At 34.2% G+C, this 72,089-nt stretch overlaps 1 protein-coding gene and 1 long non-coding RNA gene across 3 annotated transcripts; one reads left to right on the top strand and one right to left on the bottom strand.

Moving 5' to 3' along the window:
- Positions 1-18,976: 18,976 nt before the first annotated feature.
- On the bottom strand, positions 18,977-54,155 carry LOC138696250 (uncharacterized). Its single transcript, XM_069820939.1, has 2 exons — positions 54,035-54,155; positions 18,977-20,701 (listed from the first exon to the last, which is right to left on the bottom strand). Exon 2 carries the CDS (start codon positions 20,692-20,694, stop codon positions 19,120-19,122), a length of 1,575 nt encoding a protein of 524 aa, XP_069677040.1. The 5' UTR covers positions 20,695-20,701; positions 54,035-54,155; the 3' UTR covers positions 18,977-19,119.
- Positions 54,156-54,515: 360 nt separating this feature from the next.
- On the top strand, positions 54,516-64,970 carry LOC138696249 (uncharacterized). Of its 2 annotated transcripts, none has more exons than XR_011331294.1 (3): positions 54,516-54,583; positions 55,196-55,301; positions 59,284-64,970. It is a non-coding gene; the product is annotated as an uncharacterized lncRNA (long non-coding RNA). The 2 variants fall into 2 exon arrangements; XR_011331293.1 differs by having other exon boundaries at positions 58,464-64,970.
- Positions 64,971-72,089: the final 7,119 nt, after the last annotated feature.

Raw genomic sequence — 72,089 nt, 5'->3', positions numbered from 1 at the left:
GCTGTGTCAACTACTAGGTTATTTAGCGTTGATCAGATTGGTGATAGCGAGATGATATTTAGCGAGATGAGGTCTAGGATTCGCCATAGATTACCTAGCATTCACCTTACGGTTGGGGAAAACCTCGGAAAAACCCACCCAGGTAATCAGCCCAAGCGGAGATCGAACTCGCGCCCGAGCGCAACTTCGAAAACCGGCAGGCAAGTGCCTTAACCGTCTGAGCCACGCCAATGTCTGATTATATTGTCCAATCTCATATGTTATATCTTATTTTCTACCTTTTCCCTCAGATATCTCCTTTATTATATGAGGCATCGTAAAGACTCAACTTCGATGTTGGAAAACGTTAGTTAGTCCTGGAAACAAAGACAACTTAGTGAAGCAGCGATATCTGATTGACGGATTTTCCCTGAAGTCCCTCATATAAAATAATATGAGCCGCAGATAATGCAGGGACATAGAGAACCCATGCATTCTTGATCTCGAAATTAGAAGAAGGTCATGTCAGTACTATTCTTCCGCCTCCTTTTACCTCCAGGAAGCAGCCATTACTTAATTTCGTAGGAAGCTAAATGGACTATGAAGCCATTTGCACTAAGTTATAAATTAACATTACATTTTGGTAAATTTAATCTTCTATTTCCGCATTGTAAGAGAGGATACATTTGAAGAAATTGAAATTAGTATTTGTGTCATCAAAGTAATTAATAAATCTATTACACTTTTACTACGTCATACTACTTTTGATCAATAAATCGGTACGGAACGATGTGTTTCAACCAATTAGCTGTTTATCCTACAACTTTTATCACCTCCCTAGTCTTTGTTTTTTATCACCTCCCTATCATTCGTTTGTTTTTACCACTTCCCTAGATTTTGTTTCTCTGTTTGCCAATAATTGTAACTACTTTCAATTATTGTACCTTTTAAAATGATTCATGTTTATTTCATCTTCCTTAATTAAAACTTTTCTGTCATTTATCTTGTTTATATTATTTAGGGTATGTTATAGCTTCTGCTGTATGAGATTATGGATAGTCACGTATCAGAGATTGTTTAATATATATTGATAACTGAAGTGGAATGCAACTGTTTTAATAAAAATGAAATTGAATCAACAAAGCCTTCTTGACTAGTAATCGTCTATAGAGTTCAATGAAGATTGTATAGTTGGTACAATTGGTAACAAGAGAATAGCTGATCATAACACACTACTGCCATCTAGCGGAATATTTATAATGATGAGATGGTACAAAAATACATTTTCAAGACAATTTAGTATTTTAGTAAGTCAATTAATATTTTATTGTATTAGAGTACTCTATTTCTTCCAATCTTTGTATACTTTCTTCTAATCGTGTAATAGTCAATTAAATCCCACTCGAGTTTTCAATTTCTCTAGATAAATCAAAATCTCTGTGAGATTACTGTGGATAATTTTTATTGAATGGTCATTATCATTTGCTTCTTTTAATGTTATTTTTCTGTTACTACTTACAAAAATATTGTTTTTTTTTCTGTTAATCGAAATATTTAAATTTGTTAGACGCCCATAACTGACAATCACCTGTGGGGACCCACAGTCTTGATATCTGTGGTTCCCCGCCTCTGAAGACATCCATTGCACGAGGATTTATGAGGAAGAGCTACAGGGCATCGAACATAAGCGTCATCAAAATTTTTTGTATGCGATTTACATAATAATGAAGAATCCTACCTTCACTTGTCCTTGAATTCGGACTGTTTTACGCTTTCATTGCGTCATACATTAACGGCTCAGGTGGATCTCTGAGTTACGGTTGACCACAACCAGAAATAGGATATTCGGACTTGTTGGCTGGAAAGGGATGCGAGATACGGCAGGTGCTTGAGTCGGCTTATCAGACCAGAACAATCTGCACGCAACTCATTCTATAGGGCCTAATGGGTGCTCAAAAGCCTATTTGAGCTGCAGTGCATAGGGATGATTCGTGTCGCTCGGTGGTCACCAGTACCGGTACCAATACCAATAACAGTTTGAAGAGGGAGCACTTCCATATACTTTTGTGCGAGATCGTGCGTATTTGCTTGGTTTCCGCACAAAACCAATCCGCGGAAAGTGTGAAATTCCACATTCTGTATTCCCAACGTAACACACATAACAATTTCCCTCTTCTTACCGCTTAAGTGACATATTGATTTTACTGCTTTAGGCTTTTAACATATTATTTTTAGAGACGTTGAATATAGTAATAATTATAAATTGGAAACTTACCACTGCAATTTCACCTAAATTGCACTGTTAATTATTGTTTTTAAATATTTGAAAAATTAAGTTAACTCTACAACTCCACTAAAGTTACTGCATTCGTGATGCAAGTAACATTAAGGAAGCCGTGAAAAAATCAACAAGATTCCAGATGCCGATGTTGTTACTGCAATATGTTATATAAATAATATTGTTAAAATATTAAAATGAAAAATAAATCATTACATAACCTTACGCATTTATAGACTGGGGGGGGGGAAGACAGACGTATATCACGGCCTGCTGGAGTATAGTAAACACAGAACAATTTAAAGCAATAATGTTGAAGATAGATAGTTTTGTTTTGCAAATTTGCCGTCATTGAACAGAAACCAAGATGGAGATTTCATTGCAACTAATTAGAAATTCGTCTTTCAGGTATATAATAAACAATCTTCGCACAAAATAATGTACGATACACGAGCGGTATGTTTTCTTTCAATTCTCGGAAATTAAAAAAGCTCAACAAATTTTCGCTTTTTCAGACTTTTCCTCGAACATGAAAACTTCAACAAACCGCTCTTGTAACGCATATTACTATCCCCTACACCATGCTTGTTTGTCACAAATTCCACTAGGATTCACTGGGATGTGAACCTGGTTTTCAGGCTTGGAAATTCAGTTCTTTAGTCCTTTACCAAGTAATTCGCCTTCCTTACATTTGAGGATTTCCTTACATTTCTGTAATTTATGCCTCCTTCACCCGACATTATAAATTTTGCTCAACGCCACATGGGCTATCTGCGCTTTATAAGTTCATTTTAGTACCCACCCATAAATCTGCCTAGACCATTAGATTGGGTTCAGAATCTGCACAATAGGGTTTCCGAACACTCAAACTTCATGTCGTGGTCCGATGGTTGTTATTTATATCTCAACTATGTAAGTAGGATGCCAGTGATAAGACGTTATCAGTGTGGATATAACGCAGGCCATAAACGATTTGATAGCAAGCTGTCATTAAACAGATTGCGCACTTTTAATGGATCTGCTGCCTTGTATTCGTCTTTCCAGCAAGAAATGGCTTTGAGCGCCATTACATTTGCAGAGACGCTTCCACATTGTCATAGCAAAAAATGAAATCTCAGTCGCCAGTAGACATCGAAGTAGATTGGACGTATTAGTTATATTTTACCATTTTGTACCTGCAATTAAAATGCTTATGCATACATACTTTTATATTCGTTCTGCAATATTATTATGTGATAATAATAATAATAATAATAATAATAATAATAATAATAATAATAATAATAAACTAATGTTGTTCTTCTGCTAATGAATGGCCGTAAATCCAACGGAATGATGAGAACTTTAATATGATGATGATAATTACAAGTATAATTATAATGATAACGATGATAATTTCTACAAGGTGCTGCAGAGGAAACAGACGATTTTAAAATGGAAATAACTCAGTAGTTAGCCTACGTATATTAGAACACATCTATTACTGTCAAAAAACTGGCTATTTTGCCATTTTGTTGACATACATTTAGATTGTCTTGAAAATTATGTCCTTCAAATAGTGTCCGTTTCTCTCTATGCACTCTTCAAGTTTTCCCCTGAAGTTGCGTGTCTCTCTTTCTAACATTTCGCCATTAATGTTGGCGATTTCCTGGGCAATGGCAATATTCAGGTCATCAGTTGTTTGGGGCCTGCATACGTACACTTTGGACTTCAGGTTACCCCACAGAAAGTAGTCGCAGACGGTAAGATCAGGCGAGCGGGGAGGCCAGAGAATGTCGCCACGCCGAGAAATGATGTGGCCTGGAAACATGCGGCGCAAAACTGTCATAGAATTTTCTGCCTTATGGGCCTTGGCACCTTCTTGCTGAAACCATACAGTTCGTCTATCAATCCCACGTAGACGCCTACGCAGTTCTGGATGAAGAAATGTTCTCAGGATTTCGACGTAGCGTTCACTATTCACTGTCACAGTGTTCCCATTCTTCTAAAAAAAATACGGGTCTATGACGCAGTATCTAAACACAGTACACCAAACTGTAACCTTTGCACAGTGAAGCGGATGCTCGTGTAGTTCGTTAGGATTTCCGGGAGCCCAGTATCTAAGTTTCTGCTTATTAACATAACCATTGAAATGGAAATGTGCCTCGTTACTCATGAACATAACAACTTCGTCAGTCCAAATTTCCACCATTCTCTCAGCGAATTTACTGCGTTGGACATAGTCTCCCTCATTTAATTGCTGAACAATCATAAGTTTATATGGATGAAACTTAAGATTGAATGCAATATTCGGCGCACAGAACGTTCTGAAAGTCGCAGTGCTATAGCCTGCCGTCTAGCTGATCGATGTGGACTCCTCGTAACAGCCACTCTTACTCGCTCAATGTTACATATTTCGAACGTGTCCCGGTGGTTTCTTCTTGCAAGCTGATGCTGATAATCGAAAGTTTTGTATCCATCTCAATATGATATTGCAGCAGAAACGGCTCTGTGGCGGCCAACATTAAATTGGAGACGAAAGGTATGCTGGGATTTTACAACTGAATCACCATTCTCGAAAAATGTCTCGATAACGAAAGCACAATGCTCCGAGCTCCATACTTCCATGACTGTACAAAATGGCATTAAAAATGCTAACAAACGATGGTCGATCGATATCCACAACCCCTCACGTTGCTCAGTAAATGGCCTTCTAAAACCGTCCGATTCCATTGCAGCATCTTATACTTCAAATAAATAATCCTTTTAAAAAATCCAAATAATAAGTATAACTTCGTCCATCAACATTTCATGTTCAAAAAATAGTAGCAGTCGATTTTTGTAATTACGTGGGATGATTCCTCAGTTAATTCTAATTTATTCATGATCATTGCTAGAAATATTCCGGAAATTTAAAGTTCGTCACTTCCTTTCCAACATTTTTAAATTTCATCACTTTACTTTTTAGGTATCATTACCAAATGATGTCTAATTTTATGTTGTTCGTACTCAAGTTTACAGTATATTGTATTATTTAGAATCAGGTGCTTAAAAAGTAGGCATTTTTATAGATTCTGGGGTAACCTAATCTGCACTTACTCAAATAGTCCTACATCCCTGTTAAAATATAGAAATAATCGTTCCTCTGCGAAATCGCATTATGGAATTGTTTCCTCGAATTCTCAGCCTTCACTTTTTTCTTTTTTTAAGACCTATAGTCTAATTTGTGGTTTAATGGAGTTGAGTAACATTAGCCATCAACCATGGATAGTGAGGAAAATAAAATACCTGTATTGGATATGGAGAAGACCAGAATTCCTTTAAGATACGGAACTGAATAAAAGCGCCCTTAAATTATCCATATCCAAAGTGTTGGGAACTGTAATAAATCAGGTCCTAAAATGTTAAGCTAGACTTGAAGTTGACTCTTGCTTTCATATTGGCAATCTGCCTGAATTTTTTATTCCTGCTTCGCATTGACTGAATGTGAGTTTGGCGAACGTTTTCTTCTACACTGAATACGTTTTTTTAACGTGTGACATATGGGAGTGTCGGTTCATGTAGAAAGTACGGGGACCGATTAATACAAAATAATGTACTTTTAAGAACAATTGCAATATTTATTGTTTATTATTCTGTCTGTAATACAAAATAATGGTAGTTCAAATATCATAAAGTGAAAAGTTGCCATTGCAAATAATATTGCTTCATTGTTATGCATTTAAAGAGTAAAAATGATAACCACTGTTTTATGTAAAATTGTGAATTTAGCAACACTACATACTGACGTATCCCTTTTCTACATTAGTTCAAGCCACTGCCACTTTATTGTCTAAGTCAGGGGCTCTTAACATATGTGTCGCGACCCAAAAAAGGGTCACCGTGGCTTTTGAGATGGGTTGCCATAGCTTCCCGAAAAAACAAAATTAAAGAAATGTTAATTAAAGTACTTGCGATTATGATTATTTTTATAATTATTGCTTATTATGAAATGTTACAACTCTATATTAATAAATAATTGCTACACTTGTTTACTTGTTTTTTATTACAATAACACTGTTTAACATGGGTCGCGGTGTCCACACCTGTGGAGTAACGGTCAGCGCGTCTGGCCGCGAAACCAGGTGGCCCAAGTTCGAATCCCGGTCGGGGTAAGTTACCTGGTTGAGGTTTTTTCCGGGGTTTTCCCTCAACCCAATATGAGCAAATGCTGGGTAACTTTCGGTGCTGGACCCCGGACTCATTTCACCGACATTATTACCTTCATTTCATTCAGACGCCAAATAACCTAGATGTTGATACAGCGTCGTAAAATAACCCAAAAAAAAAATCATGGGTCGCGCAAGTTTACCGCCCAGTTAACTTTGGGTCTTGGCCATAAAGGTTAAGAACCCCTGGTCTATGTGATCTTCTTAATATTCGCATAGTTGAAAACAGAAAACAATTTTCTTTCCTCTATCACCACTACCAGATCCATAAGTAATGTGCAGAGAAAGACTAGAGGAAATTATTTCAACCGATTGTGTGTCGTAACGTTTTGTAGTGAGAAAATGATGACTGATTGGTGTGATGTGAGAATTCGGTTAAAAATAAAAACTTGACACCTACGCCACTTTTCTTGTAACTCTTCTTAATTATATGATTTGTATTTATGCCACTTCTTCCAGTATCATATTAATTTTAATGTAATTAATTTGGACCTTTTAACTGATAGATGTCTGTTTGAAGCAATCACAAATCAAAATAATAATTATGTAAGTAGGCCTAATGTTTGTACATAATCTGGTGATACAGGATATGATGCATTAATGAAGGTAAATCATAAGTCGCAAAACATCTCTGTATGTTGGATGTCATGTAGAACAGATTGTAACATTACGAAGATTGTTTGAAAAGTTCATTGCCTGACATAGAAATTAAACTAGGATTATTCTGAAACAATTCTTATTTCTGAACATAATCTCCTCTGAGAGTCAGACACTTGGTCCACCGATGCTGTAATGCTGCTATACCCTCCTTGTACACAGATTTCTCGAGGTCTACAAAATGCCTTCTGCTACTGCTGCGATAACCTCATCATTTGACGAAAATTTCTTCCTAGGCAAGTCAGTTTTGAACTTCGGGAAACGCAAGAAGTATGATGGCGAGAGATCTTGGCAACAATTCGAACCGAGTTCGTATGTTCAGCAACAGGGATTGTAGACATGTGAGCAGGTGCAATGGCGTAATGAAACAACACTATCTTTTTCGCCAAACCGGCTTCTTCTCGCGAATTTTTCTTTCATTTGTTGCAGAAGAATTGAATAATAAGTCCGGTTATTGTTCTCCCCCTTTGCCAGATAATCAATCATGATTATACCCCCTTTTTTCCTTCGGAGAGGGTCCCCAGGCTAGCACCGTGAACAGGAACGCCCTTCCACCTCTCTGTCATGTTCCTCTACGGCCCCTTCAGATCGATGGCATCTATTCGCAATTCACGTAAATGAATCTGCTGCATTCTTAACCAGTGAGACACGCCGTCGTCGATTCCACGACTCACCAAGGCGCCATCTATCCGAGAGAGCTACACTCCCCCAACCTAACCACAGTTCGCTTATTGAAGTCCCCGCCGCTTCTCTGGATATGTGCAGCTTCCGCAGACACATGCCATCTGTAGGTGGATCCGGAAATCACGCCCGTCATATCCATCTGGTTAATCTGTAACTATTGAACTATTGAAGATGATTAATGGAATGATGGTAAGGAAGGTGAAATGAGTCCGAGGTTCAACGCTGAAAGTTACCCAGATTTTTTTTCAAATGGTTGAAAACTTCGGAAAAACCGTAATCAGGTAACTTACCCTGACCACGATTTGAACCCTGGCCCGCTCGTTTCACGGTCAAGAAGGTAATTGTTACTCCACAGCGGTGGACTTTATCCCCTTAGAATCCCAAGACACGGACGCCATGACTTTCCCAGCCGATTCATTTTCTTTGGAGGCGAAGAATCACTGTACTTCCATTGTTTCGACTGCTGTTTTGTTTCTGGTATGTAGTAGTGGATTCAGGTTTCATCAGTGGTGAAAAACCGTCTAAAAAAATTGGGCGTACTTTTCTTGAATCGAGCCAGACAATCCCTAGAAATTTGATATCTGACGTGCTTTTGTTTCAGTGTTAACAAAAACGGAATCCATCTTGCGGAGACCTTGGACATGCCCAAGACATTGACTACGATATGGTGCACTCATTCAGTTGAGATACACATAACCTCCTTATTCCCCGCACTTTAAGTCGATGGTCATTTAACACTATATCGTGGATTCTTTCAACGATTCTTCACTTGATGCTGTTACTGGACACCCACTGCGGTGATCGTCTTCCACACTTTGTCGACCATTTTTAATAGTGCCGCCCATTTTTTCATAGTTGAAAACGCTGAAGCGGATTCCTCAAATATAGAAATCACGTCTGCTTTAATTTCTATTGAAATCATTCCCTTTTTTTTTTTTTTTTTTTTTTTTTTTTTTTTTTTTTTTTTTTTTTTTTACGATGACAGCACGGAGCTCGATATTTTCCATTTTGCCAGTCTGTTCACAATTAAACTACACAAAATGTAGTCAACAGAAAGTTATGAATTTTCATGCTCGAACTAATGTAAAATGACGTTAACAATGGCAACATTGTTGACACGTTTTCAATGCCATCTAGCCTATGTGTCAGGTTACGAACTTTTTAAACGCACCTCGCGCATCGGAGGGGACTTGTGTTAAACACATCAAAATATGGTTGCCACCTTGACGTTCTCCAAATTGGAGTGAGGTCATATTTTTTAAATTAAAAGGGAGTCATATGACGTCTCGAATAGCATTAGAAAATTAAAATAAATTCAGGGGCGCAATCCATGTAATAGTACTTTCATCCATTATGAAGTTACGATCATGTAAACTGACAAAAAATTTTTCCATTGAGTTGCGGCCGTGGAGCTAAGTGATATGTTCAATGTACTGTAAGTGGGGCTACATACAGAGAGAAGGAATTTCACTTAATGGGCATGCAACCGTGCGAAAGCTTTCAGGGAAATGACCTCAAACGGCTGAGTGATGTGTTGCTGAAGGTGGGTTATGTTTTGGATCTTCATTGAATTCCAAGATATTTCAAATGACCCAACAGATAGAAATCAAGCGGCGTGATATCCGGCGATCTGAGTAGCCATTCAATAGGGCCACGCCAACTAATCAAGCGTTTCGGAAATTAAACCTCTAACCATACCATACGGGTTTCTGTATCCCACACTACGTCATAACCTTACCACCAGCAGTCCTTTTGAGACGAAAATACAGTTCGGGTTTGTCACACTAGTACCTCTGGCTTTGACGGCTGACTCCGCCACTCATGAATAAGTTGACTTCTTCACTGAACAAAATGAATTTTGAAAATAGCGGACTCTGTTGCGCTTATCGTAATACCCATTCGAACGTCTGTTCGGATCATTTCCATTAGATGTTACTGCATTTGTGCCGCATACGGGTACCAATGGATATTCATGGAGAATATCTATAATCGAAGTTCAATAATATCATACTCTACAGCAGTGGTATTCAATTTTTGGTACACGTGCCCCCAGGGGTACGCGGGGTTATCTCGAATTTACACATCCTAACCCTACTGACTCACTGACTACGTAGCTTATGTAACAATACTGGAGTATTTTATTATATTATATGTATGTTGATAATAATTATTGCAGTTTACATATTTTGATTGTTTTTTGGTATTTTTCATATAATTGCTATGCAGTTTGGGTGTGCGAAGGTAAAAAAATGTATTTTGGGGATAGGCTAGCACAAAAAGATTGAATACCACTGCTCTACAGAAAGACGTCTTGTAGGCCTACAGCGTTTCGGACACTTCACAAACAAACAAAATACCATCGTAGTGGTGTCCTCAACAGTAACTGTTCTCGAGGAAATATTAGGTGGCTTACTCTCAACAGTCCTCTTTCAAGATAAAATTGGCTACATTCTTTGTGATAGGCTACCTGATTTAACTGCGGGGGTAAAAAGACTGCTTCGTTCACAACAGTATGAGTTCACTGTGTTCCTTATTCTTCTGTTCCATTTTTCACATTTGTTATGTAGATAAGCATAGACGGATCCTGCTCATCCCCAATTATATGTATTAGCTTATCGGTTCTCATTATGTCTCTTAAAAATCTTGTGAAGTTCATAAAGATGTAAGGACAGGCAATTTTCATTACAAAATTGTCATTAAACATCGACAGAAATATAAGTACATATAAATCACATTTTTTTAAGAATATAGGACAGCTTTTACTATACCAATTAAGCCTACCTACAAAAAGTAGCTATAATTACATTATTGACATAATATTTAAATAAATCACAGTTGCTCGATAACAATAGATGTGTGGCTACACGGATGATTGAAATATTATAACATTAATACTTCATATGAAATAAATTGTATAAGTCCATAAAAATAAATGATTTTATTTTCATACTACACATCGTTATAACTGATAATATCCAACCTGTTAATAAATAAAATATTTTATTTCATTTTCATACTAACATAATTGTTGTGGCTTGCAATATCCAACCTGATATTACAGTACCCTACTTGTTATTAAATAGAAATAAAAAAAAATATTTCATTTTCATATTGTACATAATGTCAACTTATACAATCCATTCTGTTAATAAAATAATAATAATATCCAGCATGTTAATAAATGTTTTCATTTTCATAATATTATACATAATTATAACATACTATCCAGCTTGTTAAATAAAACAAAATATTTCATTTTCATACTATACAATATCGTTGTGCACGACAGACACTATGTTCGGTTCATTTTGTCGAGTATGGCGAAGTTCAATATTTCCCGACGTTCGCTTGTTTGTTCACCAACATTATGAAAATATTTGCTGTCCTTCTCTCATATTCCTTAATGCTTTAAACTACCGTCTTGGATTACAGGCGTTATGTTCTGTTCAAGTTTGTCGAGTACCTGTGGCAAAGTACGATATTTGCCTATGTTCGCTCTGCAGGAGAAGGCCTGTCGTGTTCGTTCCACCTGTTAAAAACAATTCGCTGTCATCTACTCTCCCCCCTTCATGTTTTAACTGCTTAAGAATGTTGGCACACATCTTGCGATTAGTTTGTAATATGAAAGAAGACGAAGTTTGTACAATCTTTGTTACCATGTTCTAACATTGAAGGACCTATTTTAAAAGCGCTTAAGGATCTTAGCACATATCTTGGGATTAGTTTTCATATGGAATAGGACGAAGTTTGTAATGTTTTGGTTTCCTTCTTTGTGTTTGAACATTGCACAGTACTAGTCGCTAGAATGAACATATGCGTTTTTTCTTTAATATATTTTGTTTGATATATTTATACGCATATTTTTGTGAATGTTTAGTCATATTAATAACAATAAAAATTACCTACACTCATTACTATGCGTAACTTCGCAAAATTTGTCTCTGGTATCCTTGTGCAGCTAAAGCATAAAAGCGCAGGGAGAGGAGGAACTAAGGAGAAAGGAATCGAACGTATGTAAGGAAGGGGAAAGATTGAACAAACGCAAAGGGAGCTTCGGATCTACAGAGACTGGGCGAACTTGAACCGAACATAATGCCTCTGACCGGTTTTCAACGGAATCGGTTATGTTATTAATTAATAAATATATATAATAGATTTTCAGTCAATTACACTTTTCAATTTGTGAGGTCAGATAATCTGTTACATCACAATATTTAATACGAAGTCACTAATATTTTCGACTTTAAAAAGTCATCTTCAGGTGCATGGGATGCAAACAATTTTTAAAAATAGGTGATAAGTTAATCTAACAATTAATATTGTAGTAAGTAATGCACATGCTGGCATTGACAATTATATAAGTTTCGTGCCTCTTGAGATAAACTGTACATGGTAAAGCTGAACGCTGATGCTAGATTTTCGTATGTATGTAAGATATGGAGAAGGCACAGCATGATTTTAACCTTATTGAAGGCTAATTATTCTCATTAAATCATGTCATTAAAATAAAATAAAATGAATTTATACAGTTTGATATTAACTATGTTAAAATGTTAAATATAATATATGAATTTAAAAAGAGAAAGCTGTGATGTAAATGCTGATGGTAGAAGAACACGCAGTCTAATTCGTCGTGGTGAATGCCATAGTTGTCTGAAAATATTTTAGTTAATATGTTATTATTAATTTTGAAAATGTTGTGAGAGCTGTTATCAGCGTTTCTTAAAGGTTTATTATATTTGTACTTACATAGTTGTTCAGTTGTTTGCATCCAGGCCAGAAGACGTGTTTCACCCGACGTTACATGTTCTAGACTGAGTGATGATGTATGGACGGATAACTGAGAGGGGATGCCAGGAGTGACTATTCGATAACATGTTATTTTATTAAGTGATATAGGGGATTACGTAAATTTGGTATTTGCTCATTTAATAATGGATTATTAGGGTCTTGATTTTTTACAATAAAAAACTCTTCTGCAGTGTTAATAAGGTGTGAATCATTTATTACTTTTAAAACTTTCAAGGTGTTTTGCATACTATTAATTTCGTGGCCTGAATCAATAAGATGAGTAGCAAATTTAGATCTATTCCTGTTATTATGGAAATCTGATTTATGTTCTTTAAATCTAATGTGAAAATTTCGTTTGGTTTGTCCTATGTACTTTCTATTGCAATTTTTAGATTGTAATTGATAAATACCACTTCGTGAGAATTTATTTGTTTTGCGCAATTTGTTGGGAATGATGCTATTTATTTTGTTGTTAGTTCTGAAAGTGATATGTATATTTTCTTTTTTAAAAAATGAAGTTAAATGATTATTAATTTTTCCAAAATATGTCATTGGGTATCTAATTACATCTCTTTTTGGGTTTGTGGGTTGTAATGTGGTGAAAGTTTTATTTTTATTTCCTAGTTTCTTGATTCTATTTCGGATATAGTTTTCAATTGTGTTTCTGTTGAAACCATTGTTTGTGGCGAGTTGTATTATGTATTTTCTTTCTTTTGTATAAGCTGTTTGACTTAAAGGAGTATTTATTAAGCGGTCAATGAGATACCTAAATTTACATAATTTTTGTGAATATGGGTGGTTAGAAGTTTTATGTATGGTATAATCAACTGAAGTAACTTTTCGGTAAATATTGTAGGTGAGTTTAGATTTATGTACTTTAATAGTTAAATCAAGAAAATTGATTGTACTTTGTACTTCTTCTTCATAAGTAAATTTTAGGCTAGGATGTAATTTATTGAATGAAGTAACTATAGAATCAGAAGATGATGTGCCATTGTGTATGATTAGGGTATCATCTACAAATCGGGAATAATTTTTTATGTTATGCTGATTTTGTATGTTGGGGATGTTTTTATTTTCTAAATTTTGTAGAAAGATTTCTGCCATAAGGCCGGATAAAGGGTCACCCATGGCTAAACTTTAACCTGTTTATATATTTTTTTCATTGAAGGTGAAATAATTTTGTTGTAAGGAGGTATGTAACAGGTTTTCTAGTTGTTTTACTAGAATGGGGTCAAGTTTGAGCTCTAATAGTTTTGTGGTAATAATGTGAATAGTTTCTTCAACGGGGATGTTGGTATAAAGATTTTCAATATCAAGGGAAAGTAGTTTATCTTGTTTATTGATTTTTAATTTTCTTAAACGTTGTATTAGTTGTTGTGTATTTAACAAAGTATATTTATTATCAATAGGTAAAGTCTTTTTTAGGAAGTGTGAAAGGAATTTATTAATTTTGTGGTTCGGAGCGTGCATACTATTGACTATTGGTCTCATTGACAGAGTTATCTTATGAGTTTTTGGTAACGTTTTTAATACGGGAATACTGGGATTTTGGTAAATATATTTATAAGATTTTGATGTTGATATTATGCCGGGAGCTGACTTTATTGCCTGTTTTATTTGTTTTTGATACTGCTCAGTTGGATCAACCTTCAATTCCGTGATTTGATTTTTGGTAATGAATTCTAAAGTTTTGTTTATGTGTTCTTCTTTTTTCATTAATACTATAGAGTCTGACTTATCGGCTTTAACATGTATTATATCATTTTGTTTTAGTTTCTTTCCCAGTTTTAAATTTTTTTTGTGTTCAAATTTAGCTTTTCGTAACGATTTATCTGTTTTTGGACCATTTATATATTGTGTAATGATTTTAGCAGTTTTGTATCTAAGGTGTTCTTTGTTTTCATTAGAACTCTTCTGTATGATGTTTTCAGCTTCTATAACTAAATCTTCAATAATTTTCTCTTTTTTCCTAAATACAAAATTGTGTTTATAGCCTTTATTTAGGATATCAATGTCATCTGAGGTTAAAGTTAAATTAGTAAGATTAATTACTCTATTGTTTGCTTTTTCCTTTTCTTGTGAAGTGGTTTTCTGCGGTTTTGAACCGATGAAGGAATTCAATTTCTTGTTCAGAGTTTCATATTTATGAGACATCAACTTTATCGTGACAGATTTGTTGTATAGTGTTCCAATAGATGCCTGTAGATTTTGCTGTTGCTAGATGTAAATCATATAGTTTATTGCTTAGTATTTCTTTCTTTTTATGTAAATATTTTATTTCGTTCTTTAACCAATATAGTTGTGCTTGTTGTTTTGTTTCTTTAGCTGCTGTTGAGTTATTTTTAATTTTAACAGTGGCATATTTTGGGATAACTTTATGTTGGAGACATTGTTTATTAAACCATATGTTTGCTTTTGTTTTATGTAATTTCACCTTATTATTTAAAAAATTGTAAGCTAGTTTTTTTAGCCTGACTGGCTTCAATGAATTTGAAGGACATGTTGGTTCAGAAAAGTGTGAATACAATTAATAAATATATATATATATATATATATATATATATAATAGATTTTCAGTCAATTACACTTTTGAATTTGTGAGGTCAGATAATCTGTTGCATCACAATATTTAATACGAAGTCACTAATATTTTCGACTTTAAAAAGTCATCTTCAGGTGCATGAGATGCAAACAATTTTAAAAAATAGGTGATAAGTTAATCTAACAATTAATATTGTAGTAAGTAATGCACATGCTGGCATTTACAATTATATAAGTTTCGTGCCTCTTGAGATAAACTGTACATGGTAAAGCTGAACGCTGATGCTAGATTTTCGTATGTATGTAAGACATGGAGAAGGCACAGCATGATTTTAACCCTATTGAAAGCTAATTATTCTCATTAAATCATGTCATTAAAATAAAATAAAATGAATTTATACAGTTTGATATTAACTATGTTAAAATGTTAAATATAATATATGAATTTAAAAAGAGAAAGCTGTGATGTAAATGCTGATGGTAGAAGAACACGCAGTCTAATTTGACTCTTAGAGTCTAAAACATGTAACGTCGGGTGAAACACGCCTTCTTGCCTGGATGCAAACAACTGAACAACTGTACAACTATGGCATTCACCACGACGAATTAGACTGCGTGTTCTTCTACCATCAGCATTTACATCACAGCTTTCTCTTTTTAAATTCATATATTATATTTAACATTTTAACATAGTTAATATCAAACTGTATAAATTCATTTTATTTTATTTTAATGACATGATTTAATGAGAATAATTAGCTTTCAATAAGGTTAAAATCATGCTGTGCCTTCTCCATGTCTTACATACATACGAAAATCTAGCATCAGTGTTCAGCTTTACCATGTACAGTTTATCTCAAGAGGCACAAAACTTATATAATTGTAAATGCCAGCATGTGCATTACTTACTACAATATTAATTGTTAGATTAACTTATCACCTATTTTTAAAAATTGTTTGCATCTCATGCACCTGAAGATGACTTTTTAAAGTCGAAAATATTAGCGACTTCGTATTAAATATTGTGATGTAACAGATTATCTGACCTCACAAATTGAAAAGTGTAATTGACTGAAAATCTATTATATATATTTATTAATTGTATTCACACTTTTCTGAACCAACATGTCCTTCAAATTCGGTTATGTTAGTTTACCTGCTTCATTTCCACGTACTGCTGGATGCCTAAGAAGTAGGGCGAAGTTCGTAGTATCTTGATATCTCCCCTCATGTTCGAACATTGCACGACACTAGTAAGTACCAGATCATTTATCTGTGGCACGCTAAGTATACCTCTTCAAAGAACATCTTGTTACTACCCATCTTTTAAAATATCCATCTCGAGATAACGTAATTCCTTGTCACAAAGTAGGCCTATTAGGGGCTGCAGGACAATAAGCATTTTCAAAAATAGCTTAAAGGATAAATTTATTAGGAATTCGTTTTAATTGTACTAATTTTAACGATCACTGACTACATGATAACTTTGTTGTATAGACATGCATAGCGCTGTATTTTCAGAATTGTGTCATAATAATGTATTCCTATTATCTAATATTGTTAGAAATAATGTATATTAGCATTCTATATACAGACAGTAAGTTTAGTTTTGCTACACAGTTTGTATCTCATTGTTTGATTAATAGCTCATAGTATTTTATTGTTTCATTCATAAGTAACTCTTGCATACACGTAGCTTTTAACTCAATTTGGTGTGTTAACAGAATTTTCGTCCAACACCTTTTGTCCAGTTTTATTTTGGTCCAATTTAATCTTTCGTCCATTTTTTTTCGTCCAAAACATATTACGTAATGCAAATATTCTATGATTATAGGAGTTAAAGACAGGAATTTATTCATTTTCTTCATGTGCTTCATCAACCGGATTACTATACATCTTGAAATGGTACACAATAAATTGCTCGCAGGTACTGCTTGATGTTGCCATTGTCTCCATACTGAGCATAATTTCATACACTATGTTCAACCCGTTGTTGATTGGTGACTTAGTTCTTTGATAGAGGTAGTTTATATCGTAAATGTCCTCCTCCAATTTTGGCAATAACGTTTTCAGTCTCTTGTATACTTTTAATGGCATCTGAAATCGCCATATATTTGCATGATGTGTAGCAATCAACTTTCCAAGATTTGAATGAAATCCTTCAACGACGCTATTCGTTCTATGTTGTCTTGACAATACAAGCTCATACACATTCTAATTTGGCGAAGGAAGTATTGGATGAACTTGACGATGACGACCTCTTGCTGGTGTTCCCCTGATGTAGATTATTTCTATGTACGAAGCGAAATCCAGAACTTCCTCCCTAAAGTGATCCATTAACTTGCCAAAGTCAGTAGTAAGAAGCACAAACGGCAACCCCATGAGCTCCAGGATATAATTTCTTACTCGTGGTTCATCATAATTTAAAAAGGCCTGTCGAAGTCCCCAATTGACTAACTGACGCCATAAAAATTGTTTAAAAAGAAACAAGTAACCAGTGGTGCGTATGCCATTTTGGTAGATAGTTATGTAAGTTCTTTCGCTTTTCCGAACTGAGAATGTAAAGACTAGAAGAAGGACATGACCAAAGTGAATTCCATGAATACAACATAATTGCAAAAAATCTGCATGTTTAACCTGAAAAAAAAAATATTTCATTTGCAGCAAGTATTGTCATGTTTTGTAATGTAGTGAAAATTAAGATTCTCTCAGGATCATTTACTCCACTATAATACCACAAAAAGTCATGATTTGATTCTATTACATTATATGCATCGTCGGACTGGCCTAGTCCGTTTTTGTTCCAAATTTATCATTCTTTTCATATAGTTCCTTTTGGGCAGTTTTACCATTACCTCTTCATTATTGATATCCTTCGTACCTTTTCTCAAAAGTTCACTAGAGACCGTATTAGGAGATCTTCTTGCCAAATTCTTGATTCGTTGCACAATTTCTTTAGCCTCCACAGTAGCGCCATCTGGAGGATGTAGATGCGAGGCATGGATACACTAGTAGACTATTATATTGTTCATCAATGTTGGTTACCCACCGTGCATTACATGTCAGGCGATTCTCACATCTTCAGTAACGTCTGGTTTGATCTGTGTTGTAAGAGTGATGGTGGTAAACAAACCCCTCATATATCAACATGAATTTGTTCCTTTTAATCATTGGAGGCATTGTAATTTTACGACTTACTCGAAATCTGGTCTGGAACATTAACAAAATTAAATTTCCAACTATGCTTGCATTGCCAAATTTAGAATATTATTGACAGAACGCAACAATAATCATGTTCATTTCTGGTTTGATTGAATATATTTTCACAATTTCTTTTAAAATAAAGGAGTAAAGTGGACAAAGAATATAGCTGGACAGAAAAAATAAAATGGACAAAAATACCTATTGGGCAATATTTTGTATGCACGTATGAATGTTGAACCAATAACTGTGGAGTTCATATCTTGTCTATGACGAGACATTTTATTTTGCGCAGCTGCTATTCAGCATCCAACGCATTTCAGTAAATTACCTTGTGTCACTATATATCACTCTGTGGAATAAAATTTAGTTTTAGTCAAACTAATTAACAAGTCTAATATTATTAATTAATAAAGAAAAAAATTACAGGATGTTATGCATAAACAATATATTTGCAATTCCTTGGTTATTTCAACGGAGTAATACAATGAATGTATTACATAGCTATTTAGGATTCTAGGAAGGTTTATAGTAAATAATTGTATTTTTATGTCCTTACAATTCAGTTGATGTAACCCTTGTGTGTAGTATAGTGTCTTTCTACTCTTGTATTTACCAACTATAGTTTTATATTGTCATTTATCATGGTAATTTTTTTTGTTAGTTTCACAGAGACCCTAAAACCTTTTTTCGTGAAGTACATAAACAACTTATATTTCCTAATTTATTGATATTGTTCGAATCAAACTGTAAGTAAATTTTATCATTTCTTGGCTCATTTTCTTCAATTTGTATAATCTATTTCGAATGATAAACTCTATGGTCCTCCATTTTTTGAAAAGGTAACAGATCTTGTAACTGAGAGCCTGTTTGATGTGTTTTGTATTGTAATCCAGTATGCAAGAATTTTTGCGATTCTGTTGAAGTCTCCTTCAAACTTCGGGATTGTTCTCCTAACTGCTCAGTACTTCCAGACGTATTGCTCACGTACAGGAAAGAATTTGATTGAGGTTGATGAAAATCAGTAAAAAATTTCTCCCAGCAGGTTGAATGGCCAGTCAACGATTTCTTGGGATTGTTGGTGCCATTTTTACCGTGCTTAAAGAAATCATCTAAACTTAATTTGGTTTCTACAGCAGATTGTTTTTCATTCCTTAAAATATCTTTTATTGTAAGGCTTGCGTTTACTGATGAACTTTTATCTACATGCAGAAGATCTGTTATTGTTAACTGGGTTTTCGTTGCAGATCTGCATTCATCCTGTAGAAGGTCCTGTAGAGTTATTTGGAAATCGTTTGTGCGAATGTCTATGTTTTTTAATAGTTCACTTGCGAGAGGTGGAACTGATTCTTCAGGTTTACTGACATATTTAGAAACATCTGCTTGTGAATTATCAGTAGGAGATTGTTGAGTCATTGGAACATCATTTTCTTCAATCTGTATATCTTTTGGAAGTGTTTGTGTTCCAGACACTGCATGTTCCATAGGTTGACATTGTTTTAATTGTTCTTGTACTTCTTTTGCTAGAAGTGGTTTAATATCTAAGTTAGACAGTAGATGACAAGCTTTGCGTAGTATAGACACAGTTTCGTTTTGTATCCGATAAACATTTTTATCACTTTCAGTATTACTCTTCATGTGATCCGATAAAGAGAACTGATCGTAATATTTACATACGTCTCTACATTCATGCGAGAGGTTTTTGCTCATGGTTTCCAACTTAGTGAAGATATCTAATAATTGTCGAATATCATCTTGCATTACAGTCAAGCTGGTGGACACAATTTCATTGATGTTCATAAGCTTTGCAGTGCCGTACAGTAACTCAAGAGAATATGCTGAGAATTGTAAGGAGACACCAACCAGGCGGTAATAAATATCGATCTGGTCCTGAAACATGAGAGTCATCTTTCTTAACCGACGCAACTTTGAGAAAGTAGAATCGATGTTCTTAATAATATCTCTCAAACTTTCACAGGTATAGAGAACATTTTCAACATAAGCCAAAAATGTTTGCACAAATTTCTTTTCTGCCCCAGCTCTCGTTTGATCTCCGATACTCGTATTCTCTATACATCGAATAGAAGAATCAGATATATTTTCAGTCTCTGAGTCTTGATTCAGGAGGAAAAAGGATTTTTTATTACTACTTCTGGAATAAATGTAACTTGATTGAAGACCAGAAACTGGAAGAGGTCTTTCAACGCCTGATGGCATACTCTGGTTACAGTTCCCCTGATTATCGACGAGATATGGCCTACACGATATCGTGTTTTCTTCATTCGAGTCGTCGTTGATGGTCACCATTTCTATGGATGTAGCATCATCACCACGTTGAAGCTCAGCGGCATTTTCTTGGATGTATGCTGCCATATGTATCCTGTCAAAATGAAGAAACGTTATTTACAAACGGTTCATTAACATCTCGATATTATATTCAGGTCATTTACTCAGAACTAAAGAGACTGTAGAATGAGGCGATATTTCAATGCAGCAAATGTAATGAAGCAGAGGTAAAATGGCAGGAGAAATAGAAATGCTAAGAGAAAACTTTTGTAGCCGCTTAGCTCACCACAAATCCAAAATTGTATCACTACAAAAATTAAGTACGGTATTTAAAAGAATAAATGAAAATAAAACTCAAGGTATATATACTTGACAATTAGAGAGGGAGACTGAGAGAGACAGATTAAGCTGTAAAAGTATTGAAAATAAACTAATTTCTCTCATGGACTTGATATTTGGTGATCGACAAACTTTATTTGCTGATAAAAACGATAAAAAATATCTAGCTTGCTTCTATTTCATGTATCAAGCTATGTAGTTTAGGATCATTACAAGTTGACGTTTCTTTTGTATAGTTTGGAAGTCAGATATGGGACGGATGCTCAGCATAAATGACAGTCCTGAGAGGTTTAAAAATACAAAGTAAGAATAGCTGGGAAATTGGGACTAAATAAACTATCCTATACCACTTCAAAATTATTAATAAGAATAGGAGAAAACTGTAAACTTTAACAATGCTTCTGTAGCTAAAAATGGAAGTAATACTAACATAAAATTCTTGCACTATCTGATACAAAATGGAAAGATTTAATTGTGTAACTAGCGACGATTACTCACAAACGACATGCAATAAAAAATCACGTTATGTAATTTTCAGATGAATGAATAGAAATAATGAAAAAATTCAAATAACTGTGAAATTTCTGATATGAAAAATTATGATTAGTGTTTACAAGAAAGTTTTTTTTCTAGGATTAAAACCATACTTATGTTTCCAAGAAGTAAGAATGATATATGAAAGTATCTGAAGAGTATACTGGAAAAATAATCAGAGTTTATAATTCTCATAAGGATATCATCTAATATAGTATATTACTGCAAATTTTAGTGTCTTCTTATCAAAAATGGTAAAGCAGTTACAGTTATCCTTTCCCACTTTTTCATTAGGAACAGCAGTAAATTTTGCAGGAGTATACTGAATCAGAAGATGACATCATCCTTAAGATTAATGTGATTTAGATTGTATTACTCCTATACTTTTCATTTGTTTTACTTAATATTTCCTGTTACAAAAACTAAAACATGTGTTAAATGGACGCCAGTTTGAAAAAAAAAATATAATCCAGAGTGAGGTTACAAGAAATCTCAAAGAATTTCAAAACCTCATCACAAGAGTGTTGAAATCATGAAAATGTTTAAATACGTGTTTATAAAATGCACATAATAATAAAAATTGACCTCGGTGAACCAATCTCATTAATGTTTTAATATTTTTGTCTAAGACATTTATAACAGAATTCCTAAGTAAGATTAAAATGAAAATGATCCTATAGGGTTTTAACAACATGAAAAATCTCATTTCTATTAAAATGCGCTCAGTATAGAAATGCATGCTATTTAAACATTGTTAATTTTAACCACTATCTTACTACAGAATTTCGTAAAGAATCCCATGTCATACACTCGAAGTTGTTCATATGTGAGAGCATTTCAGAATGCCTGCTAGAAACCAGCACGATCATTTCATAAAGGGAGATTAAACAAACTGGATTGAAATGATCACGTCTTCTGCATCTACCGTTAACTTTTAATCTGCCACTTTACCAAACTATACTGGAGAACGACGAGACTATTGAGAATGAGAATTTTATTATCGGTCCCGGTTCCAATAATTAAGGAATTCTACGAGGGCGACGTGAACACTGCTCGTCATAGTGGAGTTCGCATACTTGCATGTGAGATAATCGGCTTGCGTAAGGGCGAATTTTCAAGTTGTTATTCACATTGTAATAACTGTCTCAAGAATAATGTAAAATACATCATTGTACATGTCAGAAAAAAATAATGTAATAATAAATACGAATAAACAGTTTTCGTGATGATCATATTTATTCACAAGATTTGACTCATTTGTACGAATGGACCTCAGATATTTAAGCTCTAAAGAAAACAAATTTAGGCTCCTAAAGTGTGCTTTAAAATATTACAATGACTTCTAAAATATTCCTTTTAGGCTTTTACAGGCATAGGCTATCAAACGAGGGTAGCAATGTACACTTGTATCAGATTTTCAAAATATCAATTTTTATAACTTATCATACAATAAATATAAAAAAAAAAACAAATTATATTTTAAACCATTTGTTCTAAATTTATTTATAGATACAAACGTTTCCGCCCAGTTAGCAATGTTAGGATCTAGATATGGAAACCTAAACTTAACTATTGTATCAAAATACAATTATGCTAATTTGATTTTATTATAGATAACTTGGAAGGGGACAACAGTGTCAGAATTAAAATATAGGAAACTAAAATGATATACCTAAATTTAATTGTATAAATTTGATTTTACGATTTTAGATATCCTTAGAAGAGAACACCAATCTTTGAATTAAAAAAGAAGGCAAGAATCTTTATAATTGCGTAAAAAGTAGCTGGTCAAACTACAAGAAATGTCTTGAATCTAACACACACACACACACACACGCGCACACACGCACGCACGTACACACATAGACAGATAACAATGATATTCAAACTTCACTCATTTGTTCAATAATAGTAATATGTTGCAGGTTACATCGGGCCTCTGGCGCTGACGAGCAGGCAGCGCATTTTCGTTCCCAAACGTACAGCGGATCGAGTAGTTTCTTCTGGTAGCTACATCTATTACGTCACGTGGATGCGTAAGCAAGATCGAATTGAAAGAAGATACGCATGGGGTCATTAAAGAATAATGATGTAATGTATTATAAATATGTCACTGTAACGTCATATAACGTAGAAAAAACATTCTCTTAGTTTAAACAAATTTTATATGATGTTCGTAAAATATTTGCATTTCATAAGCTCAGAATATATATTTTCGTTCACTGCATCGGGATAGGTTTTGATAAACGAATTATTTGTATATATTGTGTAAAATATAAATATTGATAATTTGTATATTGATTTTGTTATTATTATTATTATTATTATTATTATTATTATTGTTATTATTATTATTTTGTTCCTGTAACGTCATGTGACGTAGGAAGAACGTTTTCTTAGCCTAAACAAATTTTTACTGGCCGTTATAGTAAAAGATATGAATTTCATAATCTCAGAATATATATGTTTTTGTTCACCGTAACGGAGTTGAGTTCGTTAAATGAATTAATTGAATATATTATATATTATACAGTATTTACAGTTAATATGTAGCATGTTTACTATTATGTTCTATAATATATATTGTATATAATAGTATAATATATATTATAGAACATAATAGCTGTTTCTGCGATTAAAGAATTTCAGTACAAAAGTTTAGTTCAATATTTCTAGGTTTTTAATGTTCAGAGTGTAATACAAATTTCCATAGTTATACAATTAATCATTCTGAATTTAGTGGTAAAAAAAAAACCCTAACTGATAACTTGTTTTCCCACTTTGCTAAATGTAGGGGAGGTCGGGGTAAGTTCGGCATTAGGGGCAACTTCGTCATAGCATTTATTTCGAAGACCTGAGCAAATAAGGGCTTGTTTAGAGGGTAGTGTATTGAGAAAACATGCCGCTTTGCTGTGAATAACGCTTGTGTGGTATGGAGAGATATTTGCAGTTCTGACAGGTAAATATATTTTTTAACTCATGGCTTATTATAATTATGATATTGAATGTCTTAAGGAACCCGTAACGATAACATTGACGATATTAGTGAGTGGCATCATTATTTAGAACGACTAAATCTGTATTAGACTATGAGCTTGGCAAGCCTGTTGCAAGCCCCTAGTAAGGGTACTGATTAATAATTTTTTTCTTGCCAATTGGGGCATATTCGGCAGCAAGCTGTCGATCTTTCCCCATGGAAAAAAGGAAGAAGATAGGGTTTCTGTATTGTTTGTTAACTATATAAAATAAGTAATCATAACATTTAAAGTAATTTAAAGCAATTATTCGAGGGTCACTCCAAAAGTAATGCACAACATTTAAAAATTACATTTTTATCCTAGCTAAACTATTTTCACAGAACGTAGATACATCCTTTAGGAACAAAATTCACTTTTCCACATAATCCCTGTTCCTTTCAACTGCCTTACTCCACCTTGGAACAAGGGCCTGTATATCTGTACGATAAAAGTCTGGACCAACGCAGTTTTTCGGAAAGTCTAGAGTGGAATTTCGAAGATTAGCCTTCGAATTCGCAGAATCCAATCGTATAGAGCATCCTTTCAACACAAACAAGAAGATGGCTGGATCTGCCTGACCTGAGGCTTTCATGAAGTCAGAAAATTGTCTAAACAAAGATTAGCTACACATATGATAGCCATAGAACAGTACAGAAATGAAAAATGTATTCGGGCACTTCATTTGTGATATGTTCAGATGTTAAATTTAGTTCTATGCGAGTTTGTTATATTGTAAATCAAATCTGAACTTGGAAATAAGCTTTTTTGTTGACGATACAAATACTGACGAATTTGCCCCAGAGTGTGGAGCAACTTCGGCAAATGTAGCATCTTCAATTTATTTTTGTGTTTAATTCAAGGCTTCACTTTTTTAAATTCTAATCCATATACATAATATAAATATATCAAATGGATTTATCATTAAAATTTGGAACATAAATTGCATTTTTATTGTACTTATGTGAATGTTCAGCTTAACGTGCCGAACTTGCCCCGACCTCCCCTATAGGTAGTGGGGATCACGTAAGAGTAGTTCCTAAAAGGCTAACTTGGCCGTCCCTTTAGTGTTGCCAACAAATACCAATTCAATTCAAATTATTAAGCCATTAAACATACAGTGATAGGTTTCGTCACAAATACAGAAAGGGAAAAAACATACATTTGAAAATACACATATAATTGAAAACAATAAAGTTTAATTAGAACACTGGAAACACAAAATATTTTGAAACTCTAAAAATTAATGAAAACACTTCACTCTTAATGTATTATTTGTAACCAAAATGTAAATAACCTTATTTATTAAAAACAATTTCATATGAATTTATGTTACAAATTCATCTACAGAGTAAAGGGAAAAGTCAAATGTCATGTACTGAAATAATAATAATAATAATAATAATAATAATAATAATAATAATAATATATTAACAATAACAATGTCTTGTTTATTTACTTATTTACCACCTCTCATCCTATGTTGGAGATGTATTATAAATGGTTCAATAATAATTTCTGAAAGAATATATTTTCCTCTTGCACCTTTCGCACATTATGTTGGTAATTAGTAGATTAGTATGATCTAATACTGAAATGTACTTTTTTGATCACGTGAAATGATTAGTACGAATTCCGAAAACAGAATATCGCTTTCAAATGTACACTACATAAAATTTTAACTATGTATTTTAACTTAAATTACATACTCCTAAATTGTTACCTTGCTATTCCCTCTCTTGGACATTTTAATAAAAATCTGTCCATTAGCCACTGTTTCGTACCAAGTATGTCTATAAGTTATATCTTATTTAATTACACTTATCTGAATATAGTGTTGAATTGAAGTCACAATACAGCACAACTGAATTATGTATTGATATTAATATTAATATCTGTACTACTAATTATTTATTAATTACGTTCAAATTTTACAAGCTTAATTAGTCTATACTTCCATTACATCAGTCTTCTTTACTGCAAACCAAAATTATTGCTGCCAACATAACAGTTACGAAATAGTTGACGTATTTGTCAGTACTCGAAATACGAAACAAAGTTGGGAAAAAAAATTCAACCTGGCATCTAGAAAAACACTATAATGCACTAGCATATATAGTAATAGGGGGAAATGGATAGGTTTCACCGTTAGGGTATTAAGTAAGCTGATACGGACTATACCTCATTCTTCAGGTGCACATTACTTGCTACAATATTCACCTATAAGCCTTGTATTTTTTAAGTTATCAAGTAATGTAGGCCTATATTGTAAATTCTGAAGCAAAATTTAATTAAATATTTCACACTTAATGAAATAGAAAGAACGTTGAATTCTGATTAACAAGTGTTGCTCTTTTTTCAATGCATAGGCTATATATGTATTTCCTCGTGTTATTCATGTGATATTCTTAAACCCGTAAACCTACTTTCAAGAACATAGTCTACAGAAAACATTGTAAAAACTTCATGTAAATTGATTCAATACTTTCAAAGAAAAATGCACTTAAGTTTGGAAAAGATCAACTTACGGAAAACTGCATTTAAAAAAAGAAGGATGTATGAATTACATTCACCACCAAATTTAAAGTGCTTATCTGCTTAGATTGTTCCACACAATATAGCACTAGCATATATAGTAATAGGGGGAAATGGAGTATATATATATATATATATATATATATATATATATATATATATATATACTCCAATTTTACAGAGAACCCTATTTTACCTGAGATAGGTATGTTAGGGTTGTAATCCCCTTAAATCTTAAATAAAAGCAAAAGTATCCCCTTCACGATGGCGCATGATGGACATGGAGGTAGAGCTCCATGCTCCGTGACCTCAGCATTAGAAAGAAGTGGTGTGGTTGGCAGCACTCTCTGACCCAGGAAAAGATCTGGTATTCAATTTGACAGAATGCTGAGTGGACTTCAAAGCAGCGATCTGTTTAGTATAGAGCTCATAGCTCCAGAGCCGTACTGGAAGTTTCGATAACGAGAAATTACTAGCACCATCCGGGAAGTTTTCTTTTAAAAAAGATACACGTTGTTTTTACTATTTATCAGAGGTGTGAATAAAGTTTCAATAAAAATAATGTCGTTCACTAATTTGAGAGTGGTGTTAGTTTGTGGTTAGACATTATTTCATTAAATTCTTAATGCTCTAAGTACTTTCACCAACGTCACATATAGAGGAAAGTGTCATATTCAGTAGGAACCTTAGAGAGGATTTAGAATTTAAATATGATATATAGTACCTAAAAACGAAATTAAATGTTTACAACTTATTCACTGTATGTCGGAAATATTAGTGTTTACAAAAAAACAACTCTGAAGTAAAACGCCTAATACTCATAGATGATGATAATGATATCTGTTTAATTTAACACAGTACTTTGTTCACATAAAATAGTGCACCGAGAGAAGTGGTAAAACACTGGATTTGTATTCGTGAGATCCCGTATTCAAATCCCGGGATCGGCAAATGTAATCCGTGTGTTTATTGGTTTCCTGGGCCATAAAATAATTACAAATCTATTTACTGAAAAAAGGTAAATTCCAGATTCGTTCCCATTTCCACTAAAAATTTAAATTGTGTTTCGGAAGACCTCAATCCTTGCTGGCTGTATGTGGTGGACTAAAAATAATACTTACTTACTTACTTACTGGCTTTTAAGGAACCCGGAGGTTCATTGCCGCCCTTACATAAGCCCGCCATTAGTCCCTATCCTGAGCAAGATTAATCCAGTCCCTACCATCATATCCCACCTCCCTCAAATCAATTTTAATATTATCTTCCCATCTACGTCTCGGCCTCCCCAAAGGACTAAAAATAATACGTAATATAAAAAAGCATTAGCGACAATATGAAATTTGATGGATTTCAACTAAACTTGTTTTCAGAGATGTTCTTATGTTTTTGCGATCGAGTTGATGTAACTTGTAACTAACATCTTAATTTCTATGTAATAAATTCTCTTCACTTAAGAAAATGTGCCTGAACTGTCGAATTGTTAATAACGAATAATATCACAAATATATCGTACTTAAAATTAATACTTTATAATAACTACTAGAGGAACAAATGGACATATTTTCGTGGTAAATGCCAGGTTAATTTCTTGTATTTTATATTGCATTTCAAGAAACCAAGCACAAATAGTCTTTAGGCTATATCTATACTTACAGTACTTACAGACAGAAGCACAATAAAGAACACATAAAGGTACACACGGGCGGTCACCGTAGTAAATTTAGGTCGAATATAAAGTGACATTAAGACAAATATATGATGAAATATGTTATAAACTTCATGTCAGTCTCGATAGATGCATGAATTATTATTACTTTGAAATGCTTGTCGGCATATACAAATTACTGTAAAAAATTTATGTCCCGATAAATTCTTGTGACATATGAGAAATATAAATGATAATAATGTAAAACCCACAATAACGAAGACTGAATTACGATGCATTCTTGATATGATAAGAATTTAGAAAACATTTATATCAGGTGACAGGGGTAAGTTTGTTGACACATAATATAACTGTCAGGCATGACAGGATGTTTGTCACACGTGTCCTCTGACAGTTTTCTGCAAGTCCTGCATGCAACTTACCCGCGGTGGTTACGCCTATATAGTGAAAGTCACTGTAATATATCACGGCTTTCTTCCGTCATTTTCAGAAAATGTAGTACTACACTTACGTAACTGGTTGCTGTGAGTTACTTGACCGATTCCTCAGAAGAAGGAAATTTTTTTGAGGGACTATGTTAACGTAGATAACATCAAAGCTTCAGGGTAAGTCCATTTGTTACACAATGTGTTTTGTGAAATTTTCAAATAGATAAAATAACCAACATTCAGCAGTCGGAGGAAACATATACAGTCAACTCTGGATGTAGTGAACTCGGTTATAGTGAAAATTCGGCTATAGTGAACCTAAATCGCTGGTTCCGACCCGCACACATTATAAAGTACATTAATATTTCCGTATATAGTGAACCTTCACTTAGTTATAGTGAACCTAAAACTAGAACTTCCTCAATAAAATGTTATTTTAAAATGGCCAAAATGGTAATTTAGGAAACCTTTTCTCCTACACACTTCCAAGAATATGTTCAGAACAAAATCTCAAACCTTCTGCTCGTTATGTGCACTGAAAGACAAAGGGTTTTTTCAACTTCCTGGACAGCTTGAAACATGTTAAAGAGAATAGTGTAAGCAGTGAGGGAGAAAGGAAGGATTAGTTCTGACTTCTTTAAAAGAGGTTATTAGAAGAATAGGAAGAGAAAGTGTTTTCTTTTGTAAGAGGGAGTAGAATGATGACCAAAGGGTAAATACAAGAAGGATTACAGTATAATGATCCTCAGCCCTCCCTCCTGCATCTTTGTAAAAGTGAACCCTGGGAAATTCCAAGGCCAAGTACACAGTAGCATACCTTTAGTGGGAAGAAGTGCGAAATCGGTCAGTGGCTACTACCTATATGGTCAGATTAGATTCAAGTTTCGAACTATGAACATTCAGAATGTCGAAGCGTGAAATGTTTAAATTGGAAGATAAAGCGAACATTATTACTGATATTGAACATGGTCAGTCCCTATAACCAAAATTGACAGTACTTTGTTAGCTTCGTGTACTTCAATGCAAGACGCTGAAATTTAGTTAGCTGCTTTTATGTACAAGGGTATACCGTTTTCACGAAATGGAATACATTGTTTTATGAACTTTTAGGATACATTTTAATCAATTAGAATGTAACCTGAAGTTCCACTTTCGTTACTTTCTTATTCGTTACCCACAAGTATCTTAAAAAAAAAACTTATAGGCGATACATATTTTTCTAATGTTTTGAAATTGGGACGGAAGGAAAATACATATAATATTAATATTCAGTAGAATAAATAATGAACTAATTAATAAGTTAAAAATATCGAATATTAATATACGAAATAAGACGTTATTTTTTGTTAAAATACTGTAAATTTATAATGTGACATGTTAGGTAAATGAAATTTCAGTCGTATTTTTAACACTTCAAAATTAATTAACCAAACAGTAATGCATGTGAAATTAAAATGCCAGACGGACAATTAATCACATACTAGTCTAATATTCATTGCTAAACCTTAAGAAGGATTTTAGTTACAAGCTCACATTACATAATATAATACAGTACATCTCCCACACCTTCTTTGAGAGAAAGATTTCGAAGACTCTTTTACTTAAATGAGTTTGTACAATTATTTACAAATGATATCTTAAAAACTTGAAAACTCTGTACTTTCATAACGTGAATTTAGTTGTTGGAATAATAATAATAATAATAATAATAATAATAATAATAATAATAATAATAATAATAATAATATATTTATTTATTTTGGTGGAGTTAAGGCCATCAGGTTTTCTCTTCCACATCACCAGATAGGTTCGTTTTGGGAGATCTCGACACTATTAAGAAAAGTAACAGCCATTGCGAACACTGTTCCCAGTGAAGAAAATCGAACTACTTGAAATCTGTGTTGACTGTGTTTGTAATGTCTGTGTAAGTGAAACTCATGGCTCCAGCTTGTATTTTTCGTTCACGGAAGGAAATAAACACAGTATATATGAGTTACACTTTTCTTTTCGGTCATGAAATATAATAGCCTATACCATCTTTAGTCTATTCTACGTTGACTGGATATGCGTGGTATTAGTAGATGCACACATTATTGTATATAGCCTACATTTTACAGGTTAGTAAAGGCGCCAAAGTAATTACCCTAAAAAAATTATCTTTGTTTTGGGTTTGCTGTCGTATTTTGAATGAAGATGTAACTCGGGAAGATTTCGACATTGTGTTTTGGGGAGATCTCGACATGGTCGATTTCGCTTGTGGTCCTTCTTAGATGACCTGGGGAGCTATCTCCATCAAAATTTTTGTGTGTTTGGTCTAAGTAGAACTGGAAATTCTCTCCAGAGCTTTTCATCGCCACTTTGTCCATCTATATGTTTTTCTCTCTGTATGTCTGTCTGCATGAAACTACTCATCTTCCATTCAACCAATCTTAATTAAACTTTGTATGTTAATTTGCAATGATATCGGACAAATAGGAAAAAACCACAACTCTCGATAAAAACATGGAATATCAATCAGTTAATCATATTCTTCGCCTTGATTCTAAAGGGTATATGGATTAACAATTAATGATGCAAGAGAATTGACATCCTGACGACTGTAGGATAACATGTTTGAGACCATCTGGTTTTGGCCGAAAATTATGTGAAATTCGCGTTGAAGAATACATTACCACTCCCCCAAGAACACCACAGACACCATCTGCACGAGGACAATTAGGCTTGCTTAATTCCTCACTTATCGATACTGCCTTTGAAGAACAGTCGCCAGTTTCGCCGCTAGCACTTCCATCCGGTGTAAGAAAGTAAGAAACTGCAAGCCTCAGACGTAATAACGTCTGAAAACTATAGAAAAGAGCTGATGGGGACCAAACAGCTTCCCACAGGAGAAAGCTAACTAATGCTCGGCGTGTAGGAGGAGGGAACTAGTTCATCGAAGAATCTTGAGAGAAAAAAAAAAACTTGTGTACCGCGTGTAGTGGATATTATTACGATGATAATGCTAGAAAAATCTCTGTTCAGTGTGTTGGAGAATGCCAAAAATAGTTTTACAAGGCATATGCGAAAAATGACACCGATAAAAAATTCACATGCGACCAACGCGAGTAAGAATATTACAAAATGACTTATTTATATTTCAGAAGCAAAATTTGTGTTGTATATGTTGGATTTTAAAGTGTTTCCTATATTTGTTATGCTAAATCGAAATCTCCCCCATTATGGGAGAAGTCGGCACTTCAGCATCAATTTCTATTTTTCTTTACTTCAGTGCTATGAAATGATCACATTGGCACCAGATATACGAGTATATCAAATGTACAGAAAACATGTCCATACATATTAGGGGGAAAGTAGAATAAAATATGCATAAATTGTTCCCAAAATGAACATTTTTCCTTAGCGTGTCCAAATGTCCCTAAATGACCCTATAAGTAGGCCTATACATAGAAAATTTTAGGACACCAGCGAAGAAACTAATTAATAACATTCAATTACACAAAAACGTAGACAGAAAACAAGAACGTTTACAGTATGTTGCAGTAACATAAAAAGCAATAATGCAAAAACATGATGAATTTTAAATTTCTATGTTATCAAATGAAGCTTAAGATCTATATTGGTATTATTACTCAAAATAAACGAAACTTTTGGCTTCCAGGTTAAAATGTCCATTTCAAAAAGCCCACGTAAATAAAAGCCCACGACATAAATGTCCCCAACTAAAATGTCCATAAATAAAAGCCCACAACAGAAATGCCCATAACCGAAATGTACATAAATAAAAGTCCACAACATAAATCTCCACAACTAAAATGTCCATATAAGAATCCATAATCTGAAATGTTCAAGAGACACAAAGTCAACATGCAGAAATATCCACTGTAAATATTAGTTCAAAGTTGTTGCTTAGCAAGACGTTTCAAAATGTATAAGTTGGTATTTTAATAATGCAGCGCTGTTACTTAGCAATCCATTAAACATTTTCAGTATGGCTCAAGTAATACTATCACATAAAAAGAAAAATATATTAGTGAACACTAGTTATGTATACCACTTCCATTCTAGAAGCAAAAATGGGAAAAAACTGTATTGGAGGTGTGCAGACAGAGCAAACATGCAAGGCAAGATGCGTGACAAATACTGATCTGGAACACATAGTTATTCTTAAGGATGGAAGTTCTCAGCACCTGCATGAAGCGTATTGAAGAAATAGTCAGAAGATCTGAAAATGCACAGGGAATTTGTCGAAGAACCACAAAACAGACAAATTGTAGTAGAATGTAATTTTGTATATTTTCTGGACATTTATGTATTTTGGACATATCATTGCTGGATATTAAATCATGGTGGACATTTTCGTTGTGGACATTCATTTCATATGGAGGTCATGACAAGGTGGACATGATAGTTTATTGTCATTTTCGTTGTGGACATTTATTTCATACGGACGTCATGACAAGTTGGACATTATAGTTTATGGACATTTGTGCTGTGGACACTTTGCAATGGACATATTAACTGCTAACCAACTTTTGAATTTCGATAACGTTCTGCAATCTCTGATGTTACTGGGCATAGAATTCCAAAGATTAGGTAATGATAATGTATAGGTGGATGAGTAGGCTTATAAAGGCGTTTTGTGATGGGGAATAAAAAATAAGTGCTTGATTCTGATTTTCTGATTCCGTACTGTGGTGAGAAACTGAAAACGTGCTGTTAGGTAAACTTAATATTACGCAAGAATCTGTGCTAAGTCAGCATACTTTCATAGCTACATGAACAGTAACAACATATTATTTATGCAACATGTTTTCCGACTGATTCTGCATTCCTGGAAATGAGGACATGAAGACAATCTTCACCATTTGTGAATATTAATCTGCATTCATTCTTACTGTTTGAGCATTAGTAATTTAAATAAAATGGAGACTCAACGATAGCGAAGCTCCTAATCCATATCATAAACCTTTTCTGTGTATAGATCCTATTGGGGTTTCAATAATCTCTCGTGGGTTTCCAGCTGACTAATATCTTCGGTTCTGCTTTTTAAATAAATCTCACAGGATAAAAATTGGCTCCATCAGTCATTAAAAACTGGGTAAAGTCTGGACCATTCTTTTTAGTAATGCTCTATTTCGAACTAAATCCCATACAATAAAGCAATTTGTTGCTATCTTCACCATCCTCACTATGGCTTTCGTTAATGAGTAAATCCAAATTAAAACTAGTTCGCTTAAGTCGCTACTCCTTATATATTACATCACTAACAGCACATATATATATATATATATATATATGTTAAAATAAAAACTGTATCGAATAGAAAATACATTAGATATATTCTATTAATGATACATTTATATTATTCATATATTCTCTACATTGTTATTCATTCATTCTTTGTTGTTATTGTTATTATTATTACTATTTATTATTATTATTATTACTATTATTATTTATAAAACGTTATATTACCTATTGTTCTTTACGGTTGTGAAACTTGGACTCTCACTTTGAGAGAGGAACAAAGGTTGAGGTGTTTGAGAATAAGGTGCTTAGGAAAATATCTGGAGCTAAGAGGGATGAAGTTACAGGAGAATGGAGAAAGTTACACAACGCATAACTGTACGCATTGTATTCTTCACCTGACATAATTAGGAAAATTAAATCCAGACGTTTGAGATGGGGAGAGCATGTAGTACGTATAGGCGAATCCAGAAATGCATATAGAGTGTTAGTTGGGAGTTCGGTCTCTTTCCAGACTTTTGGGGAGGCCGAGACGTAGATGGGAGGATAATATTAAGATTGTTTTTGAGGAAGATGAGATATGATTGTATAGACTGGATTAATCTTGCTAGGATAGGGATCAATGGCGGGCTTATGCGAGGGCGGCAATGAACCTCCGGGTTCCTTAAAAGCCATAAGTATTATTATTATTATTAGTATTATTATTATTATTATTATTATTGATCATGAATGCAGAACTGTTTCACAAAAGTATATTGGGACTGTAGTTACAAATAATAAAAGATGAGAAGAAATACGACATCTAAAATAAAAGTAAAAGATCTCTATTTCTCAATTTTTGACATTGCTTATCCTTTGCGTTCACTTGATTTGACAGCTCCTGATTTTTTATGGGGATATTTGAAAGATAGGGTATTCTCATATAGCCTGAGTAAAAACTTCTGAGTTGAAAGACGAGATTCGTTGTGAAGTTGGCAACATTAAATCAGAAATACAGACGAATTACCGTGAGCGATTAGAGTAGTACTTTGCAACAGGGGAAGCTTAGCTAAAAGGTGTAATTTTTTTAATATCACTCCAATTGTGTAAAGGAAACAAATCCTGAAATGTAAATAAACTGTCGAGCTGTTGAAACATAAGTTTGTTTTGTGTGTGTGTGTGTGTGTGTGTGTGTGTGTGTGTGTGTGTGTGTGTGTGTGTGTGTATATATATATATATATATATATATATATATATATATATATATATACTGTACATATTTTCATTCATTTCATAATTTCTTTTCTGAAAATTTTGTCTATTTAATTACTATCTGTTAATAACACATTTTAATAACTCAGATCTAAAGTTGATTCCTTTCTGCAGGTCTAATTGTGAAGATAAATGCACATAGAATGTAGTGAGGTATTAGAAGGTTACATTTTAATATAGGTTATGAATGTTATTCTCTTTTTTTAGGTTCTATTTACAAGTTATTTTTCTGTAGTGTGAGAGGTAAAAATACAAATCTTTCTTCATACTTATAACAAGAGATAACAAAATCTATATTTCATTTGGATATGGACATATACACTACTATTCATTAAAGATGTACAATGGACTCTCCTAAGTTCGACAGAACAGAATTGAAAGTACTGTCCAATAAGGGTAGTGGGTGTGGCAGGTGAAATGAATACAAATTCTTATTGGTTATCCATCAACGAATGCAGTACTGTACTTGCATTTCCCGCCCGCCTTGAGACTTGAGACTTGTGTGCGCTTCTAGTACCACAGTGGGTTTCGACAGTTCTGTCACACAAACGGCACAATTCTCGAATAGAAAAAGAAGAGTTCATTCATTTAAAATCAGTGACCAATATGGATTCCTAATCAATAAAATAATCTGTTTTACTTTAACAAAAGTATCACTACAAGACACACAACCAATTCCCATTCAAATGGCAAACCCATTTCTTAGTGCCCGTAGAGGGGCATGTCTAATTCTCCTACATAAGCAGTCGAACTATGGGATGTCGAACTTGATTTCTGTCGAACTTAAGAGCTTCCACTGTATTCTGTATTTCGTTTAAAGATAGCTAATCATTGAAACAATGAACAAGTAATATCAGCTTTTTTGTTTTTATATTATGGTAAATTATTTGGCTGACTTTTACCGTATTATTAACACAGCGAAGTAGTTGTTAATTGTTCAGTAAGTATACAAGTGTTAAAAGTGTGTATCCAAGAAATAATATAATATCATTCAATATAAATGTGCACTTTCAGCAGCCACTGCAGATCATATAGTCCTATTGCATCTTGTGTTTAAGCGTGTATTTTTTTTTTGGAAAAAAAAACTCGATAGGAGTTAGAATCGAAATACCGAAAAATTTGTTCATTACATTATTGTTTATGGAGCCATAGATTTTTTGTGATATATTTAAAGATTAAGTTATATCTTAACTAAAACTTAGTATTTCCTCTAATGTTGTATATAGCTAGGTAAATAGAAATACCTTGTAATCAAAATATATACAAAAATGCTTGGAAAGTTAGACAAATTGTTAGAACCACTCACCATTATGAAATATATCTGTAAATTGTATGTCCATTCACGACTGTAGAACTGCCACTTGCGTTCAACTTTCTTATTTGATGTTAAGCACAGAATAATTCTTTTTAGCATAACATCTCCGTTTCACACACAAAGAAACCGGATTTTAAAAACCAATAATTGCTGATTAACGTTATAACTACTTTACTGTGTTAATATTGTAAAAATTATCTGGCTGACTAGTTTCAACGTGATGTCCGTCATTGTCCGGTCAGCCAGGTAATTTTTATAATATTGATACAGTAAAGTAGTTATAACGTTACTCAGTGATTATACAAATGTTAAAAGAGTGTACCATACAATGAAAAACCAATAATTGCTTTGAAGAAGAGAAATGCGTCATAATACATTCGGTTAAGAATTTTGACAAATAATTAGCCTATAATTCAAATTCTGTTGAATCACATTTTTGCACGTTAAATATCAAATGAAAATTATGATAGGAAGAGTAAATTTTAATTAACTTTTAATAAAATATTCATGAACTTGAGAATTTAGCAAAATTTAGTTGGCCTACTAATATGCAAGTTGAAGTTTTTTTATACTAGAATAAGAATCAACGTTAAGGTGGAATTTTCTTTGGCATAGTGTCATAACAGATTTAAATTATGAAGATAAATTAACATTCGTTTTAGACCAAACAACTAACACAGCAAAGTAAACGAATTTTAGTAGACTTGTGATAAAATAATTTGAGATAATGATCTACGCTAAGTTGATAGTAATTATGAATGCAACAAAACATTCAATCCATGAGGTTTCCGATACCTTTGAAAACTTTTACAGGGAAAACAATCCATTTTTTTCTTCTCCGAATATCTTCACTTGTAAATTAAATTTAATCCAATTGTCACATTCTCTCACCATATTCATTTAAAGGAAAATCCCTGTACATTTACTTAACCTCAATTATAGGAGGAATAAGTAGGCAGCTATAATATTTTGCCATAGGTTTACTCGAAAAAAGGAAATTCCTAGTACGTGGGCTTATGCTGTTATATTCCATTTATCGCTTGACATAACATGAGTAGGAAACGTCATATCCTAATATGATGAATGTTTTCTCAAACAAGTATAACATTGTTCTTAGTAAAATAAACATTGTGCAAAATCCATTATTTATACGGAAAAGTTCCTCTTGTTAGATATGAATCGTCTTTCGTCGCCATTTTAAGGAAAAATTGGGTCGTGAAACTTAATTCGTTTTCCAGTAAATTCAAGAACATTACTATTATACTATGATGACTAGGGAACGAAGTCTGGGCACCAAAACATTGCCTAGAGGCGGCTACAGGTCCCTGCCGAAGAATATCATGTTAATTTTTATCACCTTTAGAAATACAGCTACCTCTGAGAATCCTAATTTTAATGGCAAGCATTATAAATGTCACTTAGCTTTAGTAAAATAAATCTTATTCAAATACTCAAATGAACTTGACGATATCCCTTCAGCCAAATCGCTCGGATTGAAATTACGGTGAATTAAAGTAGAATTTACGAGAAACAGAAAAGTTACAGGTTAGGTTACCTTGGCGTACTCTAATTTCTCCACTGTCATTTCAAAATTTCTTCATAATTCTCACTTAATTTTATCACCGATGAAGAAAATCAAAGGGAATCTACAGTGCATACATTTTACCTTTCAAAACTCGCGGGATTAGAGCGGAAGCGGCAGTACACAGCGGAAGCTGCCAACATGCGAGCGTGGAAAGATAAAATGTATGCACTATATTGCTCCATGTTATTTTCCCACGAGAGGGACTCTATATAAATGTTGCTGCGTGTGTCTCAGAGAGCAGATAATAATAATTCATAAAATAATAGAGCCAACGTATGAATTATAAGTCACGCAAGTATTTGTGTGCACTCATAGTTGAGTTCTGGCGTCTTGTCAGCTCATTTGAGTCGTTTGGATACAAAAGAAAAATTGTGACGGTGTCGTGTACAGTTCCTAGGGTAGCTCAGTCGGAAGAGCGTTCGCGCGCTAAGCGAAGGGTCCCGGGATCGATACCCGGTCCCGGAACAATTTTTCCTTGAAATTATTCAAATTATTCCAACGTATGAATCTTCGGATTATTATTTGTTTAATTAATATTGTAATTCTACTCTATACTTAGGCAATTAAAAATACTTTTCGTTTTAGTACTTCTGAAATTTTAGAGTTATATGGAAGTAAATATCATAATATGTATATGTTTCTATGTTCAAGACCGTGACTGCTTACGAATCATTAAATATTAAGATCGCATTAGATCCATACTTGTATTGCAAAGAATCTTCACGGATACTCGAATTTGAATCTGTAGGTAAACAAGTAGATATTTTTCTCCCTTTGGTGTGAACTGAGAAAGTGTCCTTCTTTATGTTTCTCTCGTATATTGTTAACTTCAGTCTCGAACTCTATTGAGCACTTGACCAGGAATTTTCTGTACTTGTCGAATCTTGGTTAAACATTATGAACGGATCATAGAATTCAATCTTCTAACGTGGATGGTGCTTATGATAAAAGTGTGTTGATAATATTGATGTAAATGAAGATAATTTGTATTAAAGTAATTTAGATAGTTCGTTTTATCAGTTAAGTCATTTATACATTTTCATTCATATTTGTTTCTCAGGAAGAAAATTATCATTTCTTCTGCACGAATTGAATAACAGAGAGAATTTTTTTATCTATATATCTATAGCGCCATCAAGTTAAGTTATTTTTCTATTCGTCTTTGAACCAGTATTATCTAGTTCCAAGATATATCATTTATAATAAAATAGAGTCCTAAGAAAACTAAAAAATCTAAGACTCAAAAATAAATCTAATAAAATAAATTGATATAGGTCTACTGCTCGGTTCAAAAAGTTTCCAGGATATATTTTTTTCGCCGAAATGAATAATGTTATGTAGTATATTTCTGTTTCTGGTGTTGGCATCATTCATAACGTCACTTCTATAGAAGTTTCATAATCATAGTCGTTGTTGTTGTTGTTGTTGTGTTATATTCATCGCGTTCCAGAATGAAGGCCGTATGAGCATCGAAGAGTACCAGCGCTCCGGTCGATCTTTAGAAAAACATTCATACCAAGCATAGACCCGCGTCTTTTTCATTGCTGTTTCATCATAAGCTTCTTCAAGCACTCTTACTGTCTCTGAAGGAGATTTGTACAAAAAAAAAAAAAAAGAAAAGACATTCGCGTTGCTCTTTATCCCATATTCTGAAACGACGAACGAATATCACACAAACAACAACAGACAGTTGTCACACAACAACAACAGCAACAATAACTATAATCATGAAACTTCTACGGAAGTGACGTCATGAATGATGCCAATATCAGAAATAGAAATAAACTACGTAGTTAACATTCATTTTGGCGAAAAAAATACCGTATATTTCTGAAACGTTTGTAAATATATATAATCATAAACTAAGTTAAATTAATTGTACCACAAACCATTAGCTTGCAATGTCCATTTCTAAGAACTTAAATTATCATGAGATAAAATCCGATGAGCTGATCTGAGAGACTGCTTGTGAGATTTCATTAAAGGAACATGACAATTACGTTAATTTTTCTTCCAATTAGCACCAACGAATGTTAATGCAGCTCTTCAGTGCAGTGAATTCCGAAAATGTAGGTAAAATCATTCTCAATCCCCACCTTCGAGTAAAAACAGAAGAAAGGAAAAGTTAACGAGATGTACAATCTTCTTGCATGATTATGATTGGTCTCCACATATTGCTAAGGACCTCGAGGAAACCTTACAGCGAACACACTGGTGCGTTTTACATGACATATTGTGCAGTCCGGTTTTTCCTGTTATTTCAATATATTTTTATCATTCGAGAAGTTATAAAAGGACGCAGATTCACTACAAGTGAGAAAGAAGTTGTAGGTGTTTTGAGCAAATTACTCAGTAACCGGCAAAAGAACGTCTTTGCGGACAGAGTTGAAAAATTGGACAACTACCTGAAAACACACGGACATTTTTTTATTTTTCATTGATATTGACGGGTAAAACATTAACACAGTACCATAATTGTTCATTAAACTATAAGTAACGTTCTAAAAGTGACCATAATTGAATTAAATTCTATTAATTATTAAGTATAATTAAAAGCTTTCCATTCTTTCCTACGGATTGTAGCCAAATGACCTTTCGTTTCATTTTGATAGCTACATGAAACCAATATAGCACAGTCGTTAGAAGAGATGGGTGGGAATGGGAGGTTAGAGTTCAGCAAGTCAAGGTAAGAGTATCTCTGTACTCCGTAACTTCCAGAATTGACTAGCAACCCGCCCGATTTTCAATTAAAGGAGTACCGTGATTAAGGAGCTGGGCTGAAGTATTGTGGCGCTGATGTAGCTTGAGGCTCCGAGCTCTGGAGTTTCTCAGATCTCTTCTGGGGATTGCACCTAGCTAGCTCTGTCAGAACTAAGGCAGGATGGTTCACCTTTCAGCGTAGAATCCACGCATGCCACCCAGATCACCTGCCGAACTCGAACAATGAATGCAAGAAGGGCGCACATTGGCTAAAGTAAGTCTAAGTACACGGAACCATCTCGGGTTGGGGCTTCGAAAAGCCATCCTGACAGTTGGTCTAAGCATAGCTGACTGTACATAGTTCTCTATTCAAAATTGTACTCGATGTAGTCCTGAACATCTTATCAAAGCTTCGGTCAAATTTTTAGAATCAGTCTGTATATTGAGATATGAAAAGTTCAACTTATATTGGTTATTTAACGATGCTATATCAACTGGAAAGTTCTCTAGCATACGTTGGATTTATGATAGCCACATAGTCTTTTGACAGGATGAGATGCAGGGAGAAGAATGTGGGACAGAAGAAAATATCAGGTGATAGACGACAATAAGATATATGAAACACATGCGGAGACAAAGAGGAAGGCAGAAAATAGGAAAGATTGAAGAAAACTGGGTTTGCAGTGGAAAGACCTGCCTTTGGACAGAACACTATGAATGAATGCAGACGAGATGTCCACTATTATTATGACCACTTAAAAATCTGTCCATTTCATCCACATTATTTTTGTCCACTGGGCTTTAGTCCTCTGTTTTTATGTCCATTTTTTTGGTCCACAACTATAGGGACCACATACAAATTCGTCCATACTTTTGCCCACTATCAGTTTATTCTTTTTCCACTTTATTGGAATTTATAATAACAATTCTTTGAAATAATGGTAGTATTTTGTGTGATTTCATGGAAATATTTTCAGTATTACTTAGTTAAAAAATGTACGTGTGAACATTTTAACTACGCATAATGCCAAGACTAATTGATCCAAACAGGGTCAGAAGTGTGCTAGAACACAACGGATTCGTCTATCATTTTCATTAAAATAGTAAGGATATGCAGGGAAATACTAGTGTTGTGAAGAGAGGTAGATCTATAATTGTATGTGTACTAGAAATTTCAGTGTGACAAAAAATTAAATTAAAAAGATCTCGTAATCACGACATGAACCTAAACTAGTAGATATTGAAGCAAGAATTACTATAAATAACATAAAATCAAGAGCACAAGAAAATCCGGATGGACCACCATCTGAAATAAGTTTACAGGAAATAGAATATATTCAAAATGAAGAAATATTGCATAGCCTTTTACCTCGTCACAATTTAATGCGTATCATTAATAGAAGCCAGAACAAAACAAGGCCTCCACTATCCAATTAATTAGCTACAATTAACATCTCTGATACATATAGACCAGCTCTGAATAATTATATAGGCCTATTTTTATAATAAGATTCGGGACATAATGATAATGAAAGAACCCTCCTTTTCTTCTCATCTCTCGCTCTTCAGTAACTTATTTATGTAATAGTAGAATAATGCTTGGAGATGGTACTTTTAAGATTGTCCCCAATATATTTTATCATTTGTACACACTGCATGGAAAGGTGTTTCCTTTAGTATCTCACCGCAAGTAAGTCACAAAGGACATACACAGGAATATTTAACCATCTTAAGCAAAATGCTGCTCAACAAATTAAAATTTTGTCTCCACATCATTTTGTTTCGGATTTTGAAATAGCTGCAATTAATGTAGTAAGGAAACAAACAAATCTACATACCTGTTTATTTCATTATCCACAATAAATTTGGCGCAAAGCGATAATTTATGCCTAAAGGTGTAACCTAAAGAAAACTTTGATGTTAGACGAAGTATTCAAATGCTTAAGTCTTTCATTTGTACCTATTTATGACTTGCAAGAAGTTTTTGAAAATCTCCAGAATTAAATCCGCAATGATGTAATGGAATTGTTTGATTACGTAGATCACATGTGTGTCCGTAGCCGGCCAGCACGAGGAAAAAGACGTGCAGCGAATCAGGACTCTGGAATGAATACACTTATTTGCCATCATGCATCAGTGGAAATTTTTAGAAACGTATAAAAAAAGATCAGCGTCAGAATGAAATTCTAATGATTGAGAGCGCGGGTGGTCATAAAATTGAAATACCTATCAGCAGAAGGTACATTCTTATTCAAAATGAAATTGAAAGAATTATTACTAAATATATCTGGAGTACAAAACCAACAATTGAATAAACACATATCTCCTGACGATTAGTAACAAATTAAAACTTTAGAACGAAGAAGCTAACATGGAAGAAGAAAAATCAGTAATATGTATGATTGAATTTCAATGCTGAATAATGTTGCTGTAAGAAAAAACGCTCTTCATATGGGCATTACAGCAGTGACCAGTCAATAAGTGGATAACAGCGTAATGGACATAAAAGCGATGTACGAAAGGCACTGGACCTGACGGTGGTGGGGTAAAAAACTGTGGACATAAAGTTATTGTGAACGAAATTGTACGATGAACAAAAGAGTTAGTGGACATAGAAATTGTGGACATATCGTCTGCCAACCTTATTTGTGGATTATCTGAAATTCACCTTAAGTTGGGAAGATCTTAGAAGAACTCCAACCAGGTAATCAGTTCAAGCGGGATTCGATTCACCTCCAAGCTCAGTTTCGGAACAGGGGACCTCCTTCTTACCTCTCAGGTGCTCAACAATTTGAATTTATTTCAGTGCAATTTAGGCTAGTGACACTCTCGGAAGGTCACTCACTCAATGTACCGAAGAACGTAGGCCTATTACCATGAAGACCACGTGAAGAAGGAGTGAAATGTGTAATTTGTTATATTGCTTTTCATGTGATCGAGTTGTTGGTTACTCTGTTTCAAGAGGAGTAGAAATATCTATATATATATAGTATATATTTCTACTCCTCTTGCTCTGTTTTCCATCGTGGCAACTCGGCTCGATCCACGTCTGTGTCATGAACAAATCTGTGGTGGCGCGAGGGGATTTTCTAGGGGTTCTCCTATTTCCCTTCACCATTATCATCATCACCATTTCACCAACACTTCACAATCACCCTTACTCTGCGTAGTCAGGTATCCAGAGCAAATAACAAATAGCTAAAAATTGTGTTTAGTAGGTTATTTTACGACGCTTTATCAATATCTTAGGTTATTTAGCGTCTGAATGAGATGAAAGTGATAATGCCGGTGAAATGAGTCCGGGCTCGAGCACCGATAGTTACCCAGCATTTGCTCATATAGAGTTGAGGGAAACCCCGGAAGAAACCTCAACCAGGTAACTTGCCCAGACCAGAAATCGAACCCGGACCACCTGGTTTCGCGGCCAGACGCGCTGACCGTTACTCCACAGGTGTGGACTTGTGTTTAATAATATTTATTTTTCTGCGATATTGCGTAAAGTTGCATGTTATCCATTGTTATCAGTGAGTAAAGTGAACCTTTAAAACACTTGTGCGTAAAAAAGTAAGTAATCACTTTACACACTGCTATTCATTTTACGCGCTGCTAAAAATACAATATTCTGTGCACAAACTTCATTCAGTAAGAAATTAATGCATTACCTCGATTTTTCATGACGTAAATATTACACGTAACACAAAAAATAAGAAATTTAACATTCATATTTACATTTTAGCCCTATTATTCTAAAGTTTTACATATGTAATATTCATTGCTTACATTATCTCAGGGATCGAAAATAACTTCACTTTTCATCAGTATACTGTAATAGGCTATGATCCCATGGTTACTTATTTCGTTATGGTTCTGAGTCCAGAAACGTTATTCAGAAACGTGTCCAGAATGCTGTGATAAGATCAATAACTTACAAACAAGAATTTCTGGATAGAACTAAGGGACTATAACTAGAAGAATATCATATACTAACTATTAAAATTAATTATTGTATTAATTGTGTAATTATACTTTATTTATTCTCTGACAACAAATTCTTCTAACGTAAAAATCGAATTGATTCGACATAAATCACTAATAAATCAAGTCTTCACAATCTCTGAACACTTCCACAATAATATAACACATTCAGATTACTTATGAGAGTAATTTAGTTAGAAATATTTTAAATCCCTGTTATAACACTACTACCAGTAACAGCAACATGGAATAGTAAGACCACAATGTTGAACTTAATGTCCTTTTCGAAACTCCATAGAAGTATGCAAGCAAAACTGATCTGTAAATTAATTCACATTTGTCTTAAAACACTACTTCATAAACGTTCAATGCACTGATTTATGCTGTATATTTCCTTGAATTCTTATGGCATCACATCTAATACTGCAAATTCCGCAACCTCCATAATCATTTCATTTTTAATTTCTAATGCGGGAGAATCGGACATTGTACAAATTATTTACAGTGTTCTCAAAATTACCGAAAACAAGATGTAACATTCAACATTTCCTAACCCCTTTGCTGATAATGGTTTAGACGGCCATAAAATCGTGATTATGAATAAAAGACTATTACTACATGGATACTTATTTATTAATGGATTTGAGTTTAGACGGCAATGACATCGTGACCTTATAACCAGAGCTAGGAAGTTGGTACCAAAACTGTTAAGATGTGTAAGCTTGGACTATATCTCTGCCGAATGAAAAGTGATAAAACATCTCTCAATGTCTGTGAACCAGAATGACAAACATCCTACAGCCGGATGGTAACCAAACATATACTCCAATCGTCCACAGCCTTAGAACAAGAAAATAATAAACGATTAATAGCCTACACTTACTTACTTACTGGCTTTTAAGGAACCCGGAGGTTTATTGCCGCCCTCACATAAGCCCGCCATTGGTCCCTATCTTGAGCAAGATTAATCCAGTCTCTACCATCATATCCCACCTCCCTCAAATCCATTTTAATATTATCTTCCCACCTACGTCTCGGCCTCCTCAAAGGTCTTTTGCCCTCCGGCCTCCCAAGTAACACTCTATATGCATTTCTGGATTCGCCCATACGTGCTACATGTCCTGCCCATCTCAAACGTGTGGCTTTTATGTTCCTAATTATGTCACGTGAAGAATACAATGCGTGCAGCTCTCCGTTGTGTAACTTTCTCCATTCTCCTGTAACTTCATCCCTCTTAGCCCCAAATATTTTCCTAAGAACCTTATTCTCAAACACCCTTACTCTCTGTTCCTCTCTCAAAGTGAGAGTCCAAGTTTCACAACCATACAGAACAACCGGTAATATAACTGTTTCATAAATTCTAACTTTCAGATTTTTTGACAGAAGACTAATGACAAAAGCTTCTCAACCGAATAATAACACGCATTTCCCATATTTATTCTGCGTGTAATTTCCTACCGAGTGTGATTTATATTTGTAACTGCTGCTCCAAGATATTTGAATTTTTCCACCTACTCGAAAGATAAATCTCCAATTTTTATATTTCCATTTTGTACAATATTCTGGTCACGAGACATAATCACATACTTAGTCTTTTCGGGATTTACTTCCAACCCTTACTTACTTTACTTGCTTCAACTAGAATTTCCGTGTTTTCCCTAATCGTTTGTGGATTTTCTCCTAGTATATTCACGTCATCCGCATAGACAAGAAGCTGATGTAGCCCATTCAACTCCAAACCCTGTCTATTATCCTGAACTTTCGTAATGGCATATTCTAGAGCGAAGTTATAAAGTAACGGTGACAGTGCATCTCCCTGCTTTAGCCCGCAGTGAATTGGAAAAGCATCAGGTAGAAACTGACCTATACGGGCTCTGCTGTAAGTTTCGCTGAAACACATTTTAATTAATCGAACTAGTTTCTTTGGAATACCAAATTCAATAAGAATATTATATAAAACTTCTCTCTTAACCGAGTCATACGCCTTTTTGAAATCTATGAATAACTGATGTACTGTACCCTTATACTCCCATTTTTTTCTCCATTATCTGACAAATACAAAAAATCTGATCAATAGTCGATCTATTACGCCTGAAACCACACTGATGATCCCCAATAATTTCATCTACATATGGAGTTAATCTTCCCAAAAGGATATTCGACAAAATTTTGTACGACGTCAACAAAAGTGATATTCCACGAAAGTTACTACATTTAGTCTTGTCCCCTTTCTTAAAAATAGGTACGATTATAGACTCCTTCCATTGTTCTGGTACAATTTCCTTTTCCCAAATTGCAAGTACAAGTTTATAAATTTCGCTAGATAATGCCCTTCCACCCTCTTGTATTAATTCTGCTGGAATTTGATCAATACCTGGAGACTTGTACTTTTTCAGATTTTCTATTTCAATTTCTACTTCAGAAAGTGTGGGTTCCGGTATGAATGGCTCAGCAGTTTGTATTTGGATTTCGTCCTGATCATTTCTCTTTGGCCTATGTATATTTAGTAGTTTCCCAAATAGTTTTTCCATCTGTTCAGGATTGAATGAGAGTCTGCAAGTAAGTCACCATTCTCATTCTTGATCACGTTTACCCTTGCCTGATATCCGTTTTTAAATTCCTTTATACCCTTATATAAATCTCGAATGTTTTTATTCTTACTATTTGTTTCTACCTCATTCAGTTTTTCCTTCAAGTAATCTCTCTTTTTATTCCTAAGTGTACGACTTGCTTCCTGTCTTTTATTGAAATAATTATCTCTATTCTCCATAACTGGATCCTATAAGAATTTCAATTTTGCCTGTTTTCTTGTATCTACTACAATGGAACAATCTTCATCAAACCATGGTTTTTTTTCTTAGTTTCATGATAACCTATGCTCTGCTCAGCTGCAATTTTGATATTATATCGGATATTGTCCCACACTCTATTAACATCTAACTCTTCCTCAGCTTCATCAGCAGTTGCTGAAGCAGCAAACCTATTTGAAATTTCAACCTGATAACGTTGCTTAGTTTCCTCGTCCTTTAATTTCAAAATATTTAATCTACTAAGATTAGCTTGTTGTTCTACTCGCTTGGCTACTGATAGTCTTTCTCTTAATTCTCCAATTACCAAATAATGGTCAGAATTACAGTTTGTCCCCCTGAAAGTTCGAATGTCTATTATACTAGTGTGCCTTCTTTTATCTACCAAGATGTGATCTATCTGGTTATGAGTCATTCCGTCTGGAGAAGTCCACGTATAATTATGTATATCCTTATGGGGGAATGTTGTATTCTTGACAATTAAATTTTTTGATGTGGTAAAGTTGACTAACCTAACTCCTTTGTCATTACTACTTACGTGTAGGCTCTCTTTTCCAATTGTTGGTTTAAAAATATCCTCCAGTCCTACTTTAGCATTGAAATCCCCCAATAAAACTTTCATGTGATATCTAGGTTACTGATAAAAAGTGTGTGTTAATAGCCTATAAAAATAATAATTTGTAATTGTAAATTTTGTAACTCCCAAACTAAAATAATTTATCCATGCATATAAAAAATAACACAGAAAGTATACAATTATGATTCTAACCTCATTATAACAAATAACAATTAACATTTTCATTTTATCAAAATAAATACTCCTTTTTGTGTTCAGAAAAAGAAAACAATATTTGTGCTTTGAAAATATTCTTTCTACGTTACAAGACGTTACTGAATAGCTCACTTTCTTCACAACCTAAAATATTAATACAGTATAAATTAACAATATTCTTCAAACTATTTACTACTCTACACAGTTCCACAGAATGCCACTATGCGTTGTTTATGTGACCATACTGTATATCGTCTGTAGCGAGCGGGAACAGGGCGAAGCGCGGGTGATATGTATAGTCCTTGCTGTACTCAACTGAAATCTACTGTTTTGGTACGATCTTCCTACCTATGCTTAGCAACTTTAAATATTTATTTAATGTAAATTTGTGCTATTGTAGAAAACCCGTTGTATGAAAAACATTCGTAAAGTTATCTTTACACTCGTGCCAAAAAGAAAACCTTTACGAACTTGTATCATAAAGACTGTTTTATTGGTTTGATGTAAATGAATTGTAGTGAGAACGAAATTATGATCCTATTTTTGTCCGTCGCTTTATATTTCACTAAAATGGCACATCATAGAAGTGATGTAGGTTGTATATTTTCGGAAATTGATACAACTTTTGTATTTCACATAACTAGCCTTTGGACATACCTCTCCGCATTAATAGATGTTTATCACGGATTTGTAGTTCTTGCACTACTGTAAATTTGTATTAACTTCAGTAGCTTTGTACATAAATGCCAGAAAGACCGTTTCCTACGAAATATGACGAAGCGTGTTTTTAGGGGAATTTTTCAAGCGATGTCCAATCTTATCCAAATTTTCCTCGATGATGACATTACTTACGCCTTCTAAATTTCTTATCTGTAACATTTGCTGTCACTCAGAATTTATTCATGAGGTTAGACGACTTGAAACGTTAACACCAGGGAATCTTTCCTGATACCGTCATCGAACTTCACGAGTGGGATTATTTTTAACACATAATTTTATTGTCGTGCATAAACACTCACTGATCAATACTATGTGTGTGCAATTTTAAGCTATAAATTATAAACACACGCACACTATCTAAAGCAGTCCTGGCTTCTACTGAGACTAAGGTAAGATGAGACTGCGATGCAGTCGTTTACAGCAATGTCGCCCGCGCATACTCACAGTCGACCGTCGAATTTCCATATCGTAGTAAGGAAATAACTTACTCATTCGGTGAAATCACACTGTACAAATGTAACCCATGACCCTGGTGCGCAGAGCGTACTTGTACCATGAGATCGCAAACGGGTTGATAGAATTAAAGATCATTCTAAAGCTGCGCTTAGCATTCTTTTGTGGCAGAGGAGATGGCATCATACTTCAGCAATGGTTTTCTATAACTCAAATCATCTATATGAGATTTGGACGGTGGGGGGACTTCCTGGAACTATATATGACAACTGTGAATCTGGCTGGTTGACATTAACCTTTTGAAAAAATAGTTCTTTAAGATATTGCTACTCCATATTGAAGCACACAAAAGTGAAGGAAAAAAGTTGTTGTGATAGGTGACAACCTAGCATCTCATTTCTCTCCTGAGGTATTGAAAACTTATGAAAGAAATTTACTTCACTTCTCCACGTCGAATTCAACACATTTACTCCAGCCTTTAGATGTTGAGATATTTAGGCAACTAAAGAAGATTAGATTAGATTTGTCTCATTGTAATTGTTATGAGAATAGCTTCAGTCCCTTCCAGTGCACTTTCACTGTTGTCAAAAATGGTTTGATCTCTGTTGCTCCAAATGAAGCACGCGCCCTTTTCATTTTAGTAGCCAATGCTTCTATGAAATCTTCACCAGGAATATTATTTTCCCATTGGGGAATATTTCTACCTTGCTTGTTTTCTTAATTGGTTATTTTACGACGCTTTATCAACTGCGACGGTTACCTAGCGTCTGAGTGAAATGAAGGAGATTACGCCAAGGAAATGAGTCCAGAGTTCAGCGCCAAAAGCAAGAATCACGAAGGAAGAGGGTTCTGTCGAAAGAATAATTTCCAGTGATTTTTCAACACTAATAAATGCTGTATCATTCAAAATTGTAAATAATCTGCGAAATGACTTCGCAGCAACTTGACTTTATTATTTGATTGTCAGACTGTTCTTAGCAAACTTTCTTCTAAAAGTGACAATTCCGGTAGATTATAAGGGTACGTACACGTTGGAGCGAAGATAAACGATAAAAGAAGCAGCGATGCTATATCAGAGAGACTTGAAGCATGCATTGCCATTGAGGTGTGCATATTGGAGTAACGATAAAAGCGAAGATACACGATAAAAGCGAAGAAAGAGAAAAATTCCATTTTCTTCGCTCTTTTCGTTCATATGATCTCTGATTAAGATAATATTAATCTGTATAATGACCGGTGGTTATTAATATATCGGAATATTAATCGATTTATTATTATTTCGGCATATTAAATTAATTATCATGGATATTGACAAATTGATTAGTTGTGTATTTATTCGTGATACGATCACAAGAACCATTCACATCACAATAAATTTATACTAGCTTTGGGATGAGAAACGGGCTCAATTTTGTACTTATTTAAGTTATATTAACCTTGAACCTAGCAGTTGATATTTCCTATATATCTTCTTTCATTAAGTGGATGTACAGAATATCTTCTACTGATAAATCAAAATGTTTGCTTCCCGCGACCTCGTTGCTCCGATATGAACACTTGATTCTTTGATAATACCAAAGCGTCGCTAGGTCGTTTCTTTTATCGTTTATCGTTGCTCCAATGTATACGTACCCTTAGATGCTAGCTTTTTGGAATTTCTGTAGGAGTCCAGAAGTTTCAATTCAAATAGAATCCGTCAAAGGAGAGGAAAGAACGTGAACATTAAACCAGGATCACAAATCATTTTGGAAAATAGTGAAATCAACATTCTGCCTGAATTATTTGGTTCTACAGAATCTGAGGTTGCATCATGTTGAGATATGGCAAAACAACTCAAAGCCAAAAAAGAAATATTTGTTATAATTGCAAGTGTGATTTCCGCTTCTATAAAGGCAACAATTGAATTCGCTGCGTGACATGCAAATCCGTTGGTGAGTGGTGTATGCAACAAGGGGTCAAGAAATCCATGTTATGAATATGAAAAATATGAAGATGAAATGTGACTATGAAGCTCTCTGTACGTTTTTTAGTACGATTTGTTCAGATAACTTTTATAACGAAATTATTGTGTCTTAATAATTATGCCGTAATTCTTACATTCCTGTGTCTATTCATTCTACTGATGTGCTCTTTTCATTAGCTTTTCTTCCTGTACACACATTCAATGACGCTGATTTATTACATTATTAATAAAGTTCACATATCCCAAATAAATTGAAAATAAGCAATGATTTTGCCCTCTTTTAAGTATAAATATTTTTAAAAACAAAATTGGTGTCAAAGTAGGCCAAAGAGAGGGCCAACTTTGAACTACAACGAAAGTAAATAGCATATCGAAGTAACCCCAAAACACGAGGCTACTTTGACACCAAAAGAACTGGCGTTTTGCTATATATAGCCTAGTGTTATTTTACAGAAATCATACCATTATAGGTTCATAGCCGAAGGGTCATTTGGTGTGATTAAAACTATATAAAAGTTGCCCTCCTTTGTGGTATTGTGTCAATAAAACAAAAAAATAAAGAAATAAAAAGTACCTATTTTACCTCAAGTTGTCAGTCCAAGTTTGTGGATAGACGTTTGAAGATGTCTGATTGTTATAAATCGTACGAAAAGTTTAATAAAGGTGGGCATATTTATAATATGAAACGTATAAACTGAGCGCATTACTCTGACAATATATGATATGTTTCAGTAAAATCAGTTGCACTGTTCTTGAGGTAAAAATAATGTTTCTTATTCTTCAAACCACTTTTCACACATCTTATATATAGTCTATTTTGTGCAATTGTTTTTCAGACTAATAAATTGGTCCTTAAATTTTGCTATCTGAAAACGAACAAACTATTTATATTTCCGTGATAAATATTGTAAAAACTTGCGTTCAAAACTAAATAAAATAATAAATATCAGATTCACACGTGAAGGTACAAGTAACAAATTAATATGAAGACATGGCAAATGAATTTGACAAAAATTCTTTTTAAGAGTACCATGGATATGTTATCTATTGGGTCAGAGATACATGTATGTAAAATAAAATGCGACAGAATTGTGCGTACATGTTCTATTGAAGTGTATTCTTCTGAAGAAATAGTACAGATATGCTGGAAAACTAATACCATTTACTTTAAATCTGCAGCAAAATGATAACTTGTAATAAGTATAAGGAATTTTAGCGACATTAGACGCGCTGTTATATTATAACCTAAGTACATGTAATGTATGTATAAAATATGTCATAGAAATGAACGTACATATTCTAATAATTCATATTTTCTTAAGGTAAGTGTTATTTTGGGAAGATAGATGTAGATAAACTGGAACACTAATAGTATTTATTTTAAATCTGCACCAAAATGGTAATTATTAATTTGTAAGCATAAGAAATTATCTTAACACTGGGAATGCTATAATATTTATAAGCCTATATACATATGTAATATACATGTAAAATATGTGACAGCAATACACGCGCTTGTCCTAATAATTAATATTTTCTTCATTGATATAAGCGTTATTGTGAAAAAATTATGTAGATATACGCGCATAAAAATAATTGCATACTTCAAATATGCGCTAGAGTGATAATTATTAATAAAGCATAAGATATTTTCGCCATTTTATTTTATAGATTGAAACAAAACTCAGAAATTAAGAAAATTCCGTAAGACCTTGGACTAACACCTCATTAGCATTGCTTACTTTGTAACTTATAGTAACGGGTGCACCAGAAACAAAGTAGCCTATACAAAGAAAATACCTAAAACATAACGATAAGAGAGTAGTAGAGAATTACATAACATTAGTGTTTTTAATGTTTCATTAGTCTACAAAATGCTAAACTTTTAGTAATGATTTTTAAATTCGTTGCTAGTTTCCTCTTAATTCTCCCGGATTACAGAATTATATACAAGGATATACATATATCTACGCTATATACATACGCGAACAAAGATAATCAATTTAACCAGCAGTTGAACAAAAATGAATAAACTTTAAATTAACACAGAAAACACTGAGGTGAATTCTTGAGGTTAATGAATATCGATCGATGTATTTACTGATGAAATAATAATACTGTACCTTATATTGTACTTCACTTTTCACCGTGGATTTTAAAAGTTTGAGCCACACTCGTCTAGTCGGTATAGGCGTACTTCTGTTCAGCTCTACCTTGCGTTTAAGCTTCACATTCAACTTCTTTTGACACTTATTGAGGAGAAATGTCATATTTTCCTTCTACTGCCCAGGACACATTTTATGGTTGTTTAACCAGCTTCTAGTGTTAATTTAGATCAATGACACCTTATGACGCATACAAATTACTAACGTCAGAAATTTCCTTGCCATAATGTCCTATAAGGTGACATGAGCTTCTCCATTCTTATGATTGAAGGTGTCTTGCGATATGTGTAAAATGTGCTCCTGGTGATAAATCGAGGACTGTCCCAATTTTTGACATTTGTAAAATGTGTTCTTGAAAACATGCGAAGTCTGGTCTTAAATTATGACGTATGTAAAATGTGTTCCACGTGACACACATGTCAAAAGCAGGATAGGACAAAGTAACTGCATGTAAATTTTTCACAGTAACCACACATACGTAGAAGCAAGACGGAAGTACGCTACTCTGTAAGCCAACACCTGCACTACTAAGGCAGAGAAGTAGTGACTTCAACGAAGTTTACTTAAGTGATGATTTAGTATAATATTATTGGTTCAAAATTTTATTATTAAGAGTTTTATATTTTGCAGTGAGAATGTAGAATTATATGCAATTTTACTTACAAGTTATTTCTTACTTTGAGAGTGAATAAAAACTGAAGAAAATCTAGTACTGTGAAACTTGGAATGTATATTATTGTTTGAAATTTTATTTCACTTGACTTATATACGTTTAATAACAACGCAGTGTGGTTACACATTCAATAAATACTATTATTATATTGTTAATAAGTGTCTTAATAAACGTTAGATATACTCGTAAAGTTCGGTAGATTTATGGATTTGTGATAGAAACTGTTTTAATTTTAAATTAACGCGCATATTTTGTCTTTGAATTTCTCTTTGCAGGTCTTCTTTAGGCCCATTATTGTTATTATTATTATTATTATTATTATTATTATTATTATTATTTTTTTATTACCATCGAACATAGCATTTTTTATGATTAGCATGTTTGTCTTGTATTCGGGAGATTCGGAAGTTTGATGATTTGACTGTGATATTTTGTGGTTTCCCTAGTCCAGCGATGTCAAGGTCAAGAGCACGCAGACGGTTCTGCGTGCGATCAAGCGCTCACTGGTTGCAATGAATCTATTCTGCAGACAGCAGCACAGAATAAAAAGGGGTGAGTAAAGTAAACTCTATTGCCCTATCACTGCAAGGTGAATTAAACTGTTTTTAAATAACAGATAACGTGTGACATTCATACAAGACAACAAGAAATCAGAACATGTTTTGTAGAGTGTAGCCTACCTCTCTAATAAATGCAATGAATTATAAAATAGTAGGCTACAATAAATAATAAATATAGCTTCTCCTTAACTTACATAGTTTCAAATAATATCTAGAATATAGTTAATTTTTATATAATTTTCTAATAATCCAACTAGTATAAAACACTGTTTTCCTGTTTGAAACTTACCAATACAAAAGTGAAATAAATTACAGGACATTGTGCATATGGAAAAATGAAATAATAGGCCTGCAACAAGTAATAAATATAGTATATTTTCTTTATGTTAGCGGTTTTAGATAATGTGGCCTACCTAATTAAATTGCTATGTAACCGTTAAATACTTAATAATGTACTTGTTATAAGAGCAGCACATTTGTAGAAATAAATTTAAATTTCTGGCTTCTCGTCTAATATAGACATTTTTTTCTTGTTTTTGCCGACACCAACCTTCTTATGTCCGGCGAAATTATGTTTCTTGCAACATGACGTATCATCTGATAATCTTGATGTTAGTCTTGGTTTTGTGAGGTCCATAAGTGCTCACATACGTGCTTACTGCCAAATATATAAATAATTTGTGCCGTAAATATTCGTACCCTGGATATATTACTCGGCAAAGCGACTTCCAGCTTGGCTCTGTTCACACAGCTCTTCCTCGCTGAACCAAAGGACATCACAATGGTAAGGAACATTGTCAAACTGAAAATCTATGGACGACCCATCTTGACAATTTTAGACAGAATTCGTAATGAGTCTACGCTATTAGCATCATACTCTTTTTGTACTTTATTCTGTAAACTTTTAATGCAATGCAGTGAGGAAGAAACTCTACAGTACATTAAGCATATATTTATTACTATTTAATGTCAATAAAACAACATAACTTCAATACATCATTATGTACATCAATTAATAATTTCAGGCATTTCACATTGCTTCTCTTTGTAACTAAATGCTTTCCATATATCAGACAAAGAACATTATCTCCTCTTTCACTCCTAAGAAGTCAAGAATACCGTCAGCATAAAACTTACTGAACGACTTCTTCCTCAATGTCTTATGTACAACCCTGGAGTTCACCAGTGACTTGCATCTGCGTGCCGTAAGTGCTCTGAACAGCGCATACTGGCGAAGAGGCACGCTTGCGCTCTCGTTGACATCACTGCCCTAGTCCCTCCAGGTAACTGTCGGGATTGTACCAATTAAAAAATGGGCCATCAGCTTATATTTTTTGCATTCTATAAACCTCAATCATCATGCTTCGACATATCATCAGTAATATTTCGCTACGCATTATCTGTATGTTCGAAAATTAACACAGTTCACTGGCTAAAAACATTACCTGTCGGAAGGCAAGAGGGGTAGGTGTGTTGTGAAACCTCAGAAGAAAGCCTAAAATTCACACGAGGAATTATTATTATTGTTGTTGTTATTATTATTATTGTTATTATTATTATCATCATCATCACGTATACCTAGGGATGTGATTTTTTGGTATTAACTATATACGCGAAATGTGTTAAAAACTTCTTTATATAGCCTACATGGAAAATTCAACATGGACGAGATGTAGTCTACAAATTTTGCTTAGAGTCCGCAGTCAGAAATAGGCTCCTTTATTTGCCGTAAATCTAAGACACGGGCGTTAGAGCTTCACTTCCTTCTCTAAAGAAGTCACGCTTAGAAATTTATAGCTCTTTACAATCCACGGTTCTCTGTCGTGTTTGAATCCGTTATTACGACTAGCATGGTATCGAATAGATCACCGAAGATGACGGAATGTTTTGGAGTTGGTTTCTGGAAAAATTACACATTGCATTACTTTTCTGGTTGATTTGAGAGATGATGTGGCCACCGTGATGGAAAGAGTGCAGGAACGAGAGAACATCCATAGAAACTCTACTGTTATAAATAACTTTGCTTATCAAAATAAATCTCTACTTTGACTTACCGGAACTTCAATTAGAATCTTCGACTGGAAGTTCGACGTTCTGAGGATTCGACTAACTGTACAGTACACTACCTGAATTAGACTCTAGCGCAAGTCTGCACAAGGTTTGCGCTCTCCGAGCCGGCTCACAGCTCATGAGCGGAATGCAGATATTAACTGCGCTCTGTGTAAGGGTGGACTGGAAGAAGGGGTGATCTCGTACAAAATATACACAAAAGGAAGTACTATTACGAGTGTTTATGAAATGAATTCCCGTTCAGGGTTTGAAAAACTATCTTGGACTATTATTAATTAATAAAGAAATATTTATTTTACAGGAGTACTTAAATGTACAATATCATTTTGTTATATTTTTATTTATCAGTGCATCAAAACGAGGTTTTATGTTGTTGGCAGCTGAGAGGAACAGTAGCCTACTGATCGTAATGAAACATCAGTTACAGATGTTCGATGTCTGCCTTTATTAAAGTTGATTATAGAAAACAGTTGCTCACAAATATAAATGTTGAGCCAAATATAGCAATCATTTTCACAGCCAGCCTGTGTAGTCGTGGATATTATTGCTAATGTTTAGTCTTGTAAAACTCAACCAGGCTAGTAGTATTATTCAAACGATCTTTAGCTCTTAGGTCACATTGAAGATCAGTAAGTTCCAGCTGTAAATCGTTAATTGTTAAATGTTATGTTCCGTCTTTTAGATTCCTCCATACTGTACTGTAGCAGTAGGTAAGCAACGTGAAACAGTTACTGAGAATAGGCCTACACACTGCACTCCACTAGATAACTGAGTGGTCGTTTCCCTCTCCTCTGCCTATACCAAGTCTATGTCATTCTGACGTATCTTCCTTTCCATTTCGGTGAGAAGTAAACATCGCCCTCCCGCTCCGAAGGAGCGCGCGCGCTCGTTGAGCGCTGTTTGTGCAGGCCTGCTCTAGCGTATTCAACCGTATCCTAGAACTTAACATTTCCATCGTTTCGGATCTAGATCACGTACACGTTCCATCATCACGGCCGATAGGTATTAGTGGTTCGATGTAATTTGAAGTCGTATAATTTTTTCGCCGTGAAAGGTTTGTCACTGATTCCGACTGTGACTTTAGTTTCAGAATCACAGCCCCGAGAAATCGCCATCTCCGACCGATGTGTTTCATAGCGACGGGACTGAGTACAGCTCCAGAGCCAAGACAACTGCAAGATTAACTTGAAGGACAACATAACTGGGATCTAATTAATTATCGTTCTACTGAAGGTTAACGTCGGCAAATTTTTGATACTGAAGTCACAATGCACTCACTATATTCTTCCACGAATGATTCATATAATCTTTCGCAAACATATTTTGAATGAGTATAAGCGCCCACACATGGCGATAACACAGTTCATTGTTTTATTTTTAGTAAACTCTCCACGCTAATTAGTAGGCCTATGGTTGTTATAAAACATGGCACCGGTATAATATATCGAATCGGAGAAGAGCGTTAAACATAAACATCTCTCGTCTCGTGATGAGAAAAATTCACAATCGCCAAGAATCATCCGAATACAAAAATGACACTGACAAAATCGCTATTATCTGTCACAGCGACTTTTCCGGATCTGTCACAGTTCTGAGTTGAGACTTCAAAACGCTGTCACACTTTACCTCTAATAGGTATGGCCATAGGGGACGTTTACTTTGTTGAGCTCGTTAGATTTGGCTACTCCAAGCGACTGCATGTAGTTCCGAAACGTTGGAAATATTGCTTCAGGACACGACAGAATATAGTATCCAAAAGTCTGTTCACATTCACCGTGACTTGTTTATATATATGAGTGAAAAATAGACTAATGATACATGCTTTCTCATTGTTAAGCTTATATATTACACAGCACTTAAAATAGCCATTATTTTCAGTAAAGTAACTTAATATGTTTGATTAGATTCCTTCAGACTGCTCTTCTTTATAATGTCAGAAGCTTCCTATTGCCGAAATTTTGTGCTTGCCCCTTGACTCAACGCCGTCTGCAGCAGTGTGAGGAACATTTCCACCCTGCACGGCCGGTCTGTCAAACGAGCTACGGTATGTCACATTTCCTTCTTCCTTCCCAATAGGCTTACTACATGTAAGTTTGATGGATGGAAATTCTAAACGTTTGAATACTATCTACTAACCGATATGTAGGAGCCTCGAATAAATAACCATTGTTTCACTAGGCCTATAATAAAATTTAAGAAAACAACCATAAAATCCAATTTTGAGTAAATTAGCGTTTTGTGAAATTTTTGTATACAAGATTCAAATAACGTCAACATTTATTAAGAAAAATTACTGTATTCCATGTGTATACTCCTTGGATGAATTCACTTGTCTGTATTGAGTTTTAAAAATCTAGAATTGTAGGAGTAAATACTGTAGCCTATTTATATCTGTGTACTGAGAAAGGAAAGAGAAAAGTAGTGATACTATTGCTCATAAAAACTGTTGATTTATAGACGATGGAGATTTCATATTTTGTGTACTGTGCATCAGATGGCTCGGGAACGCCTGAACAGAGATGGAAGGGATGATTGGAGCTCACCACCTCATTAATTTTGAAGACATTTCGAGTTTTGCAGGCAGCGAGTTCTTGCTGACAAGAAAGATGGTACGTCGCTTCTTCAATTATGAACAAGTATCGTGGGGCGGACAAGCATCGGACATCCCTGCAAGGTGGGGGGGGGGAGGCGGACGTGATGGCGTGGAACACGAGTGCTACCCTGGCCATTTGTCAAACTGAACTACCACCATCTTGACTTGGAATTTTCTTGTGCCACAACCGATCTCTCATCCCAGCTAAATCCCCCGCAGTCTCACGCAACCTTGCAGTTTCTAATGAACTTTTTCCTCCTTTTGTGCTGTTATCTGACGAAAGGACGCGGAAATCTCACTGCCAAGTGCACAACTGTAGCCTGGAGCACCAAAGAAATCTGCACCCTGTTTCAAAGGGCTTTTAAGTTCGTTGTGCTTCCGATCTTTTTACGAGAGCGGTTAGCACAAAAGGATGTTTCAATATATGGCTCAGCGTCTTAGGAAAAACTTGCGTGAGAGAAATGCATGGAAAGACTAATTTAATCGTCCAATTGCTTTAAACACATTTTCTTCTGTTTTGATTCATGTTGCAAGAAAAGTAAAGCTTACTGAATAAATCGCTGTGAATATGCCCTCAGCGGTCTAATATTTACCATGCGATAAAATCTTCATCATGGCTTTCTTCTGAAGGAAAATGAAGCTAATATCCCTCATCGTAGATTTAAGGCACGAGAAAGGGCTCTAACCTTAAATGAGATGGTTTCAGTTAAAATTACAGGTAATTTCATAAAATAGGTATTCTGCTTCAAGAATAAATATATCTGTAGGCCCTGTGCGAATTGTTGAAAAATGCTAGCCTATGTTAAAAGGGATGGACGCAATGAATTCGTGTATCGTAGGATTAAGTGCTAAGAACTAACGCAAACCCAGCGAAATCTCCGACCTTCTCCGAAAGAGGAATTTACTGTCACAGTTATAAAGGATTAAACCGGAAAAGATGTAACTACATTCTAAAAGATTAAAAATATTAGTACTTAGTAGCTTACTTAATGTATCGCTGTATCTGAATTCTTTATCTTATGATTGTAATACAAATTACTATTTAATTATTATGTTGTGTGCTCAATGACAGGACATACGGCTCATTTTTCACAAGTTTGCTTTTTATTAAAAAGGAATAATTTCTCAACTTTACTTACAGAAAAGTGAAATTTTCAGATATGTTTATTTAGTACCCTTACAGGTAGGCCTACTGAGACAATGTTTTTGTAGGGTATACATTGGTAATTTCGTGGCAGTGGTTATTTCGTGATACTTTTTCTTTGCTCTTTCGTGAACTAACCAATGGTGTTACGAGATCCAAATTTCCGCCAAGGGATTGCATATGTTGTCCAGTTTCCAGAAACATACAGCTACGCTTTGTGTGACTATTGTAGCTGCTTCAGTGAGCTTTTATGTTTGGAGAGAGCAAGTTTGCATCGACTTCTCAGGCGTACAAATTTTGTGGATGTTTGTAATTACATTACAGGCTTATTACTAAAGGTAAGCATATGATATTTGGTACAAAGATTGATTACATCTTCATGAAATTTTAGGAAATGTTTTTGGAATTTTAGATACATCTGTAGTCGCCATATAGGCTTAGCCTTACTGATAGAAATCTTAGCTGTTTGAGGCGAAATTTTGTTGAGCATTAAGTGTTACATTTTATACTTTTTAAAAATTGTATTACAATACGAATTTTAGAAATCTGAGGATAAGATGTGATAACAAAAAAGAAAAGGGAGGCGCAAAGGGTTCAGTGTAGCTTCTGTTTGATTTGTTATCATGCTAAGTGTCAATGATAAGTGCTAGATGACTTACTTGCAAGAATTGTGACAGGAGATGAAACATGGCTCCACCATTTTGGACCGGAGACAGAGGCAGACAATGGAGTGGCATCATGAAAATTCACCAAACGAATAGAAATTCAAAAGTACACCTTCGCCAGGAAAAGTTATGGCTACTGTGTTTTTCGATTCAGAAGGACTCTTGCTTGTGGACATCATGCCATACGGAACCACCATTAATTCTGACGCGTATGTTGCAAATCTCAAGAAACTTCAAGCTCGACTGAGTCGTGTTCGACGACATCGGGAGAAGCAGGATGTTCTGCTATTGCACGACAAAGCACAGCCATATGTCAGTCACAAGACCACAGACCAGATCAGAAAATTCGGATAGACAACACTGAAACGCCGCCTTATAGTCCTGAACTGGATCCGTGCGATTACAATCTCTTTGATAAACTGAAGGATCCCTTCGCGGAACAAGGTTAGAAGATGACTCCCTTGTGCATGCTGCTAAAGAGTGGCTCAGGCGTGTTGGTCCAGACTCTTACCGTGCTGGTCTACAGGCCCTCGTTCCCAGGTTACATAAGGCAGTTGAAAGGGACGGGGATTATGTGGAAAAGAGACATTTTGTTCCTAAAGGATGCATCTACATTCTGTGAAAATAGCAAAACTGTAGGATAAAAATATAATTTTTAAACAAATGTTATGCTTTACTTTTGGAATTACCCTAGTAATATAGGCTATAGTAAAGTCCGTAATAAAAGTGTTGACCCTTTTAGGACAAAGAAGATCCCTTTTCAATTTCAATTTTTACTTTGATTTCATTCTTATTATGTGCTGATATGTATTTCTGTTTTCTTGCTATGAATATTAGACGGAATTACTATGTTTGAAGTCTTGTAACAATTAATGAGAATTTCATTTGACTTTAATGAATTTTTCCACAATTCTTCTACTTCTCACGAAATTATCAATGTAATATCACGAAATTACCAAGGTTATAACGAAATAACCAACCTTTTAGCTTAAGTTGTAAAAGTTGTTTTGGCACTTGTTCAAGAACGTGTCCAATCTTTTATGTCTCTAGATTTGTATAGCAAATTATCGTCTTTTAGATGAAAAAATCGGAATAAGGATATATTTCCACATTTTCATTATAAATCAATTTTCATGAAATTATCACGAAATTACCAATGTTTACCCTAAATCTAATATATCATAAATAAGCATTACTGAAGCTAGTGTATTGAAATTTTTAAAAAATTCGCATGGAATATGTTTGTAAGGAAATGAATTAACAAAGCAACTACTGTTACATCATAAATAAAATATATGTGCCAACGTGTTGTAAAAACGTCAGCTTCAGCAGAATTCGAGAAAATAATTTAATATTCTGATGATAGGAAATTGCGCACAAATATCACCTTAAAAACATAATGCGATAAGAGTTTTGTTATGTAATGTTAGTTACAGTTAAAACATATACCTAGGTAACTTTGCTTTGTACTATAATATTGTTTTGATTAGTTTATTGATTTTACCTTTATAAGGCTAAAGATACCATCAAGATCAATTCCAAATTATGTCATACTCAATCCCTTTCTTTGGGATATCACTTTCGTTATAAATGATGTGTTTCATTCATTTAGTAAAGTATAGTTGTACTACTATGGCATTTATGTGCATATTATTTCTTAACTCTTTATTATGTTATTAACCTTTAAAACACAACTGCAATATTAAAAAAAATGGTGCTAGTACTTTTGTTTTACAGACAATATATATAATCTCAAACAGAAAGACGCCATATTAAAATAACGACACAAAAATGTACGTTCTGTTTGAAGTTGTTACACCACTGTTTTCTTAATTCAACAGGCTGATTATTCACATACATAATCTTTCCTCCTTCCATAACTAACGCTTGATGCCCGCGCACGACGTCAAAGTCAGAAAAATGCACTTGCTTTGACATCACAGTATTAAACCATATGTGTGTCAAATATTCCACTTTAATTTTTAGTTTAAATTCTACTAAGTTTTTATCCATATTATTTAAAATATATGCTTAGTGGTAGAGCAATGATAAATCTTGTACGTATATGACAACTCACTCACTCACTCACTCACTCACTCACTCACTCACTCACTCACTCACTCACTCACTCACTCACTCCCTCTTTCATTCTACTGCTTATTTATTCACTTCACACCCATTCGTTCATTCGCTACAGATCCACTCTCTTCAATCTCTTAATTGGATACAGGTGCATGCTGTACATACACGAACTTATATATTGTTTACGTTTATTATTATTGCTTGCAAATGTCTCGTGTCGGTTCATAACCTTAATAAGATTTAAGATAAAACGTGACAAGGATCTCATTTCTTGAAATTATATTATGGTGATGACGATGATGATGATGATGATAATAATAATAATAATAATAATAATAATAATAATAATAATAATAATAATAATAATAATAATACTGATTTCGTGAAAATAGAGATTGCAGCAAGGTAGATTCAGCTGATAATGAAATAAAACAAAATGCATCCCTGTGCTATAGAATGGCTGTTGAACAGTCCTGACAATATTCAGATAAGTAGTTACACTTTTGAAAGAGTATGCAGCTTTACATATTGCTGTTTAGTCAACTGTCTGAAGACAGATCAGGACCCCACAGGTGACGTCAACAAGGCAGCACTCATAAGGCAACTAGGCCGGGAGATAATGGGGAAGGGTGGCCAATTCCAAAGTCTTAAAAATGTTGAACTGAACAAAAAATTCACGCACCACATTATAATTTTTAGTCGTCATGGCTACATGCTGCCCGGAAAAAATTGTCTACCCCTGATTTTTACAATAAGAAAACGCACTAAGATATTTTATATTTGATTTAAGATTGGAATTAACAAATTAAAAGAAAAAACATAAATGTCAGCACAAACGTAAAATAAAACAAATTATCAGTCCGTGCTTTACGAGTCTCTACACATTACGATGAATGACTGTAAGCATTTTAAGTGTTTCAAATGAAAATTTTTTTCTTATTTCTGATAAAACACATGTTCTTCTTACCTAATGAAGTGCTGGCTACCAAATTCTTCTATTATGGTATTGACATCCAAGCGCCCAGCTTTGTTTTGTTTTCGCATGTTCACTGAACAGCAAACCTGAACTGTGTAGTAGGATCGAGTGCCGCCGATCTATACTTCATATATATATATATATATATATATCTTCATATATATATATATATATATATATATATATATATATATATATATACCTACACCTACCTACACTGCTGCGGATCGCTTGGAGACTTTAGGTAACCAAACGCAGAACTCTACTGATAATTAGATGTACATATCAGCCAGAATCTCAAATCAGAGGTAGCTTTACATATTTAGGATCTGAAATCTACTGCCAGAATAACATTAGGAATGAGGTCCGTAAAATAATTGTCTCTGCGAACAAATGATGTTAACCTTTTCTCAAGGAAATTCAAGTTACTGCTATGTAAGTTTTCATAATACCAGTAGTCATATACATATATGCTTCATAGACCTGGACACTGAGCAAAGCAGATACAGACTATAGGATTGGTTGAAAGAAGAATTCTCAGGTGCATCACCGGATTAGTACATGATAAAGGGTTATGGAGACAAAATTACAGTCATGAAATTTACAGTTTTTGTAGTGAACCAGACATATTGACACACGGTTATCTCGTGAGAATGGAAGAGAATCGTTTAACAAGGGGGCTGTTAATGGTAAAGCCGGATGAAACGAGAATAAGAGGCCAAAGCTAAGATAGGGGGAAGGAATTGAAGGTGACTGTAAAACCCCGGGGATAAAGAATTGGAAAATGCTGGCAGTAAATGGAGAGGAATCAAATGCGCTCTTGAGGAAGGCCTGGACCCATATCAAACTGTATAAACCAGGAGTGATGAAGATGGTGATGCTATAATAATAATAATAATAATAATAATAATAATAATAATAATAATAATAATAATAATAATAATAATAATAATAATAATAATAATAATAAAAATAAATCATTAACTGGAGTATTTTGTTAGTTTTTGTGTTATTAAAACAAAAATAAAACCATGGCGCGACAGCTTTTGGAGGGCTGAGGCCCAGCAGCCTCACGTCCATGCACCTCACCAGAGGTGAGTATCATCTAGTCAGTACGGAAGAACGTGTAGAAAGCTGGATTGTCCCCGAGCCACTATTGCTGGTTTATGAAAAAGATTTTGCTATCACTGTAGTTAAACAAATTCACGATGCTGGAAGGGGCACCGATCCCACAGAAAGGGTGAAATGTTTGGGGAAAATCTCTTCTCCTATGAGGACTCGAATCGCTCATTCCTATTTCTAAACTAAGGCATGACGCCTTAAACTACTCGACTACAGCGCGGGAATGTTTTTTTTTTATTGTGCTCAACAGTTAAGTGTACAGTTTTGGCGTTGCATGGTAGATTTTGAAATAAGGCATGGATATTTGTTGCCTGCGACTTTTGTAATACTCTAGAACAGTCTTGTCAATTGATGCCCATAGGCGCAAGCGCGCGCTTTACAGCGGATAGGGAAGAGACAGACGAAAGAGGTAATATAAGCCGCTTGGTCGAGCTATATATAGGGGATGGCCAGCACTGATTCAATAGATAAAGGAAAAGAACTTATTAAAACTGTATCAATGTTAATTTTTAGATTTGTTTGAGAAGTTTAAGTGCATTATAAGAATGTAAGTTTTAATTTTAATGCTCATTTTTAACAAGTTTGTTAATTTTTTTATTCAAAAGAAATATTTTCTTAATTTTTTTAATAGAAAAGTGAAAATATAGGCCTGTTTATTTAGTAACCTTACAGATGCTGAAACAATGTTTTCGTAAATATAATATACCGTAAATACGTATTACTGAAGATAGTGTAATACAAATTTTGAAAATATTCGCATGGAAAATGTATGTAAGGAAATGAATTAACAAAGCAACTACTGTTACATCATAAACAAAAGATATGTTCCCATGTGTTGTAAAAATGTCAGCTCTGTAGTTCAGCAGGTTTCGAGAAAATAATTTAATATTCTGATGATAGGAAGTTGCTCACAAATATCACCTTGAAAGCACAATGCGATAAGAGTTATGTTAAGGAATATTAATTACACTTAAAACATATACCGTGCCTAGGTAACTTTGCTTTGTACTTTAATATTCTTTTGATAAGTTCAATTATTACTTTTATAAGGCTAAAGATATCACCAATATCAGTTCCAACTTATTATGTCATACTCAATCTCTTTTTTTTTTGGGATATCACTTTCTTAATGAAAGACGTGTTTCATCCACTTAGTACAGTTAGTTGTACTACTGTGGAATTTATGTGAATATTCCTTCTTAACCCTTCATTATGTTATTAACGTTTAAAACACAACTGGAAATTAAGAAATTGTTGTCAGTACTTTTGTTTTACAGGCAATATAGTTAATATCAAATAAGCCATGTAAAAATAAGGACATAAAATTTAACGTTCCTTTTTGAAGTTTGTGCACCACTGTTTTCTTAATCCAACAGACTGCTTATTCATATACATAATCCTTCCTCCTTCCATACCTAGCGCTTGATGTCCGCGCACGACGTCAAGATAAGAAAACTGCACTTGCTTTGACATCTCTCCTCTAGAAGTCGAGATGGATGCCTGGCATAGTGCTGATCCGACAGCATGCAGAGCTCACCTTGCGACTAAGGAATGTAGGGCCATAAAAGCTGAAGTTTGGGGTTAGGAAAAAATCCACTGGAGTTGACTGTTTCTTCTAGGCTATAGTTAGATAAAATTAGAAAGTGAGGCTAAACCAATCATCTACATTTTTATAATTAGTACAGCACTCAAATGGTGAAATATGAAAGCAACGATTATATTAAAATTGACAATTAACTTTGTGTTTTGATGTCAATTTATACTTGAACTAAGTTCAGACACGATTCTCTTTCTTTTCGAATAGACGTCCGTACGTCCATATCTCGCCGAACACACTGCAGCTCGATACTTGGAAGTCCTTGTGAGATTACTTATAGCGGCTATGAGACTTGAATTTCCTTGCTGTACTGCAGCACACTACCACTGAGGTCCCTTCTGCCGGCCATCACTCAGCGACTATCGTCTTATCATTGGGCGCAATAAATTTCGACGTACAGGTGCCTCTACGAAACTCTTCACAGCGCCGGCGACGAATGGAGCAGATACAAGGGGCATGGCATTTATTTATTACTGCTTCACTGCTGCTGCTACTGCTAATATTACAGAGAAGAAAGGGCATGTATTCGACCCCGAACAAAAACAACGTTTTTCTCTCTTTCTCAGCCCCTTATCATACTGTAATAAAGTGTTTCTCTAGAGGGTCTAGAGTGTGACACCCATAACTTCTCTACATTTGAATGTGGAATCGAACCTTTTATTGGAAGACTTTCCCTGCGTACGTTAGAAAAATAGAAAATGCATTGCTTCCCCTCCAGAAATTTCTATTTCTCATTACTAAGTACTCCCCTAAATGTTACTTGTTCTGCCAGTCATTGTTTAAATTCATTTCATGACGATGAATAACATCTCGTAGGAGATCATCAGTTATGATCCGAGTAAGCTCTAGACGGTAGGGAGCCCTCCGCAGTCTGGAACATATTTTTTTACTCATAACTATTTATTTATTTATATTTCGTAAATAGAAATTTATATTTTGTAAATACTGTATATAAAAGTACATATAAATTCAAAATAGGAATAAGTACCAATACAAATATAATAAAATAACAACACATAGGGGAGAGTCGGGTAGTATCGAACATCGGGTAATATCGGACAGTGAGTTTCTTTCATCTACCACACGATGATAGTACCTGATTGACATGGTTACGTTTCTGTGATGTTGCATGAAAGAAACGCACTGTCCGATATTACCCGATGTCCGGTACTACCCGACTCTCCCCTAAGTAAAAAAGACGGTTTCGAAATACTTTTTCAGCACTCGCAGAATTTTTTTATGTGGTTTAACTATAGCAGCATTTTTGTTGTTCTGTTAATTGAACAACCAGGGCTTCGATTTTTCCACACCAGGTTTCATATATATAGCCGAATCGCAGTAATATTTATGATAGAAAAATGATTTTAGGATAGGTTTCGTTGGCTAATTCATTTCGTATATTATCATATCATTAATTTATCGCCACCCCCATCGCCATCATCTTCAAATAAAGGTACAGTGTATCAGAAAGAAAAGCTGTTTTCGTCAGATCATTCTTTATATGTTTATGTTCTTATCTATTTGCTTCACTGTAAAACTCCCTTTTTGTTGGTATTTCATCATTAATTCTGTATACGTTTAAAACAATTCATTTCTTGTTATTAATTTCTTTCATTCAAGTTTAATATGTCTGTGTTTTTGTCATTTCAGTACTATTAATCTGGTCTGAAAGTTCGTATCCTGGAACAGAACTTATATTATCTTATTCTAGAAAATGAATTTGTATCTGACATATTAAGCTTCCATTTACATCCCGCAGTAAGAGTAGAGTTTCAAATAGTTGCAATATTTTTATTTTGTATTTGTCTTCCTACTTTTTGACAGAAGCTTCTTGAGATGGCTTCACACATCATTTTGAGGCAATGGGTCTGTGAAATTTCTAAGTTCTACATTTTTACACCTTAAATCTGAAATTTTTATTTCATATTAAATACTACAAAGACATGCAATACACAAACTTTCATTTTGATGTCTGAAATAGTTTATGTATAGTCTAATTCTTTTAATGCTGATTTAATGTTATATTTGAGGGGCTCACAACCAGAGTGGACGAAGTCCACCAGTGATCAGTTTGTGGATTAATACACCCTCGGATGAAGAAAACTTAGATTTATTCATTGCCATAACAAACAAAGTCCATAACTCATTTGTTACTCCATAGAGCGCAGCATTTCCTATGGAAGGTGAAGGTTGCTAAGCGTGAGCCAGAAAATTTAGGACTCAATATCTCAGAACTATTCCAGATGGACTTGGTCCACTCTGGTTGTGAACCCCACATTTATCTGCTGCAATGTGTATGTAAAATTTGATATATGCCTTTCGTATTTAAATAGTTAATTTTTTAGAAAATATATTTAGGCCTATCCTTTCGTTGTTATTTATTTTACATTTTTTCGGTTATTACACATTCAACGCATGGTGGGTTCGATATTTCATTAGCAGAAGAACAAGGATTCGTCACTTTATTTTACATACATTTATGGGCTTTGTGCAAAATTTCAATTTTTTTTTCGGTTATTACACACTCAATGCATGGTGGTTTCAATATTTCAGTAGGAGAAGAACAAGGATTCGTCACTTTATTTTACATACATCTGATGTAGGCTACTTTGTGCAAAATTTCAATGAGAATTGAGACGCATTCCATTCAGTAGGGCATTTCGAATGTTACAAAATTATGACGATTTGAAAGTTGCGGAAACGAATATTGAATATAACATATTATAAAGTTAATTCTTCACCAAAACTGCCCAGTTGAATATGTTGCTTCTTCTTCTTTCTTCTTGTGAAGATATTTTGAATAATCTGAGATATTGCTTGCTGACCTATAAGCTGCTTTACTGGAGAACTCATTGCTTTGAATTCGACATTTATCTCTTGCCTGGTTTAATTCCTTAGCATTGTCACTTATGTCTAGCTCAGTCACAGATTTCTTCACTTTCGCAGTTACTTCAGAACCCATATTAAATATGTTTACAGATGAGGTAGCTACAATGTTAAGCATTTTCATAGATCCACATGTCTCCTTTGAAAACTTTTCCATTTAATATTGTGCAAAACTTCATTTACATTCTGAGTTTTCCATTAATAAACCTCTTTAACAGTTCATCAGCAGCAAGCCCCTGGTAGACTAATAGCACTATATTCATTGTGAAACTGTGCTTTAGAGATATTTCATCTCGAGCAATGGCTCGATTAAAAAAGCACCATGACATTTCTCCACCAGATCACTTCTTATGTCGTGTATGCTGATCTGTGAACGTGTAATTTTGTAAAGTTATATTTTTATTCTGCAGTCTTCATGTATTCAATATTGACAGCATTGTTCTTGATTGCACTTCTATCTTTATCTGTCAAGTATTTCCTTATTGTCATGCCTTTTATGACGTTTCTTAACCCTTTGCAGCATAGTGCTTGTTCAGAAGAACCACCGTTTTTCTTTCTTTCTCTACAATTATAGCACAGATGTTCCACCATGCATCCATCCCTTGAGGATACATAGAGGTACCATCTGTGTTTAAAATTATGTACAGAATTAAAATTTTGAAAAAAAAAAATGCTCGAAGCTTTCTTATGATCCTTGATATGAAAAACATAAAAATAACATTTGTGCCTCAAAGGGTTAAACCAGTTCCAAGTCATGTTTCTTCATATTAACATCAGCACCATAACAATGTTTTCCCTGTAGATTTGTGAATATCCTGGTATGACCGGCGCGGTTAAAATGGTGACGTACCTAATTTTGTACAAATCTGCAGACCTCTTTCACATCACTTGTGCAGCTGTCACTTCCATTGTAACAGATGAGGCGCTAAAATTGGTGTCGCATTCTCCACTTTCCCTGTGTTGTGTCGAATAGCCTACTGTTTATAGCCTCCAGAGTCCTGAGACAGTTGTTTTATTATAAAAGTACAATACAATTCTACACTTCAAAAAAGTCACTGACATGAGGTAAAATGTTGACATAATTCTGAGGTTACAGGTATGGCACAAATGCGGGTACATTGTACTATGCTTTAGGTCTCTGCAGATATATCTTATGATCATGGTTAATAATAATAATAATAATAATAATAATAATAATAATAATAATAATAATAATAATACTTTATTACCAAAACAAAGATACATATTGATTTGTTTTTCTATAAGAACTCTCAAGCACCCCCATAAACAATAAGTCTTTCTTGACACTGGACAATTTGTAACATGTTGTACATATAGTTTGATTGACATTGCTGTTCCTTTATTATAACTTACTTTAGTAGAAGTATTACAAGATGTGTATGTGATAGAGTTATATAAACCAATATACGTAGTATTACACACACACACACACACACACACACACACACACACACACATATATATATATATATATATATATATATATATATATATATATATTAAAACTAAACGGAAATATTAAATATTTACACACGGAATAATAAATTTTACAGGAGAAAGACTTCGTCCAAAGGGCTGGATTCGGGAAGAGTACCTAAAACGCTCATTGCATTTCCGCGTTGAA

This window comes from Periplaneta americana, chromosome 3 (genome assembly GCF_040183065.1).
Source record: "Periplaneta americana isolate PAMFEO1 chromosome 3, P.americana_PAMFEO1_priV1, whole genome shotgun sequence".
NCBI lineage: Eukaryota > Metazoa > Arthropoda > Insecta > Blattodea > Blattidae > Periplaneta > Periplaneta americana.
Note: the sequence above shows the minus strand (reverse complement) of the source record. Positions and strands in the feature narration are given on the sequence as shown.

Coding starts and splice junctions, on each gene's coding strand:
- LOC138696250 (XM_069820939.1), bottom strand. CDS start 20,694: ATGGCAGCATACATCCAAGAAAATGCCGCTGAGCTTCAACGTGGTGAT.